The 72089-nt window shown below is 36.7% G+C and overlaps 2 protein-coding genes across 2 annotated transcripts; both read left to right on the plus strand.

Moving 5' to 3' along the window:
• Positions 1-1350: 1350 nt before the first annotated feature.
• On the plus strand, positions 1351-20674 carry LOC135228510 (olfactory receptor 10AG1-like). The gene is made up of 2 exons (XM_064275147.1): positions 1351-1757; positions 19990-20674. The coding sequence occupies exons 1-2, from the start codon at positions 1351-1353 to the stop codon at positions 20672-20674; spliced, it is 1092 nt and encodes a 363-aa protein (XP_064131217.1).
• Positions 20675-47527: 26853 nt separating this feature from the next.
• On the plus strand, positions 47528-48469 carry LOC100677420 (olfactory receptor 10AG1-like). The gene has a single exon (XM_010602193.3). The coding sequence runs from the start codon at positions 47528-47530 to the stop codon at positions 48467-48469; it is 942 nt and encodes a 313-aa protein (XP_010600495.3).
• Positions 48470-72089: the final 23620 nt, after the last annotated feature.

Raw genomic sequence — 72089 nt, forward strand, 5'->3', positions numbered from 1 at the left:
TCACACAGATAATAAATCATAGGCTGAAGTCAAACTCAAGTCCGTTAAAAAAAAAAAGAAAAAACACATGCAGTCACAAAATGTATATGCAATTGCTGGAATTGCCCACACTTAGTTAATCTAAATATCCTTATATCTAAGGAAAAGTGAGTTCAGAAACAGTTACCTGAAGCGTTATTTTTTGAGTAACAACAAAAATAATAGCAAGTGTACACAGCACAATGGGTGTAACATAACGGTCCATATCTTTCCTTCTCCTGTCCCACACGCATACACACAGGTAACAAATACCCTCCATGCTATCCCTGTTTTTCCAGGGTGACTACATTTATTCTTTATATCTGAATCAATGTACCCAGGCTAAGTGCCTTGAATGGAATCCTCTTATCTTACCCAGTTCATATCCTACCAAAAGATATTTGTTTTATTCCTCTATGCAGAATGAAATATTCTTTCAGTTTTCTTTTAAACTACCTAATATGGGGAACCTGTTTGTTGTATATGCTTAAAATGGTCAAATATGGAAGAATGAAGCATTGATTTAGGCAATTGAAAATGTATGTGAGAAGACACTTTATGATACAGTGTTTGAGAAGCGTGACGAGAAAATGCATAGAGAAGTACAATAGGATTGTCAAGACATGTTATTAATTTAAAGTGAGATTAGATGGCAAAGCTCATTTCCAGTAGTTGCCAATTGCTCTAATCCCTCTGCTGAGTCAGGTAGGGCTTAATTTATTCTGGTCTGTGCTCCAAAAGTACAGTGAAATGACCTTAAAATAAATTTGATAGGACTGTTTACTGTGATTTAACAGGGGGACCTGGAACATATATAAATAGTATCTTTCTTAAAGTGCAAACAATAGCAGTGATCATAAAATCCAATGCAGACACTTCAATACAGTTTAGAAAAGAGGGAAAGAGATACAGGAAGATAAAGAAAATGCACATGTAAATTTACCTTTTCCACAGAAGAATCATCAAGGAAAACCACCAGAAGAAAATCTAACTGAACTGATGGAATTCGTTCTCTTGGACTTTTCTGATATGCCCCATCTCCAGTGGTTTCTTTTTGGCTTATTTTTAGTCATCTATATCATTTATATCATTATCCTGATGAGCAATGGCACCATATTTCTAATAACAAAAATGGATCCTGCTCTCCAGAGCCCTATGTATCTTTTCATGGCAAATTTTTCCTTCTTGGAAATCTGCTATGTATCAGCTACTCTCCCCAGAATGCTAATGAATCTAGGAACCCAGAGAAGAAGAATTTCCTTAGTTGCCTGTGCTACACAGACGTGCTTTTTCCTTATGTTTGGAGGCACAGAGTGTTTGCTTCTGGCAGTGATGGCCTATGACCGTTATGTGGCCATTTGTAACCCTCTGAATTATCCTCTAGTCATGAACCACAGAGTTTGTATCCAGTTGGTGACTGGGTCCTGGACCATTGGAATCCCAGTTATGGTAGGGTACACATATCAAATTTTCTCCCTGCCTTTTTGTGGATCAAACCAAATTAACCATTTCTTCTGTGACATTCCCCCAATACTCAAGCTGGCTTGTGGGGACATCTTTGTAAATGAGATGTTGGTCTACATAGTTGCTGTGTTATTTGGCATGGTTCCATTTCTGTTGATACTTGGCTCTTACAGTACAATCATATCAGTCATCCTGAAGTTACCATCAGCCACAAGTCGAGCCAAAGCCTTCTCCACCTGCTCCTCTCATCTTACGGTTGTTGTGTTATTCTTCGGGTCAGTCATTATTACATACTTAACTTCCAACATCAGACTCTCAGAGGGAACTGACAAAGTGCTATCTCTTTTATATACTATCCTAACTCCTATGTTTAATCCCATGATATATAGTCTAAGGAATAAGGATGTCATAAAGGCACTGAGAAAATTGTTATGTAAATAATTCACTTCATTTAAAAATCAAATAAATTGTAATAAAATTGATATCTTACATAGTTTTAATCAAATTTCAACAAATGTATACCCTTAACTATACCTTTTTTTATGGAATGAACTGTGTCCCCAAAAAATGTGTGTCAACTTGGGTAGGCCATAATTCCCAGTCTACTATGATTGCCCACCATTTTGTCTTATAAGTCAGAATTGACTAGAAGGCAAAAGGTTTGTTTTGATGTTATTCCTATACATTGCAAATCTTACATCTGTAATGATAATAAGGCAGGATTATAGGCAGTTATGTTACTGAGGCAGGACTCAATCTAAAACATTAGTTTGTATCTTGAGTCAATCACTTTTGAGATATAAAAGGGAGATGTGAGCAGAGAGAAGGGGTCCTCCTACCCAAGAATGAAGAAACCAGATGGAAGTCTGTCCTTTGTAACCTGGTCCCTGCACTAAGATTCTTCTACACCAAGGGAAGACTGGTGACAAAGACCTTCCCCCAAAGGCTACAGAGAGAGGAAGTTTCCCCTGGAACTGTCGCACTGAGTTAGGAATTCTGCCTCCTAGGTTGTGAGTGAATAAATTTCTCTTTCTTAAGCTATATTATACTTTTGGTGTTTCTGTTACAGCAGCACCTGATAAAAAAGACACCTTTTCTTTTCATGCGGTGAAAATTATTTCCAAGTTAAAAATTACTTGCAATGCTGTCAGAACTTTCTGCTCAAATTATTTAAGTAATATACATGTTAAAAAAAGAAGTTAGCAGACAGCAAATCATTCCATTAGTAACTCTATAATTTCATTGTACAATGTTCTCCCTCCTTAAGAACTTTTGTTTGGGCTGATTTAATTTAGTTGGTTATAATGTATAATCTGTTATATCACTTAGTGTAAATGATATCATTAATTTCCATGAATATCCATACAGTTGTGACACCCATTTTAAAAACCAGATTTAAAATATGCATTAATTAAAACTATACAGCATTCCTATGGTATCTACTGGCGATAGGTTCCTGGACTCCCAAGAATACTAAAATATGTGGATGCTCAAGTGCTTTATATAAAATAGCACAATATTTGCATATAACCTATGCACAACCTTCCCTATAAATCATCTCCAGGTTACTCATAATATCTAATATGAAGTAAATGCTATGTAAATAGTTGCTATACACTATTGTTTAGGGAATAGTGACAAGACACGAGGTAAACAATAAGCGCTCCTAAACAAAATGTTGGCCATTTGAATCTACCAGCTGCCCCTTGGAAAACCTATGGGGCGGTTCTACTCTGCCCTTTAGGGTCACTAAGAGTCGGAATTGACTTGGTGGCAATGGGTTTGGACTTTAGGTTTTCACCTGTGTTCTATTTCTATACTTGGGTTTGAGTTAGGTCCTCATCACTTTAGTTTTTGTTTGACATGGAAAATTATTTAATATTTCAAAGTCAATTTTTATATTTAAGTCTCTCTTTCTCTCTCTATATAAAAGATATATATATAAATCTATAAATTTATGTAGGGTTGCTATGAGTTGGAGTCAGCAATGGGTATATATATATTCTTTTTTCTTTTGTGTGTGAAAATTAATACATTGTGTAGAGCACACCTACCTCTGATTTAGTTTACCATATGACATTTTTATATCTGTAATTATGATCACATTTGCGATTAAGGAATTTCCTTAACATCTCTTATCTACAGCCTTAGGAACAAAGATATCATGGAGAAAATTAGGAATTTAATTAATCATCACCAAACTACTTTCACACTGAATATGATCGAAATAAGTACTTGTTCATTTTTGCTCTATTGCAAAAAAAAAAAAAAATTATATATATTGTTCTCTCTTTTGAGCATGATTTAAGTCAGTTGTTATTGTTGGTGTTAGCTGTCATGGAATCATAGCCTGACTCACGGTCAATCAATGTGTTACAGAGTAGAACTATTCTCTATAAGGCCTTATTGGCGATGATCTTTACAGAAGTAGATAGGCAGGCCTTTTCTGCAGAGCCGCTAAGTGCCAACTTTTCCACTAGCAGCTGATTGTAAACTGCTTATGCTATCCAGGTTCCTCCTTAAATCAATTTAACATTGCCTATTCTATGATTTTCAGTCTTTTGCATGCTTTACAATCGTCTCTGGCTTAATACAGAAATGACGCATCTGATTCACTTGCTCTCAGGTGGTGTCAGAAAAAACACATTTTAAAAAATTCCTATTGGAAACTATCTCACTCAGGATGGAGAAGTAGAAGTCTATATTTATGGGCTCAATACCTATTATTGTTTGACTTTAAGTTATGGTTAATAATAAAAGAACTGAACATGTTGTAACTGCCTTTACTGTATCCTTACAACAAACACTTTTGATTCAGGAATTGGATAGACATAATTTCTTACTTCCTCTTTATTTTATTTCAAGTACTGGAAAAGTTGAGGTTTGCATTATGAAAATGTTATCATGTTCTTAATGAGGAAAATGTTAAAAATATTAGCTACTATCTATATGTATCCTCATTTTTTGAGTATAAATATACTATAGTTCAATTAAGTATTGAAAATAATACTGTATATCTAGAAAAATTCAGTTTACTTCTTCAAATCTTATGTCCAAAACTCAGAGATATCAAAATCAAGATTAATACAATATACCTTTTGATGATTCATTCTCACCCATAAACTGATTCCTCCCATCAGTCTTCTTCATATCAATAAATGATTTCCATATGTGCTTGTTTGCATAAACAAAGGTATAAAAGTTACTTGTTATTCTATTACCTGTAACACGTATCTCTAGATATCTCCAAAACACAGCCACTTTTACATGTGTTTTCTCTTTAAGCAATCATTGTCATTAAGTTGGTCTTGAGCATTTATCACCAAAGGAATCTACTTGTCTCACTTCTTAACTTCCTAAAAAACTTCCTAGAAACCATTAATCCCAGATTATTTACAGGAATTTTTTTTCAGATAAAGAAATGGTTTATTTCATTTTTATATTTACAAATATCCAGTAATTTTATATTACATTAAAGAGAAAAATCTAACTCTTTGAAAATTCTAGAAAATGCCAAACTTTCTGGCTTCATCTTTTTTTAAAATAAAATATATCGTGGGAGTGGGCTGAGCAAGGTGACAAAGTGAGTGTATGCTCTCATTCACTCCCCCAGCAACTAGCACACTGAACAATGAATAAAAACAATCACAGACTGAAATCTGAGAACTAGATGGCAGTCGAGGTGTTGGAGAGTCTGGGTGAGTCCAGAAGCAGGAGAGAGTAGGAGCAGGAATGGCACGGGAGTGGAAGAACTTACTCTCTATCACCAGGAACACTTTCTCATGTCAGCCATGTCGGGACAGTGTTGGGCAACACCCCAAACAGTGAACACAGAAAGAGAACTAATCTTAGAAAGCTGTAGCCTAAATTTTAAGGCAACATAATTTGGCCATGGGAGTTTGAAAGGGCTTGAAGGGAGACTGGGGCATTGCAAGGGAGTGCTGTTGAATTTCGATGAGGCCCAGGATAGATGGGCACTAGGACCAGGAGGAACTGTACTAGCAGCAGGGTGAGGGGAATAGTTCAGATTACAGGTGACACAGAGGTAAAGGAATGCCTCCCTGACCAAAGGGGGACACTGTAGGAGAGTCTGTGCAGGGATGCCCATGAGGGAAAGACATAGAGAGCCCTCAGCTTTTCCTCAGGAAAATTGAGCCCCACAGCTTAGTATCATGGGCAACCAGCTAATCGCTCCCTCTCTCGTGCATGCATAATGATTTCCAAAGATCAGTCCTCCAGAACTCTTGATTAAACACTGAAGAAAACTTAACGATAAGAGTGCCCTCTAGTGGTTCTCAGGAGAAGACACCAAGTTCATTGCTGCAGGGTCAATTATGACTCAGAGCTCCTGTGGGGCAAAGTGTACTGCCCCAAAGGGTTCCCAGGTATGTCAGTCTTTGTGGAGATGGCATGCCAACATTTTCTCCCCTGAAGTGGCTGGTCAGTGAAGGCACTGGCCTTTTGGTTGGCAGCCGGGAGCTTGGCTAAAGTGCAAAAGGGGTGCCAAATCAGAAAATTTTGCCACAAAAACCAGAAAACCAAATTTATAGTTAAAAAAATAACAAAAAGGCCCAAGTTCAACAAAAATAGTAAAGCGTGCAAAATCACAAGATAAGAAGAGCTTATCAATTGCAAAACCTGAAGAAGAGATTTCTCCTATGGAGGTCAGAATAATGCAAAGAATTGATAATTTTTAGACTCTGATGCTAAATATGTTTAAAGAAAGATAAAGAACACAGAATACAAACTAGTGGAGATCAGAAAACAAATGGAGGGAGGAAATAAGATTCCACAATGAAACTGTAAACATAAAAAAGAACTATTAGAACTGAAGAAGAAAGCAACTCATTTACAAAAAGCAAGAGAAACACTCAACAGTAAAATCAGACAGAAGATAGAATAAATAAACTAGAAGACAAAATAATTAAACTCATCAAGTCTCAAGAGAAACAAAAGAGAAGAACAAAGAAAGCAAACGTAAGGACACAGACTGAAAATAAAAGTACGGAAAAATATTCCCTGCAATAAATAAATAAAAAAGTTCAGGGTTTGCCATACCAATATCAGATAAATACATTTTAAATCAAATTCTATGACAATAGATAAAGAAGGATATTACATAATAATAAATCTATCAATTCAATAAGAAGACATAACAATTATAAAGATATATGTACTTAACAGCAATGCACATGAAACAAATACTGACAAACAGGAAAGATGAAAAAGACAACTCTACAATAATGGTAGGGGGCTTCAAAACACCACTTTTAATTATAGACCAAACATCTAAAAAGAAGATCACTAAGGACATTAAGAACAAAAATAAAACCATAATCCAAAGGACCTAATGGACATGTATTGAACATGCCACTCAGTATCAGAACAATACGTATTCTCCCGTGCACATGTATCATTTTCTGGAATAAACCATATGCTGGATAAAATAATTCTCAACAAATTTAAAAAATTCGGAGTCAACAAAGCATCTTCTCTGACCATAACAGAATGAAGCTGGAAATCGACAACAGAAAAAAAGCAAGGAAAAAATAAATAACACATGGGAGCTAAATTATACCCTACTAAAAAAAAAAAAAAAAAAATTGGGTTATAAAAAAATATCATAAGTGAAATTACAAAATTGGAAGAATGAAAACTCAGCATATAAAAAGCTTTGTTACACAGCAGTACTCAGAGAGAAATTCATAGCAAAATGTGCCTACATTAAAAAATGAAGAAAGATCCAAAACTGCTTAACTTTAACCAACAACTTGAACAAGTAGGAAAGAGAGAGCAAAAGAAGCCCAAAGCAACCAGAATAAAGGGATAATAAAGATCAGGCCTAAAATAAACTAAATAAAAAATAGAAAACCAACAGAAAGAATTAACAAAACAAGGAGCTGATTCTTTGAAATGATCAATAAAATAGACAAACCACTGGCTAGACTGGAAAAAAAAAAAAAAAAACCTAGAAGAGGCAAATAACCAAATTAAGGAATGAATTGCTGACATAACAACCTATCCAAAAGAGATATGGAAGATCATAATTGATTACTATGAAAAAATTACATTCCTACAAATCTGAAAACCCAGAAGAAACAGACATATTCCTAGAAACACATCACCTACCTAAACTAACAAAAAAAGAGGTAGAAAATTTTCACAGACCCATTATAAAAGTAAAGGTTGAAGTTGTCTTCAAGAGAGTGACAACAACAAAAAGAAAAAACTCAGGACCAGATGGCTACACTGGATAATTCTATCAAACATTCAGAGAAGAGTTGACACAAATCCTACTCAATCTCTTCAAAAACAGAAGAGAAAGGAACACTACCAAAGCCTTTCTATGAAGCCATCCTAACCCTGATAACTAAAACAGGCAAAAACATCACAAAAAGTGAAATTACAGACCAATGTTTTCATCCCTTATAAAAATAGATGCAAATTTTTCAACTAAATTCTTGCCAACAGACTTCAGCCACATATCAAAAAACCATACACCATAATCAAGTGGAACTCATGATCAAGGGTGATTCAACTTTAGAAAAACAATTTAATTCACTACATAAAAATAACAAAGAAAAAAAAATATGCTCCTATTAATAGATGCAGAAAATGCATTCAATCAAATTCAACACCCTGTCCTGATAAAACCCTCATAAAAATAGGTATAGAAGGAAAATCTCTCAACGTAACTGAGAGCATATGTGCAAAACCAACAGCCAACACTATACCCAAGAGAGAAAGGCTCAGAGCCTGCTCTTTGAGAACTGGAAGGAGACAAGGGTGTCAAATCTTATTCAGCATTAAACTGGAAACCTAGCAATAGCAATAAGAAAAGAATTAGAAAAAATAGGAAAAGAAAGTGTAAAACTACCTATATTTGTGGATGACATGATTCTATACATAGAAAACCCTACAGATTACGTAAGAAAAGTGCTAGAACTAATAGAATAAAAGAATTCAGCAATGTTGCAGGGTGCCAGATCAACACACAAAAATCAGTTGTATTCCTCTACACTAACAAATATTACTACCCTTCCCCCAAAATGAAGAAAATACTACAATTTTCAATAGCCCCCAAAATGAAAAAATACTTAGGAATTAACCTAGGCAGGCACATAAAATTCTGATGTAATGAAAATTATAAAACACAACTTCAAGAGACTAAAAAAGACTTACAAAATTGAAAATACATCTAGTGCCCATGGATTGTTTGTTGTTGTTGTTAGGTGCCATCGAGCCCATTCCAACTCATAGAGGCCCTATGTACCACAGAAGGAAACACTGCCTGGTCCTGTGCCATGCTAGCAATCGTTGTTATGTTCGAGCCCATTGTTGCAGCCACTGGGTCAATCCATCTCATTGAAGGTCGTCTTTTTTTTTACTAACCCTGCACTCTAACAAGCATGATGTCCTTCTCCAGGGACTGATCTCTCCTGATAAAATGTCCAAAGTATGCAAGATTAAGTCTCACCATCCTTGCTTCTAAGAGGCATTCTGATTTTACTTCTTCCAAGACAGAATTGTTGGTTCTTTTGGCAGTCCACGGTACATTTAATATTCTTCTCCAACACCACAATTCAAAGGCAACAATTCTTCTTCAGTTTTCCTTATTTGTTGTCCAGCTTTTGCCTGCATAAGATGTGACTGAAAACACCACGGCTTGGGTCAGGTGCACCTTAGTCTTCAAGGTGACATCTTTGTTTTTCAACACCTTAAGGAAGTCTTTCACAGCAGATTTGCCGAACGTAATGCATCTCTTGACTTATTGACTGTTGCTTCCATGGATGTTGATTGTGGATCCAAGTAAAATGAAATCCTTGACAACTTCAATATTTTCTCTGTTTATCATGATGTTGCTTATTGGTCTGATTGTCAGAATTCTGGTCTTCTTAATGTTGAGGAATAATCCATACTGAAGGCTGTGGTCTTTGATCTTCATTGGTGGTGCTTCAAGTCCTCCTCACTTTCAACAAACAAGGTTGTGTCATCTGCATAAAGCAGGTTGTTAATGTATTTTTCTCCAAGCCTGATGCCCTGTTCTTCTTCATAAAGGTCAGCCTCTTGGATTATCTGCTTAGCATACAGATTGAATAGGTATGGCAAAAGGATGCAACCCTGAGGCACAGCTTTCCTGACTTTAAACCATGAAGTATCCCCATGTTCTGTTTGAACAACTGCCTCTTGATCCGTGTACAGATTCCTCATGAGAACACTTAAGTGTTCCAGAATTCCTATTCTTTGTAATGTTATCCAGAATTTCTTATGATCCACACAATCAAATGCCTTTGCAGAGCCAACAAAACACAGGGAAATATCTTTCTGGTATCCTCTGCTTTCATCTAGAATTTATCTGACATCAGCAATGAGATCCCTGGTTCCACATTATCTTCTAAATCTGGCCTGAATTTCTGGCAGCTCCCTGTTGATATACTGTTGCAGCTACCTTTGAATGATCTTCAGCAAAATTTTGCTTGCATATGATATTAATGATATTGTTCGATAATTTCCACATTCATTTGATTCACCGTTCTTGGGAAGAATTATGGATCTCTTCCAGTCAGTTGGCCAGGTAGCCATCTTCCAAAACTCCTGGCATAGAGGAGTGAGTACTTCCAGTGCTTCATCCATTTGTTGAAACATCTCAGCTGATTCCTGGGGCCTTGTTTTCATAATGACTTCAGTGCAACTTGGACTTCTTCCTTCAGTACCATTGGTTCCTTATCCCATGCTACCTTTTGAAATGGTTGCATGTCATCCAATTCTTTTTGGTATAATGACTCTGTGTATTCTTTCCATCTTCTTTTGATGCTTCCATTGTCATTTAATATTTTCCCCATGGAATCCTTCACTATTGCAAATTGAGGCTTGAATTTTTTCTCCAGTTCTTTCAACTTGAGAAATGCTGAGCGTGTTCTTCCATTTTGGTTTTCTATCTCCAGGTCTTTGCACATGTCATTATAATACTTTGTTTTCTTGAGCTGCCCTTTGAACTCTTGTGTTCAGTTCTTTTACTTCATCATTTCTTCCTTTTGCTTTAGCTGCTCAATGTTCAAGAGCAAGTTTCAGAGTCTATTCTGACATCGCTTTTGGTCTGTGTTTCTTTTCTTTTTAATGATCTTTTGTTTTCCTCATGTATAATGTCCTTGATGTCATTCCACAACTTGTCTGGTCCTCAGTCATCAGTGTTCAAGGCATCAAATCTATTCTTGAGACAGTCTCTAAATTCAGGTGGGATATACTGAAAGTTGTACTTTGGCTCTCGTTGACTTTTTCTGATTTCTTCAGCTCAACTTGAAATTCCATATGACCAGCTGGTGATGGTCTGTTCTGCAGTTGGTCCCTGGCCTGGTTCTGACTGATAATATTGAGCTTTTTCATTGTCTCTTTCCACAGATGTAGTTGATTGGATTCCTCTGTATTACATCTGGCAAGGTCCACATGTATAAAAACTCGAAAAAAAAAAAAAAAAACCCAGTGCCCTGGAGTCGATTCCAACTCGTAGCATACATGTATTAAAAAAAAAAAAAAATTTTTTTTTTTTTTTTTGTATACTCACTGTTTATGTTGGTGCAAAATGGTATTTGCAATGAAGAAGTCTTTGGTCTTGCAAAAATTCTACCATGCTGTCTCTGGCATTGCGTCTATCACCAATGCCATATTTTCCAACTACCATCCCTTCTTCTTTGTTTCCATCTTTCACATTCCGATCACCAGTAATTATCGATGCATCCTGATTGCATGTTCAATCAATTTTAGACTGCAGAAGCTGGTAAATGTCTTGAATTTTCAGTGATTGGTGTGTAAATTTGAATAATAGTCATATTAACTTGTCTTCCTTGTATATGTATGGGTATTACCCTATCAACTACAGTACTGTACTTCAGGATAGATCTTGAAATATTCTTTTTGACAATGAATGCAAGGCCATTCGTTTTTAAGGTGTCCTTGTCGGCATAGTAGACCATATGATTATCTGATTCAAAATGACCAATACCAGTCCATTTCAGCTCACTAATGCCTAGACTATCGATGGATTGGTAGACTTACTATAGTGAAAATATCAATTCTTCCAAAAAATTACCTTCAGATACAATGCAAACCCAGAACAAATCCCAACAACATCCTTTAGTGAAGTGGAAAAACTAATGACCAACCTTATATGGAAAGAAAAGAAACCACTGATAGACAAAGCAATATTGAAGAAGTAGAACAAAGAAGGAGGCCTCATAGTCCTCGACATTAAAACATGCTATGCAGCCACTGTAATCAAAATATCCTATTATATGTTCAATGCTAGATACATAGACCAGTGGAGTAGAATTGAGACTTTAGAATTAAACCCAGTTATCTATTAAAAAAATATATATTTTTATCTATGGACAACTGGTTTTCTACAAGGAGTCGTAGTCCATTTAGTGGGGCAGAAACAATCTCTTTAATAAATGGTGCCAGCAAAACTGAATATCCACCTGCATCAAAATGAAGTGGGACCCATACTTCATACCATAGAAAAAAACTAATTCAAAATGGGTCAAAGACCTAAATGATAAATCTAAAACCATTAAAATTTGTAAAAGAACACATAGGGAGAAAACTGTGGGACCTAAGCTTTTGTAAAAATAGAATAACAAACATAACCACAAAAACACAAATAAAAGAATGCAAAATAGAGAAATGGGACCTCATAAAAATTAAAAAAAAAAATCTATTGATCCTCAAGAGATTTTATTAAAAGAGTAAATAGGCAGATAACAGATTATGTGAATATCTTCAGAAATGACTTACCTGATAAATGTCTAATCCCTAACATCTGTAGAAAGTTGCAATAAGTCAACAAAAAATTGCAAATGACACATTCACAAATTAGGCAAAGGAAATGAGCAGACAGTTCACCAGAGTTCATCTAAGCAGACAACAAACATGTGAGAACATACTCAGAAATACTACACATTAAAGGCATGTAACTCAGAACTACAGTGAGATACAATCTTATCACAGCTAAAATAGCGCTGATGAAAAAAAAAATAGATAACAACAAACCTCATGGTGAACTTGCAGGGCAATTGGAACTTATATCCACTGCTGGTGGGACTGTAAAACAGTACACCTTCTGTGAAAAATAGTATGGCACTTTCTGAAAAAACTAGGAATAGAACTAACCTATGATCCAGCAATCCTGCTCCTAGGTATGTACACCCATTGCAGTCTAGTCAATTCTGACTCATAGCCAGCCCATGGGACAGAGTAGAACTGCCCCACACGGTTTTCAAGGAGTGGTTGGCTGGTGAATTCAAACTGCAGAGCTTTTTATTAGCAGTTGAGCTCTTAACCACTACACCACCAAGTCTGCAGGTATATGCCCTAGAGACCTCAAAATAATGACATGAACAGACGTATAGACAACAATGTTCATTGCTGCTTTATTCACAATAGCAAATAAATAGAAACAACCATACTGCCCATCAACAGATGAATGGATAAACAAATTGTGGTACATATATAAAATGGAATACTCTATGACCATAAAGAACAAAGACGAGCCTGTGAAATATAACATGGACGGGTCTGTAGGGCATAATGCTAAGTGAAGTAAGTCAAGCGTATGTAGACAAATATTATGTGTTCCATTTTATAAGAACACAAGATACATACAGAGAGACCAATGTTCTTTGGAGGTAACCAGAGAGAGGGAAAAGTACACATTTGATCAAAGAGACTTGTAGTTATTTTTTGGTGATGGGAAAAGTGGCACCTAATATGGATGTAGTGAGCACAGCACAACCAAAGTAAAAACGAGTGTTTGAGGACATATGGAGGGGTATAGGCATATTGCTATATGGGTAGGTACAACTGTGTGCATAAGTGAGAGCAGATAGATGTATCTGTAAAAACAAAAAACAAAAATACCGGTTGCCATCCAGTCTTTTTTGACTCCGCGTGACCCTATAGGACAGAGTAGAACAGCCGCATAGGGTTTCCAAAGAGTGGCTGGTAGATTAGAACTGCCAACCTTTTGGTTAGCAGTCTGACCTCTTAACCATTGCTCAACAGGGCTCGAGCAGTATGTGTAAACACAAATATGTGGGTGTGGGCACATATACTCATTGGAGACACAAATACAGATACTCTACAGGTATAACCAAACTCCTTTTCAGATTGGTTTTCTGGGTTTGAAAACTTAGGACCATAGTCTTATAAGACAACAGAGTCAATTGGCATAACATAGTTCACAAAAGTCATGATCTGCATCCTAGTGAAGTGAGCAGTATCTGGGGTCCTAAACTTGCAAACAGCTATCTACAGTACAATTACAAGTCTCTAATCCCTAGAAACAAAACAGTAAGAAAATAAGCAAAAGTTCAGAGATCAAACAAGTCTACACGGGCCACAAACTCATCTACCATAATACCAGAAGTATTAAATGGTGCCCAGGTCACAACAGATGGTCCCAAATAGAATGGGAGAAAAATGTGGAGCAGAACTCAAATTCCTACTAAAAAAAAAAGAGAACCAGAACAGTGGAGAACAGAGGATTCCCTGAGACTATCACCCTGAGACACTCTTTCAACCTATCACTGACCTTATCCCCTGAGATTAGCATTTAGCAAAAAAGCAGTGTGGCACACAAAATAAAGGAAGTTATGTATAAGACTGGTGCTCTGCTTAAAAACCATCAGTTTGAGACCAAAAAGTCAGCAATTACTTACAAGCAATATGAGAAGATAAGGGGGCAAGGAAAGTAGAGTATTAGAAATGGAAAAACAGAACACAAAGAGAATGTTGACGTATTTTGATAAATGTAACTAATGTCACCGAACAATTTGTATGGAAATTGTCAACGGGAACCTCACTTGCAGTGTAAACTTTCACCAAAAATTCAAAAAAACATTATTTATGTATATATATTGCAAATTAATTAAAAAAAAATTAAATACCCATGTAACTCCCAAGTAGATTGATTCATAGAACATCACCATCACTGTAGAAGTCAATTACCAAGACTTCCCTGATCACACCGCCATTCCGTCCCAGCAATAAGCACAAGTTTGACTTTTATTATAACAATGTACTTGCTTTTCTCCCAAATACCTGGGTCAGCATCAGGGCATGAGGAACCCAAGATCCATAGGTCAGACCACAGCATGCTGGCTCACAGCTGCAAAGGCCTACAACCCAAGACCAGCAGGTGAGGTGGCAGGCTGCTACGGGCCCAAATCCCAAGAATTGGAGGTCAGATGATGATGAGCCAAATACTGGATCCAGGGCAGAGTAAAAGCCAGTAAGCTTTGCCAGAAGGTCCAGATATACTGTATACATGTAACAACCTAAGAAAACTCCCTTTTAACTGATTGGCTACCTACAGCAGATCCCATCATGGAAGTGATCACAATATATCAGATCTCATCATGGTGATGATTACATCATTATACGACTGCCAAACTACTCCATAATTGCCAAGACACTGAGAATCATGTCCCAGCCAAGTTGGCTCACAATCTTAAAGATCGCACTACCTAATAGTCATTCAGATATGAAGTCTTGAAGAAGTATTTTATAACAATAGACCGAGTATTGTCCTAGAATCTTGCCTCTCATCTCAGCTGTAATTATACCAGATTCTTATTTTCTACTAAATGAAGTTTAATAGGATTCACACCTTAAAAGAGGGTTCACAGAAGGAATGACGTTGGACAAATATGGTAGAATGCTGCAGGGAAAAGAAAAAGTCACTTTGTTGGGATTAATCTTGGGGCAAAAAAAAAAAAAAAAAAAGCTTTTGTACTAGATTTAATATATCCAAAAGCCAGTTCTCAGTTTGCCCAGGTAGCCTTGAAGAAATAAATTATATATTACATGATTTGTAGGTAAAAATATTCTTCGTTTCCATAACATTTATTACAAATCTTACAGAGGCCAGCTCCAGAATTTGGATCAAGGCACACATTTCAGAGGACAAAATACACAAAAACTTCAGGAAAATGTGACAGGAGCTTAGTCTAACAGGAATAGAGGACCCATACAAAGCAGTCATAATAGATAAGGGGAGAACTGGATTTGAGTCAGTTTTGGATGGCTTCCTGTGGTATCATTCAGTTAAGGGTAATCCAGGACCCTATTCAAGTCTAAGAAATAAAACTTTCTGCACACTCTATTCCATTGAGAGGCTGCTGAGGAAGAGTATTCTGGGTAGAGTGGGAGATATCTAGGAAAACAAATAAATAAACCAAATCAGAGAGTGCCAAAGAGATTTGTTTAATTAGAAATTTAACTGTGTCATGTGGAAGAGATCCCAGGGGTAGAGATAACTGTTTTGTACATGAAGAGCACTCCATGCTCAAAATGAACAAAGTGTTTTAAAGGTAAGTTAAATACCATTGATGAAACAAGTTATTTCAGCCAAAGAATTTAAATACTTAAATATGTAAACCCTCTTCAGTGAGGAAGAAAGAAGATTATCACACACAAACCAAAACACTAACCCACAGAGGTCAAGTAGATTCTCACCCACAATGACCCTTCAGGACAGAGTAGAACTGCCTCATCAGGTTTCCAAGCCTATAAATCTTTAAGGAAGCTGACAGCCACAACTTTCTCCCATGGATCCGATGGTGGGTTCTAAGGGCTGACCTCTTGGATAGAGAGCCAAGCCCTTTAACCATTCTTATTTTTGAAATTAAAGAAGGTAAATATGAAATGTTTTATTAATATTCAACTTTAGTTCATGATATTATTAAAATTAATATTTAATATAGAGTAGCAAATATGCTACTTTATTAAAGTAGCTCCTTTATATCTCTGACTCTGGTAAATACAACTTACTTTAAACAGTGAATTTAAATAGTGATGTTAGATTACTTTGAAACACTGAAACTTTGAAAAACTGCTATGTTTTTGTAAGAATACTAAGTGATATCATAGGGAAACTTCAATTCCAGAAAAGACTTTGCAGTGAATAAGCATTATAGTAATGTATTTTAGTTCTGATGATACTTTAATAAGATATTTAAAGTAAACATTCCAGGAAATAAATTTGCAACAATTGAGGAATCCAAAAAACATTTATTTTGAAGAAAATAATACATTTATGTTAAAAAATTTATTAAGCAACGTAAATTTTTAAGGTTATATTGTTTTTAAAATTAGTTTCAGGGTATGTTTCTAATTTGTATTAAAACTACAAACATAACTTAGGTTTAGGGAAGATTGGGGATGCTGACAGTGATAAATATCTGTCTAAATCAGGATATTATTAACCAAAGCCAAACCCATTGACTTCAAGTGGAATCAAACTCATAACGATCATATAGGTTAGAGTAGAACTGCCTCAATGGTTTCCAAGGCAGTAAACTTTTATGGAGGCCAAGGGGCTGGTGAATTTGAACCACTGTCATTTTGGTTAGCAGCCAGGCACTTAAGCACTGTGTCACCAGGACTCCGTCAGAGTAGTGTTATGCATTCCTTAATCATTTCTATTTTCTCTGGGGAATGGATGCTTAGATTTCGAATAAAAATATGATAACATTGAGTTTTATTTCCCGTAAATGAGAACTTAAATGTTTCCAAGAAAGAAGAGTAATATATATAGTTTTGGGAGAACACACAGGGTAAATCACTGCTCTCTCTACCCTGTCCTCTTATGAAAAACACAGGCAAATCTTATGTATTTGGTGTTATACATAGGTGATTTCATCACCAAAGAGCTGAGTTTGTACAATTAGAAATGCTATTTCATTTAGCACTCAAAGTCATTTTATTCAATTAACAAGAATTAAATTACTTTTTATTAAATGCTGTCATTCTTAAAATAATACATACATATTTGACTCTTGCCCTCTTGTGAGTCTTAATTCTTCTCTCCCTCTTAGGAGTGATGCTTTCCTTTTAATAATGCCTATTTTTTTATTCTTTATTTCAGTTCATAAACAAATCCTGAGTAACGTATTAGATGTACACCCATTTTCTAGGATCATTTAAAGTGGGAAAATAGTCACAGCCTTTACCTGTCAGATTGTTGAGTATCAGTAAAAGAAAATGCATACAAAGGCTATTACCATAATTGCAATTCTAAGTGCTGAGCAGTGATGGGTACTATAGGTGTTACTGTCCACAAACTAGAGATAATGCTATAAACCCAAATATTAGCAGAGAAATCATGGAAAAACTGCAACTTGAGAGTTGAATGTTTTTTGAAGTTTCATTACACTTTCATAATTGATTTAAGATCTCACTTCATTCCCACAACAATCCTGTGATACAAAAAGAAAATAAACTAGAGTATTGTTTACATTGTATAGCATAATGAGTAACATTCAGAAGAATAAATTACAATTAGTTTTAATAATAATAATAACAAAGAGATGATATAACTGTTGATAACAATAATAATAGCCTTTTTTTTATTAATGTCAGGACTTCTTCAAGGTATTTTGCTTATATTAAATGATTTAGTTTATGTAACAACACTAAATGTGGGCATAGTTGCTGGCCATTTAACAGCTGAGCAAACTGTGAAGCAGCAAGATTAATTAGCTTGCATGAAGTCATCACACAGCTAGATGTTGTTGGAGCTATAATTCAATTCCAGTCCATCTGGGAAACACTGTTCTTTAACCATGGGCATGGAGACCTGGTAGCTCGGTGGTTAAGTGCTCGGCTGCTAATCAAAATGCCAGTGGTTCAAACCAAACTGCTGCCCCTTGGAAGAAAGTTGTGGCAGTCTGCTTCCCTAAAGATTTATGTCCTGGCTATGACTCAGAATTGACTCCTTTGCAATGGGTTTTGCATTTTTTTTTTTTAACCATGACACCATATTCTGCTTTATTTAGGGGACAAGGTGCAAACCCATCAGGATGGAGACATGAAAATCAGGGTGAGCCAAAAGGCATCTTGACTCTTCTAAAATCTAAGGAGGCACTCACTGTCAGGATTGTGCAAGTGCAAAGATGGCCCTGAAAGCCTCTTTACATTTTGCACCTTAGGAGCTTCACTGACCAGTCTTTGTCCTGACTCTGATGCAAGGGAATGGTGGGAAAAACAATTGCCAACAAAGGCTCAAAACCACTCTATCAAATACCTTCTTAACTAGGCAATCTGTTAAATCCTGGGGCTACAGGCTTAAATAACATGCTATCATAATCATAATTATACAAATGTAACTAAAAAAGTAAATAGTTTAAAATTGGTAGGTAGGGAATAGATTTTACCAATATTATCTCATTTAATTCTCACAAAAAAGTAAACCTTAGAAAATTTAAATAATTGCCTAATATCACATGGATAATAAATCATGGAGATAGGAGTCAAACTCAAGTCCATTAAAAAAATTAAAAAAAGATACTGACTTGCAGTCATAAAACCTGTGTGCCTCACTTAGTGGGCCTCAATATTTTTATATCTAAAGATAAATGAGTTTAGAAACAGTTAACTAAAGTGTTATTTTTTGAGTAACAACAAAAATAATGGCGGGTGTACACAGCATAAAGGGTATAAACAGCATAACAGCCAATGTCTTTCCTCCTCCTGTCCCACACACATAAACACAGGGAAAAAATACTCTCCATGTTACCCCTGTTTTTCCAGGGTGACTACATTCATTGTTTTTATCTGAATCAGTGTACCCAGGCTACTTTCCCTGAAAAAAAAAATCCTCTTACCTACTTAATATACTACCAAAAGATATTTGTTTTATTCCCCTATGCAAAATGAAATATTCTCTCAATTTTCTTTCAAAACAATTTAATATGAACTGTGTAATAGGAATCTCTATGCTTAAAGTCATCAAGTGACGGGAGAGTGAAGCATTCATTGACATAGTCAGTTGAAAATGTATGTGAGAAGACAGCTTATGGTATAGTGTTTGAGAAGCTGGACTGAGAGAATGCATAGAGAAGTACAATAGGATTGTCAAGACACGTAATTAAAGTGAGATTAGATGGCAAAGCTGAGAGTTCATCTCCAGCAGTTGTCAATTGCTCCAGTGCCTCTGCTGAGTCAGGTATAGCTGGGTCTATCCTGGGCTGTGCTTGGAAAGTATAGTAAACAGATCTTAAAATAAATTTGAGGGGACTGTTTACTGTGATTTAACAGGAGGACCTGGGATATACATAAATAATATCATTCTTAAAGGGTTAACAATAGCAGTGATCATACAATCCAACCCAGACACCTCAAAACAGTTTAGAGAAGAGGCAAAGAGATACAGGAAGATAAAGGAAATGCACATATAAATTTACGTTTTCCACAGATGAATCATCAAGTAAAACCACCAGAAGACAACCTAATGGAACTGATGGCATTTGTTCTCTTGGGCTTTGCTGACATGCCCCATCTCCAGTGGTTTCTTTTTGGATTATTTTTAATCATCTATATCATTATCCTGATGAGCAATGGCACCATATTTCTAATAACAAAAATGGATCCTGCTCTCCAGAGCCCTGTGTATTTTTTCCTGGCAAATTTTTCCGTCTTGTAAATCTGCTACGTATCAACTACTCTCCCCAGAATGCTGATGAATCTAGGAACCCAGAGAAGAAGAATTTCCTCAGTTGCCTGTGCTACACAGATGTGCTTTGTCCTCATGTTTGGAGATTCAGAGTGTTTGCTCCTGGCAGTGATGGCCTATGACCGCTATGTGGCCATTTGTAATTCTCTGCACTATCCTCTAGTCATGAACCACAGGGTCTGCATTCAGTTGGTGACTGGGTCCTGGACCATTGGAATCCCAGTTATGATAGGGCAGACGTATCAGGTTTTCTCTCTGCCTTTTTGTGGATCTAACCAAATTAACCACTTCTTCTGTGATATTCCCCCAATACTCAAGCTGGCTTTTGGGGACACTTTTGTAAATGAGCTGTTGCTCTACACAGTTTCTGTGTTATTTGTCATGGTTCCCTTCCTGTTGATTCTTGGCTCCTACAGTAAAGTCATCTCCATCATCTTGAAGTTACCATCAGCCACAAGTCAAGCCAAAGCCTTCTCTACTTGTTCATCCCATCTTATGGTTGTGAAGTTATTCTTTGGATCAGGCATGATTACATACTTAAGACCCAACACCAGACATTCAGAAGGAACTGACAAAGTTTTATCTCTTTTCTACACTATCCTAACTCCTATGTTTAATCCCATGATATATAGTCTAAGGAACAAGGATGTCATAATGGCACTGAGAAAATTACTAAGTAAATAATTCATTTTATTAAAGAATGAGTTAAATGTATAAGAATTGCTTTCTTACATATTTTTAATCAAATTTCAGCAGATGTATACTTTTAATTATAACTTGTATTATGGATGGATTGAGTCCCCCAAAAATGTCTGTCAACTTGGCTAGGCCATGATTCCCAGCATTGTGTGACTGCCCACCATTTTGTAATATGAGTCAGAATGGTCTAGAAGGCAATGGGTTTGGTTTGGTGATTTTCCTATGTGTTGTAAATTCTACATCTATGATGTCAATGAGACAGGGTTAGAGGCAGTTATGTTAATGAGGCAGGGCTCAATCTACAACATTAGGTTTTATCTTGAGTCAATTTCTTTTGAGATTTAAAAGAGAGAAACCAACAGAGAGACAAGGGACTTCCTACCACCAAGAATGATGAACCAGAATGGGAGTGTGTTCTTTGGACCCGGGTTTCCTGAGCTGAGAAGCTCCTAGACCAGGGGAAGATTGATGAAAAGGACCTTGCCCAAGAGCCGACAAAAAGAAAAGCTTCCTCTAGAGCCATCACCTTGAATTTGGAATTCTAGCCTCCTAGACTGTGAGAATAAATTTATCTTTATTAACCAATATACTTGTGGTATTTCTGTTAGAGAAGCACCAGATTCCTAAGACACCTTGTCTCTTCATACGATTATTTCCAAATTTAAAATCACTTTTAATATTGTCAGAACTTTCTGCTCAAATTATATAAGTGATATATATATCAGCAGATAGTAAATCATTCCTGTAGTAATTATATAATTTTGTTGTCCAATGTGCAATGTGTTCAATAGAACTTTTACTTGGGCTGATTTAATTTAGTCAATTTATATCATTTAGTTTAAACCATGTCATTCACTTCTAGTGTGTCCTAGCAGTTGTGACACCCATTTTAAAAACCAAGTTTACAATATGCATTAATTAAATATTCTCAGGGGATTGGTTCCAGTACCTCCATGAATATCAAAATCCATGGATGCTCAACTCCCTTTTATAAAGTGGTACAATATTTGCGTAAAACCTATGTACAACCTTCTGCATACTTTAAATCATCTCTAGATTACTTGTAATACCTAATACAATGTAAATGCTATGTAAATAGGCATTGTACAGTACTGTATTGTTTAGGGAATAATGACAAGAGGCAAACAACGCCCAAACAATGAGTGCAGGATGGAGACTGAGCATCTTTGAAATGGAGGGAGGCTACATCAGGGAATGTTTACAAATAATTTCATTCTAGTTTTGCTTTTTGGAACTTTCTTTTTTTTTTTTTATGAATACTTTCAATCTCAGTTGAATCTCTCAAGGTGGAACCTGAGAAACTGAATCCCAACTGTACCTATCTATCTGTCTGTCTATCTATTGATAGATATAGGTATACACACACACACATATATATATTTTTACTTGGATCCACAAATAACACATGTGGAAGCAGCAGTAAAGAAATCAAACGGCATATTGCGTTGGCCAAATCTACTGCAAAAGAGCTCTTTTTAAGGTGTTGGGAAGGAAAGATGACACTTTGAGGGCCCCGATTTATATATTTATGTATTTATTTTTTTATATGTGTGTGTATATACATGCTTATATATAAAAACTGTTAATGCTGTCACATTATTTTATACATTAAAAAAAAAGACGAGATACAAAGAGCATAACTTTTCCTACTTCACACACATGCAAGGATCGTAAATGACTATGCATATTCTGGATCCCCGGTGGCACAGTGATTAGGAGTTATGGCTGCTAAACAGAAGGTAGACAGTTCAAATCCACCAGCTGCTCCTTGATAAACCTATGTGGCGGTTCTACCTAGTCCTATACAGTCACTATGAGTTGGAATTGAATGGACAGAAGGAGTTGGGTTTTTTTGGTTTTTACACATTGTTTCTAGGCCTGGGTTTGAGTTAGGTCTTGACCACTTAAGTTTTTGTTTGACTTGGAAAATTATTTAATCATTTAATGTCATTTTATATATATATATATATATATATATATATATGAACCTTACAGAGTTTTGTGAAAACGAGTATCTTGTAAAGAGCACACATACCACTGATTTAGTTAATAATTGTGATCACATTTGTAGTTAAGGAATTTCCTTAACATCTTCCCTTATGTGGAGGCTTAGGAACAAAGACATCATGGAGGCAATTAGAAAGTTAATTAATCATGTCAAACTGCTTTGGCACCCAATATAATCCAAATAGATATTTCTTCATTTATGCCCTACTTTCAAACACTTTTCATAAATTTTTTTCACTCTTTTTTGATTGTGGTCTAAGTCAGCTGCTGCTATTTTTGGTATTAGCTGTCATCAAGTCAGAGCAGGACTCACGGCAAAGCCATGTGTTGTAGAGTAGGACTGTGCTCTGTAAGGTTTATTTGGTGGTGATCTTTACAGAAGCAGATAGCCAGGCCTTTCTTCTGCAGAGCCACTGGGTGGGTTCAATCTGCCAACCTTTCCATTAGCAGCTGATTGCAAAGTACTTGTGCTATCCATGTTCCCTCTTAAATCAATTCAACTTTGCCTGTTCCATGATTTTCAATCTTTTGCATGCTTTACGACCATCTCTGAGTTAATATAGAAATGATGCATTCTAATTCATTTGCTCTCAGGTGGTGTCAGAAAAATGCATATTAAAAACTTCCTATCGGGCACTATCTCAATCAGAATGGAGCAGTAGAAGTCTATATTTAGGGACTCAATACTGATATATTGCTTGACTTTAACTTGTGCTTAATAATAAAAGAACTGCAAACACTTATCATAACTGCCATTATTGTGTCCTCACAACTAACTTTGTGTGTGAGTGCATTTTTTAGGTGACATTTACAGCTCAAGTTAATTTCTCATACAAAAATGTATGCCCATATTGTTTTGTGACATTAGTTGAAATCCCCATAATATGACAGCACGCTCCTCCCTTCCAACCCAGGTTCCCTGTGTCCCTCGAATCAGTTCCTGTCCCTTCCTGCTTTCTCACCCTACTTTTGGACAGAAGCTGCCCATTTAGTCTAGTCTATCTGATTGAATTAAAAAGCACATTCCTCGCTTGTATACTTTTTGTTTTATACTCCTGTCTAATCTTTGTCTGAAGAGTGGGTTTTGGTAATGGTTTCAGTTCTGGTTTAACAGAGCATCTGGAGACCATAGTTTCAGGGTTCCTCCAGTCTCTGTCAGCACCTTCAGCCTGGTCTTTTTACATGAATTTGTGTTCTGTTCTACGTTTTCCTCCTGCTCTGTCTGGGACTCTCTGTTGTATTCCCTTTCAGGGCAGTCTCCCGTGGTAGCCGGGCACCATCTAGTTCTTCTGGTCTCAGAGTGGTGAAATTTGGGTTTATGTGGTCCTTTAGTCCTTTGGGATAATATTTTCCCTGTGTCTTTGGTGTTCTTCATTCTCCTTTGCTCCAAGTGGAATGGGACCATTTGATGTATCTCTCAAGTTTCAAGTTCCCAGATAGCACTCATCAAAGTGGGATGTAGAACATTTTCTTAATTAACTCTGTTATGCCAATTGATCTACATGTCCCCCAAAACTATGGTCCCCAAGCTCCAGCCCCAGCTACTCTGTTCCTCAAAGTATTTGGATGTGTCCAGGAAACTTTTTAGCTTTTGTTTCAGTCCTGTTGTGTTGACTTCCCCTGCATTGTGTATTATCCATCCCTTCACCAAAATTGATCCTTTTCTACTGTCTAGTTACTGAATTTCCCTCCACTTCCCTTCCCACACTGATAACCACCAAAGAATGCTTTTTTCTGTGTTTAAACTTTTTCTTGAGTCCTTATTATAGCGGTCTCATACAATGTTTGTCATTTTCTGACTGACTGATTTCATTTAGCATAATGTGAGATATTTCACAGATTTATCATTGTCCTTTATCATTGCATAGTATTCCTTTGTGTGTAAGTACCATAATTTGTTCAACTATTCAGTTATTGATGGGCATTTACAATGTTTCCATTTTTTTTGTTATTGGGAATAGTGCTATAATGAATATAGTTGTGCATATGTCTATTCATGCAACGGCTCTTATTTCTCTTGGGTATATTCCTAGGAGTGGAATTGCTGGATCATATGGCACTTCTATTTCTAGCTTTTAAAAGAAGCACCAAATTATTTTCCAAAGTGGTTGTATCATTTTATATTTTCAAGAGCAGTGTATAAGCTTCCAATCTCTCCACAACATCTCCAACATTTGCTATTTTGTGCTTTTTGCATTAGTGCCAGCCTTGGTTTGGTATTATAGTATCACACTCTAGCTTTGATTTGCATTCCTCCCTCTTTTTTAATGATTACCCTAGTGGCGTAGTGGTCAAGAGCTACAACTGCTAAACTAAAGGTTGGCAGTTCGAATCCACCAAGTACTTCTGGGAAACCCTGTGGCGCAGCTTTACTCTGTTCTACAGGGTCACTATGAGTTGGAATTAACTCGACAGCAATGGATTTGGAGTGACCAATGATCGTAAGCATTTCCTCATGTGCCTGTTACCCCCTGAATGTTTTCTTTGATAAAGTGTCTGTTCATATCCTTTGCCCATTTTTTAATTGGATTAGTTATCTTTTTGTTGTTGAGAGTTTGTAGTATCTTATAGGCTTTATAGATTAGATCCTGATCAAATAAGTCATAGCCAAAAATTTTTTCCTAGTCTTTGGTTCTCTTTCTACTCTTTTGGTGAAGTCTTTTGATGAGCCTAAGTGTTTGATTTTTAGGAGCTCCTGGTTACCTAGTTTCTCTTTTAGTGTTTGTGCATGTTAGTTACGGTATGTATACTATTTATGCCATTTATTAGGGCTTCTGTGTTGTCTCTATTTTTTCTGCCATCATCTTTATCATTTTAGATTTTATAGTTAGATCTTTGATCCATTTTGAGTTAGTTTTGTGTATGGATTGAGGAATGGGCCCTGCTTCATTACTTTTATTTTATTTTTAATTTTATTTTATAGATGGATATCCGGTTACACCACCATTTGTAAAAGAGGCTGTCTTTTCCCTATTTAATGACCCTGGACCTTTGTTGAATATCAGCAGCTCATAAGTGGATGGATTTACGCCTACGTTCTGGACTCTGTTCCATTGTCTTGTGTCTGTTGTTGTACCAGTGCCAGGCAGTTTTGACTACTGTGGCAGTATAATAGGTTCTAAAATTAGTTAGTACAAGGCCTCTCACTTTGTTCTTCTTCTTCAGTAATGCTTTACTTGTTCCATATGAAGTTGGTGATTTGTTTATCCATCTCATTAAAAATGCTGTTGCAATTTGGATTAGAATTGCTTGGTATCTGTAGATCCTTTCTAGTAAAATTGACATTTTCATTATGTTGAGTCTTCCTATCCATGTGCATGGTATGCCTTTACATTTATGTGGGTCTCTTATGGTACAAGTAACTCTTTGGATTCTGGAATTATACAAAGTACAATTTTCTACTTCCCCTGAACAACTTTATTTTATCTCAAGTATTAGAAAAATTGCAGTTTACATTATGAAAATGTTATCACATTCTTAAGGAAGAGAACATTAAAAATATTAGCTACTGTCTATATACAGCCTCATTTTTTGAGTATCAATGTAATATAATTCAATGACATTTTGAAAAAAATACTGTGCATGAAGAAAATGTTCAGTGTACTTCTTCAAGTTTTATATGCAAAACTAATGTGATATCAAAATCAAAATTTATACAATGTACTTTTTGATGATCCATTCTCACTCCTAAACCTATTCTTCCTACCAGTGTCCTCCGTATCAATAAATTACTTCCGTATTTACTGAGTCACTTAAACAAAGGTGTAAAAGTTATTTGTTATTCTATCACCTCTCACTCATATCTGTAAAATTTCCAAAATAGAGCCATTTTTACATGTGTTTTCTCTTTGATCAATTATTGTCATTAACTTGATCTTTAGCAGTTATTACCAAAACAATCTACTTGCCTCATATCATAATCTCCTATTAGCTATTAATCTAAGGTTACCTCTAGGATTTTTAAGAAATAGATAAATAGTTTATTTCACTTTTCTATTTACAAACATCCAATAGTTTTATATTACATTGAGGACAAAAATTGAATACTTTACAAAATTTAGAAAACACCAAACTCTCTGGCTTCATCCTTTTTGAAATAAAATATATTGTAGGATTGGGTGGAGCAAGATGGAGAAGTGAGTAGATACTCCCATTTACTCCCCCAGCAAGTTACACACAGAATAATGAATAAAAAGAACTACAGACTGAAATCTCAGAATTCCAGGGGCAGCTGACGCTTTGGAGATTCTTTTTGACTATACAAGCAAGACAGAGCAGAAGCAGGGATGGCACAGAAGCTGGGAGAACCTAAATGCTATTATCGGGAGCACTTGCTCATTGCTGCCATTTTGCAACACCCTAAACAGGGAACACAGAAAGGGAGCTCATTTCAGGAAGCTGTAGCCCACTTTTTTGTTGTTGTTGTTGTTAAGGCAGCACAAATTGGCCCTGGGAGTTCATGGGCTATCCAACTGAGAGAGTTTGAAGGGAGTTTGTGGTGCTGTGAGAGCTGTTGGATCTCACCGAGATCCAGAAAGATGGGTAATAGGGCCAGGAGGATTTGCATGGGCAGCAGTGTGAGAGGAATACTTTAAATTAGTGGATGAAAAAGAGGGAAACACTTGGCTCCTACTTACAGTGTGACACCATGGGAGACCTGTGCAGGGGTGCCCATGAAAAAAAGGCATAAAGAGCCCCCATTTTTGTCACAGGAAAATCAAGCTCCACCCATTATGTCAGCATCTTTAACCAGCTAAACATCCCCTCACCCATGCAAGCATTATGAATTCCAAAGATCAAGCATCCTAAACTCCTGATTAACTGTTGGGAAAAAAAAAAAAAAACCTATGAATAAGAGTGCCTTCTAGTGGTTCTTAAGTGAAGAAACAAAGCTCACTAATGTTGAGTTGATTCTGACCCACAGCAACCCTGTGAACTGGAGTGTGCTGCCCCAAGGGGCTCCTAGGTCCATGAGTCCTCGTACACGTCAGATGCCACACCTTTCTCCCACAAAGTGGCTGGTGGGACAAGTGCCAGGCTTTCGGTTAACAGCTGAACACTTGACCACCGCACCACCGGCGTGTCTAATCAGAAAATTTTCCCACACAAACCAGAAGACCAAATTTAAGGGGAAAAAATTAACAAAAAACTCAAGTTCTACAAAAAATAGTAAAACATGCAAAATCACAAGATAAGAAGAACCAGTTAAAGGAAAACATGAAGAAGAGAAAATGTCTCCTATGTACATCAGACTAAAGCAAAAAATTGATAATTTTCAGACTCTGGTGCCAGATATATTTAAAGAAAGCTAAAAGCACACAGAATACAAACCACTGGATATCAGGAAAAAAAAATTAATGGAAGAGCAAAATAATACTCCAAGAAGAATTTGAAAGCATCAAAAAAAAAAAAAAAGAACAGTTGAAACTGAGGAATAAAGCAACTGATTTAGAAAAAGTAAGAGAAACACTCAACAATAGAACAAACAGACTGAAGATAGAATAAACTAAAAGACAAAATAAATGAACTTATCAAATTGCGAGAGAAAAAAAGACTAAAATCAAACAAACCAAAAAGAAATATGGAATTCAATTAAGAAGTCTAACTTTAGAATTATTGAAATCCCAGAATGCTATGACAACAACAAGAAAAGCATGGAAACAATTTTCCAAGAGATAATCAGAGAGAATTTCTCAGACCTGAACAGAAAATCAATTCTGCAACTGTAGGAAGCTATAGTAACCCAAATCAGAAGAGACAAAAAATACCAACTCCATGCCACAGTCAAATCAAATTCTTGAAAACAGAGGACGAAGAAGGAATTCTGAAAAGAGCAAGAGAACAACACAATATATTTTACCAAGGATCTTTCACAAGAATCAGTGCAGGTTTCCTCAAAGACTCTAGAGCCCAGAAAACACTGGAGAGACATATATAAAATACTGAATGAAAAGAATTAGCAACCAAGAATTCTTTACCTAATGTCTAAGGCTGGGTTCTCTAGAGAAGCAAAACAAGTAAAGTGCATAAATATATATACAGAAATTTATATTAAGGAAATGGCTCACGTGGTTGTAGAGAGTAGAGTATTCCAAGTGCAAGGGTCAAGATAGAGGCTTCTCTTGATTCACATAACCACAGGGGCTGGTGAGCCCAAGATTGGCAGGTCAGAGAGCCAGGCTCTTACTCACAGGCAGTGAAGATCGATGAATCCCAAGATTGGCAGGCAAGACCATAGGTAAGCTGCTAGCTCAAGTCCCAAGTACCAGAGGTCAGATAAACAGGAGCCAGATACAGGATCCAGCATGAGCAAAAAGCTTCAAAACCTTGCCAGAATGTCAGTTTATATTCGAATCAGGTGGCACACCCCAGGAAGCTCCCATTCAACTGATTGGCTACTCAGAGCAGATCCCATCATAGGGGTGATCACATATCAAATCTCAACAGGAAGTGATCTCAGCATTATACAACTGCCAAAACAGTGAAAATCATGGTCCAGCCAAGGTGACACACAATCTTAACCATGACAGTCCATCGCTTGTCTTCTTGGCACCTGTACACATCTTTTTAAATCATACATAATCTCTGAATAAAGACAGTGATAAGTCATGCTTGCACCTAACATGATAAACAAACACACATACCACTGAAAATGCACAGCCCTGTTTACATCTTACACTTCATAAGTGAAGAAAACAAATATATTTGATGTGTACATGCAAAGCTGAAATTCTCATAACAGTTAAGGTCCTCATTTCTGCAACTGGTCATGTGGACATTACTTGTATTCAGAACTACCTTCTTCCACCATCCATGCTGTATTCCCTTTGCCCTCAGCAAGCACCTCAGCTGGTCACAGTTCAGGGTCTGGTGAGGTGACCCAAACCTTCATTCCTGAAGGGTCTAGGCAGTAAGCAATCATGCTGGAATGGGGTTGCTGTAGGTTTCTACTGACTTTAATCACAGGGCATGGTAGAACTAAGAGAAACCCTAAGGGATTTCCTGCATTCCAGGCATACTCTTCTTTATTTCCATTATGTAATGTCAATCTGATTTCCTCTTGGTAATCAGGTTCAATTATACCAGCCAGTATGGCAATTCCCTTCTTTGCCTGTTGATCCAGAGGCATAAGGAGCCTAAAGTGACCATATGGTATTCTTACCTTCTGGTTCAATGGAATCAGTGATGTGTCTCCAGGCAAGAGCATAGATCTTGGAGACAGGCAGCAAAATTCTTGTGAGTGGGTCACTGGGGGTAATAGTGAGTGGTGCCATGCCCATTTCAACCCTTTGATTCCCAAGTGCATGAATTCTGGCTATGGGAGAAAGAGCACAATATATTGGAAGCTGGTTAGACAATTTACAGCCTTCTGGTGAACATTGCCCAACCCTGCAATGTATTGTCACATAGCTAGTGCTGTAATTATGTCTTTAGAAGGCCATTCCATCATTCTATCAAGCTAGTGAAATCCGTGAGCGTGCACCCACTGCCAGATTTCATTTGCTATGAAATTAGTCCCTTGATCTGAGGCAATGCTGTGTGTGGTACCAAGATGGTGGGTAAGGCATCTGTAAGTCCATGGATGGCAGTTTTGGCAGAAACATGGTGTGCAGGGAAAGCAAATCCATATCCAGAGTGTCTATTCCAGTAAGGACAAAACATCTTTCCATGATGGAAGGAGTCCGATGTAATCAACTTGCCACCAGCTTGTTGGCTGATCAGCTTGAGGGAGGGAGCCACACTGGGGACTCAGTGTTGGTTTCTGCTGCTGGTGGATTGGGTATTTAGCAGCGGCTATTTTTTTTTTTTTTTTTTTTATAGCCAAGCCAGCCTTGGTGAGCAGAAGTCCATGTTGCTGGGCCTGTGCATAATCTCCATCTCTGCCACCATGGCCTCTTTGTTCATGAGCACATTGAGCTATGACAGGAGTAACTGGAAAAGAGGATGAGTGGTTTCCACAGAACAAATGATTCTATTCACTTGATTATTAAAATCATTCTCTGCTGAGGTCACCCTTTGATGAGCATTCACATGAGACACAAATATCTTCACTACTTTGGCCCATTCTGAGAGGTCTATCCACATGCCTCTTCCCCATCAATCCCTGTCTCCAATTTTCTAATCATGTTCCTTCCAAGTCCCTGACCACCCAGCCAAACCATTGCCCATGAATAAGTATACAATCACACAACTGGCCATTTCTCCTTCCAATCGAAGTAAACAACCAGGTGCACTGCTCAAAGTTCTGCCCATGGGGAGAATTTCTCTCCACCACTCTGCTTCAGGGAGATCTCAGAAATGGGCTGTAGGGATGCCACTGTCGACTTTTGAGTGGTGCCTGCATATCATGCAGAATCATCTGTAAATCAGACATGAGTGTTCTCTTCCTCAGTCAAGCAATCACAAGGAACTCCTCATGAGACCATCGGTGCAGGCTAGGAAATATAAGGTAATGTGATAGGAGTGGAGACCATGGGCATTTGGGTCACTTTCTCAGATAACTTTCTTCTGCCTCTGGTCCTGCTTGAGCCGAATCTCATATATACCAATTGCTGCTATGCGCCTCCAACTTTATGGTTCTGTGGGTCAGACAACATCAAGTTCATGATGGGCACCTCAGTCCACATAGTGATTTGGTGTTCCATGGTTAAAATTTCAGTATCTACTAAGGCCCAGTAACAAGTCAAAAGCTATTTTTCAAAAGGACAGGAGTTATCTGCAGAGAATGGAAATGCTTTGCTCACAAATCCTAACTGTCTGTGTGTGATTCACAGTGGGTGAGAAGCAGCAGCAGAGAACTGGCAGCCACAGAGAATCAGAAGGAACAGAGACAGGAGACCAGCATGAGACAGCACTGGAGCCAACTCACAGGGCGAGATAGCAGAATGCCTGTGTGCAGGAGGTGTTCTGGTACAGTGGGTTGTCTATGTGCACTTATTAGTGGAGCTAGACTTGCTGACCCAGAAAGCAAGAGAGATGATTGCTTTCCAGCTGAAGTTTACTGGGAGAGTGAGATGCCTACAGAAACCTACTGGTGGAGCTACAGAGTTGCCCCAGCAGGGCAGACGTGTGCTGGGTGGTCTGAAGTGCTGAGGGGCCAAGGGAGCAGGAAGCAGAAGCTTTTGGTTAGAGAAGCAACAATACCAGACAACAATCCAACTAGAATACAGGACAGATCAAACAGTTATCAATCCACACAGGGAACTCGTAAAAACAAGTCAAAGCTAAAGGACTGAAAATAGGGAACCAGAGATGTCAATATGTAAACGATGACAACATCAAACCAAAAAAAAAATGGAATAAACAGTGTAGTCATAGAACTTCCATATGGAGAGGAAGTTAAGGCAACATCAAGAAATAAAAGATTGTTTTGAACTTAGAAAAATAAAGGTAAATTTTGAGGTAACCACAAAATAAGCTAACAAACCTACCCATCAAAATAAAAAAGAAGAAAAACATAAAGACTCAGCAAACGTGAAATCAAGTGTGATGAAAAAGATGAAAACAAAATACATAAAGACAATTGTCTCAGCACAGAAAATTAAATGAGCAAGGAAACTGTCAACACCACACACACACAAAAACACATGAAATGATAGCCGTTAACTCATACCTATCAATAATTACATTGAATGTAAATGGGCTAAATGCACCAGTAAAGTGACAGAAAGTGGTAGAATGGATTAAATAAAAAAAAGATCTATCTGTGTGCTGCCTACAAGAGACACCCTTTAGACTCAATGACACAAACAAACTAAAACTCAAAAGCAGCAGAAAAATATATCAAGCAAACAACATCCAAAGAAGAAAAAGATTGGCAATATTAATTTCTGACAAAATAGACTTTAAAGCAAAATCCCCCACAAAGGAGAAGGAAGAACAGTACGTAATTATTAAAGGGTCAGTACACCGGGAGGATATGACCAAAATATGTATATACACATCAAATGACAGGGCTCCAAAATACATAAAACAAAGCCTAAGAGCATTGAAAAGAGAAATAGGGAGCTCCAAAATAATGGTAGGAGTCTTTAACACATCACTTTCAGTGAATGTCAGAACATTTAGAAAGAAACTCAATAAACACATTGGAGATCTAACTGCCACAATCAGTCAACTTGACGTTATAGACAAATACAGAACACTCCAGCCAAGAGCAGCCAAGTGTACATTCTTTGTGGCCTAAATTTAGGCCACAAAGCAAGTCTTAGAGAATCCAAAACATCAAAATATTACAAAGCCTCTTTTCTGAGCATAATGACATAAAAGTAGAAATCAATAACAGAAACAGTAAGGAAAAGAAATCAAACATATGAAACCTGAAAAACACCTTGTTTAAAAACTACTGGGTTATAGAACAAATCAAGAACTGAATAAAGAAATTTATAGAATCAAAAGAGAAAGAAAACATATTACCAGAACTATTGGGACACAGCGAAATCAGTGCTCAGAGGTCAATTTATAGCAATAATTGCACCCAGGCAAAATGAAGAAAGGGATAAAACCAAAACATTAACCCTACAACTCACATAAACAGAAAGAGAGCAGCAAAAAAAGCCCTCAGTCACCAGAAGAAAGAAAAGAAGAAAGATCAGAGCAGAAATAAATGATATAGAGAATACAAAAACAATTGAAAGAGTGAAAAAGACCAAGAGTTAGTTCTTTGAAAAGATCAACGAAATTGACAAACCATTGGTCAAACTGACAATAGAAGAACAGGAGAGAAAGCAAATAAGTTGAATAAGAAAAAAGAGGGGTTCTATCACAATGGACCCAACTAAAATAAAAATAATCATAATAGAATACTATGAAAAATTATACTCCAACAAATTTGAAAACCTAGAGAAAATGGACAAATTTCTAGAAATACACTACCCACTTAAACTAACACAAACTGAGGAAGAGAAAAAAAAAAAAAAAAAGTAACAAAGGAAAAGATTGAAGAGATTAAAAACAAAACACAACAAAAAACTCCCAACAACAAAAAAAAGCTCTGGACCTGATGGCTTCACTGGAGAATTCTACCAAACTTTCAGAGAAGAATTAACACCAGTACTACTGAAGATATTTCAAAGCATTGAAAAGGAAAGAATACTCCCAAATTCATTCTATGAAGCTACCATAACCCTGATACCAATAGCAGGCACAGACACCACAAAAGAGAAAATTACAAATATCCCTCAGGAACATAGAGGCAAAAATCCTCAACAAAATTTTAGCCAATAGAATTCAATAGTATATCAAAAAAAATAATTTATCATGACCAAGTGGGATTTAATTTGAGACCTCATAAAAATTAAAAACATGATCACCAAAAGTCTTATTCAAAGAGAAATAGACAAATGAGAGATGGCAAAGAAAGTCTTTGGAAATGACTTATCTGATAAGGGTCTAGTTTCTAAAATCTGTAGAAAGTTGCAACAAGTCAGCTTGTAAAAGAAAACTCATTCACAATATAGGCAAAGGCAGAAAGTTCACCGAAGAGTTCATACAAGCAGACAATTAACATATGAGAAGATATTCACAATCATTAGACATTAGAGACCTGCAACACAAAATTACAATGAGATACTATCTTACCCAGCTAAAATTTCACTGACAAAAAAAGAAGAACAAAAACAAAACAGATAACAACAAATGTTGGCAAATTTGTGGGGAAATTGGAGCCCATATCCATTGCTGGTGAGACTGTAAAATGTAACATTCACTATCGAAAATGGTATGGCATTTTCTCCAAAAACTAGAAGTAGAGCTACCATATGACCCAGCAATCCTCCTCCTAGGTATAGACCTTATAGCCATTGTAGTCTTGTCGATTCCAACTCATAGAGACCCTATGGAACAAAGTAGAACTGTCACATAGCATTTTTAAGTGGCGGCCTGTGAACACAAATTTTTGATTTGAATTTGTCAAGCTTTTGATTAGCAGCTGAGGTCTTAACCACTACACCAACAGGGCTCCAGGCATATACCCTGTTGTTGTTGTTAGGTGCCTTAGAGTTGATTCTGACTCATGGCTACCCCATGTACAATACAAGGAAACACTACTTGGTCCTGTGCCATCCTCACAGTCAATTGCTACGCTTGAGCTCATTGTTGTAACCACTGTGTCAATCCACCTTGTTGAAGGTCCTCCTCTTTTTCACTGACCCTCTGCTCTACCAACCGTGACGTCCCTCTCCAGGGAATGGACCTTCCCGGTAACATGTCCAAAGTTAGTGAGATGAAGTCTCTATCCTTGCTCCTAATAAGCATTCTGCCTATATTTCTTCCCAAACAGATTTGTTCATTTTTCATTATTTTATCCATTATTGGATAATTTCATATATGTGTGTGATTTATCCATGCAAAGACTAAATATCCCCCAAAAAACATTGCTATCAAATTGATTCTGCCTCATGGAGACCCCATGTGTTACAGAGCAGATCTTCTCTATAGGGTTCTCTTGACTGTACTCTTAACAGAAGCAGACCCCAGACCTTCCTTCTGCTGTGTTTCAGGGTGAGTTCAAACCACCAACCTCTAGGTTAGTACCAAAAACAACACCAAGCCTGTTGCCACTGAGCCAGTTCCAACACATAGCTACCCTATAGGACAGAGTAGAACTGCCCTATAGGGTTTCCAAGTAGTGGCTGGTGGATTTGAACTGTGACCTTCTGGTTAGCATCCTGAGCTCTTAATCACCACTCCACCGGGGCTCTTTTAGGTTAATAGTGGAGCACAAACCATTTGTGCCACCAAAGACTAGATACATCTGTGATATTAATCAATGGTATCCAATTTCTCTCCACAAGACTTGAACTGTTTTGCACTTTTCCAAGCAGTATATATTAAAAAAAAAGCATGCTTTCCCCAAGATATTGTGTATTCTTTATAAACTCAATTCTCTGCAGTTTAAAGTTTCACTCTTTTTCATGAAGTTGGACATGTTTTTACATATTTAAGTGATAATTTTTCTCCCTTTTTACGTGAAGTGTTATATATTTGGTCTATTTTTCTATTTATATATTTTTACTTTTCCTTGATACTTAAGAATATTTTATTTATAAGAGAAATGAGCACTTTATCTGAGATATGATTTATTATTATTTTCCCCACTTTATTCTTTATAAGTTGGCATGACTTTTGGTGTTTTTTTATTTTTAATATATGGAACTGTTTACTTTTATATAGTTGATTACTTTTCAATAATTTCTGTCCTGCATTCTAAAATTTTAATCATAGTTAGACCAATTTTCCTTACTCCAAAATCATATTTTAAAAAATCTTTTTCTTAGAATTATTTTATTGTTTAAGTTTTTAAAAACATTTAAACTAGAGTACCATTTGGAGTCTTTCCTGCTATAGTATGGAGCATTAAAAAAAAAATGATATTTTTTTCCTAAATGACTGTCCAAGTATCCCAGTAATATTCATTCTAAAAGTACATATTTAAACTATTTCATTTGCTATATTTATTATGGAAACCTTGATAACGTAGTGGTTGAGTGCTACACTGCTAAGCAGAAGGTCGGCAGTTCAAATCCACCAGGCACTCCTTGGAAACTCTGTGGGACAGTTCAACTCTGTGCTATAGGGTCGCTATAATTCTGAATTGACTAGGTGGCAATTTTTTTTTTTAATGTTTATTATAGGCTATATTCTCATGTGTATTTGTTTCTTCCATTTACATCATCATATCTCACTATTTATGTACAATATCAAAAACAAACAAACAAAAAACAAAACAAATCCTTGAAACTCATAGCGACCCTACAGGAAAAAGTAAAACTGCCCCCATAGGGTTTCCATAGGTAAATTTCCCCATAGGTAAATTTGAACTGTTGAACTTTGTGACTAACAGCTGCAGTCTTAACCATTGACCACCAAGGCTCCACATGCACAGTAAAACCCTGTGCAAATTATAAGACTCTAGAATTCTCTTTTAGTTTAGTTACTTCTGGGAAGGGCACCTACTGTAGCTCAGGCCTGACTGGGATTTCACCCCACTGCTGTGCTCTGTCACACCTTATTCCCATGGGAGGCCTTGCTCACCACTCACTCTTCCCACTCTCCACGTTTTCAAGGTCGTAATTCCTAACACCTTCCAATTAACTCCCCTAATCACTATTTGTGATTATAATATTATAGGGTTTCCCTCTCTTGGAGACAGAAAGAGAGATAGGTGATGATAGATAGATGATAGATAGATAGATAGATAGATAGATAGATAGATAGATAGATAGATAGATAGATAGATAGATAGATAGATAGATAGATGATAGAAAGATAGATACACAGATAGATGATAGATAGATGGATAGATAGAGAGAGAGAGATTAGACAGATAGACAGATAGATAATAGATAGGTTTATAGGTGGGTAGGTAGGTAGACAGATGAATGGATAGATGGATAGATAGATGGTAGATAGATACTATATACAACTTTCAGGTTAGTGATGGGAACATATATATATTTCATTACTAATCTCAAATTCTTGCTCTAAGATTAGAGGACGTAAAGTTTTTATTAATGAAGGTCAGAGACTAAGTCTCCAGTATGGAATATACCTCAACATTAGGAAACAAAAATCCTAACAACTGGACAAATGAGCAACATCACAATAAACGGAGAAAAGAATGAATTTGTCAAAGACTTCATTTTACAAGGATCTAAAATCAACATGGAAACCCTGGTGGCATAGTGGTTAAGTGCTATGGCTGCTAACCAAATCCACCAGGCACTCCTTGGAAGCTCTGTTGGGCAGTTCTACTCTGACCTATAGGGTTGCTATGAGTCAGAATTAACTCAATGGCAACGGGTGTGTGTGTGTGAAAATCAACGCCCATAAAAGCAGCTGTCCAGAAATCAAAAAACGTATTCCATTGAGCAAACCTGCTGTGAAAGACCGCTTGCAGTTAAAAAAGCAAAGATGTCACTTTGAAGACTAATGTGTACCTGACCCAACCCATGGTGTTTTTAATCACCTCACATGTATGCGAAAGCTGGACAATGAATAAGGAAGACCAAAATGAATTGACACTTTTGAATTACGGTATTGATGAAGAACATTGAATATCCTATGGACTGCCAAAAGAACGAACAAATCTGTCTTGGAAGATGTACAAACAGAATGCTCTTTAGAAGCTAGGATGCCAAGAATATGTCTCACATACTTTGGACATGTTATCAGGAATGATCAGTCTCTGGAGAGGACATCATGCTTGGTAGAGGATCAGTGAAAAAGAGGAAGACACTCAACAAGATTGATTGACTCAGTGGCTGCAACAATGGGCTCAAGTATAACTACTGTGAGGATGGCTCAGAGCAGGGCAGTGTTTTGTTCTGTTGTACACAGTGTTGCTATGAGTTAGTACTGACTTGATGGCACCTAACAACAACAACAAAAACAACTAACCTCAAGGTCGGAGGGAATTATAATCCCTTGAAATAACTACTTACTAAATAATAGTAGGAAACTCTGGTGCTGTAGTGGTTAAATGCTGTGGCTGTGGAACCCGATAGGTTGTTAGCTGTTAGGTGCCGTTGAGTTGGTTTCGACTCATAGTGACCCTATGCACAACAGAATGAAACACTGCCCGGTCATGAGCCATCCTTAAAATCGTTGTTATGCTTGAACTCATTGTTGCAGCCACTGTGTCAATCCACCTCGTTGAGGGTCTTCCTCTTTTCCGCTGACCCTGTACTTTGCCAAGCATGAAGTCCTTCTCCAGGGATTGATCCCTTCTGACAACATGTCCAAAGTATATAAGACGCAGTCTCCCCATCCTTCCTTCTAAGGAGCATTCTGGTTGTACTTCTTCCAAGACAGGTTTATTCATTTTTTGGGGAGTCCATAGTATACTCAATAATCTTTGTCAACACCAAAATTCAAAGGCGTCAATTCTTCTTCGGTCTTTCTTATTCATTGTCCACCTTTCACGTGCATATAATGCAACTGAAAATACCATGGATTGTGTCAGGTTCACCTTAGTCTTCAGGGTGACATCTTTGCTCTTCAACACTTTAAAGAGGTCCTTTGCAGTAGACTTACCGAATGTAATGGATCTTTTGATTTCTTGACTGCTGCTTCCATAGCTGTTGATTGTGGATCCAAGTAAAATGAAATCCTTGACAACTTCAATCTTTTCTCCATTTATCATGATATTGCTCATTGGTCCAGTTGTGAGGATTTTTGTTTTCTTTATATTGAGGTGCAATCTGTACTGAGGGCTATGGTCCTTGATCTTAATTAGCAAGTGCTTCAAGTCCTTTTCACTTTCAGCAAGTAAGGTTGTGTCCTCTGTATAATGCAGGTTGTTAATGAGTCTTCCTCCAATCCTGATCCCCCGTTCTTCATATATAGCCTAGCTTCTCAGACTATTTGCTCAGCATACAGATTGAATAGGTATGGCGAAAGAGTACAACCCTGACACACGCATTTCCTGACTTTAAACCAATCAATATTCCCTTGTTCTGTCCGAACAACTGCCTCTTGCTCAATGTAAAGGTTTCACATGAGCGCAATTAAGTGTTCTGGAATTCCCATTCTTAGCAATATTATCCATAATTTGTTATGATCCACACAATCGACTGCCTTTGCATAGTCAATAAAACACAGGTAAACATCCTTCTGGTATTCTCTGCTTTCAGCGAGGATCCATCTGACATCAGCAATGATATCCCTGGCTCCACATCCTCTTCTGAAACAGGCCTGAATTTCTGACAGTTCCTGTGGATACACTGCTGGAGCCGTTTTTGAATGATCTTCAGCAGAATTTTGCTTGCGTGTGATATTAATGATATCGTTCTATAATGTCTACATTCAGTTGGATCACCTGTCTTGGGAATAGGCATAAATTATGGATCTCTTCCTGTCATTTGTTAGGGGAGCTGTCTTCCATATTTCTTGGCATAGATGAGTTAGTACCTCCAGAGCTGCATCTGTTTGTTGAAACATCTCAATTGATATTCCTTCAATTCCTTGAGCCTTGTTTTTCACCCATGCCTTCAGAGCAGCTTGGACTTCTTCCTCCAGTACCATCGGTTCCTAATCATATGCTGCCTCTTGAAATGGTTGAACATTAACTAATCCTCTTTGGTGTAATGGCTCTGTATATTCCTTCCATCTTCTTTTGATGCTCCCAGCTTTGTTTAATATTTTCCCCATAGAATCCTTCACTATTGCAACTCGAGGCTTGAATTTTTTCTTTAGTTCTTTCAGTTTGAGTAACACTGAGCGTGTTCCTCCCTTTTAGATTTCTATCTCCAGCTATTTGCAAATGTTGTTATAACACTTTGTCTTCTCGAGCCGCCCTTTGAAATCTTCTGCTCAGTTCGTTTACTTCATCAGAGTCTCCTCTGACATCAGTCTTGGTCTTTTCTTTCTTTACTGTCTTTTCAATGACCTCTTCTTGCTTTTTTCATGTATGATGTCCTTGATGGCACTCCAAATTTCATCTGGTCTTCAGTCACTAGTGTTCATTGCGTCAAATGTATTCCTCAGATGGTCTCTAAAATCAGGTGGGGTATACTCAAGGCGATATTTTGGTTCCCGTGGACTTGCTTTGATTTTCTTCAATTTCAGCTTGAACTTGCATATGAGCTATAGATGGTCTGTTCCACAGTCAGCCCCTGGCCTTGTACTGACTGATGATATTGAGCTTTTCATCATCTCTTTCCACAGATGTAGTCAATTTGATTTCTGTGTGTTCCATCTGGCGAGGTCCATTTGTACAGTTGCCGTTTATGTTGGTGAAAGAAGATATTTGCAATGAAGAAGTTGGTCTTGAAAAATTCTATCATTCAGTCTGTGGCATTGTTTCTATCACCAAGGCCATATTTCCAACTACTGATTCTTCTTCTTTGTTTCCAGCTTTCACATTCCGATCACCAGTAATTATCAATGCATCTTGATTGCATTTTCGATCAATTTCAGACTCCAGCAGCTGATAAATATCTTCTATTTCTTATTCTTTGGCCCTAGTGATTGGTGCGTAAATTTGAGTAATAGTCATATTAACTGGTCTTCCTTGTAGGTGTATGGATATTATCCTATCACTGACAGCATTGTACTTCAGGCTAGATCTTGAAATATTCTTTTTGACGATGAATGCAACACCAATCCTCTTCAAGCTGTCTTTCCCAGAGCAGTAAACTATATGATTGTCTGATTCAAAATGGCCATCCCCAGGTTGGAAGGCACTCAAAGGATGGCTGGGGTAGAGCTGCCTCCTCAAAGTAAAGTCAACTTAATGACATGGATGGAGTAAAGCTTTCAGGATCTTCATTTCCTGATGTGGTTTGACTCAAAATGAGAAGAAACAGCTGCAAACATCCATTAATAATCAGAACCTGGAATTTACGAAGTATGAAACAAGGAAAATTGGAAATCATCAAAAATGAAATGGAACGCATAAACATTGATGCCTTAGGCATTAGTGAGCTGAAAGCTTTACTCCAGCCATCCTTTGAGTGCCTTCCAACTTGGGGAATCATTTTCCAGCACTATATCAGACAATATTCCGCTGCTATTCATAAGGTGTGTGTCAGTTTGTCATACTGTGGCGACTTGCATGTTGCTGTGATTCAGGAAGCTATGCCTCCCGTATTCAAATACCAGCAGTTTCATCCATGGAGGTCAGGTTTCAGGTGTGCTTCCAGACTAAGATAGACTAGGAAGAAGGACCCAGCAGTATACTTCTGAAGAGCAGAGCATTAGCCAGTGAAAAATCCACCAAGAGCTCCTTGGAAACCAAATGGGGCATTTGTACTCTGTCCTATAGGGTCGCCATGAATCAGAATTCTTGATGGCAATGGGTTTGATTTTGGTTTTAAGTAATAGTAAGTAACATCCCATTTTCACAAAGGGAAATTTAGCTTCAAGCCAATATTCTTAAACTACCTGCATTAGGATGAATTCTCTAGAAAAGCAAAAACAGAGAAGCATTTTGTCTTAGTTATCGATTACTGCTATAAAATAAATGCCACAAGTGGATGGCTTTAACAAAGAGAAATTTATTCTCTCATAGTCTAGTAGGTTACAAGTCCAAATTCAGGGTCTCAGCTCCAAGGGAAGTCTTTCTCTCCCTGGCAGCTCTGGAGGAAGGTCCTTGTCATCAATCTTCCCCTGGTTGATGACCTTTTCAGGCACAGGAACCCCAGGCCCAAAGGACGTGCTCTGCTCCCGGTCTTGCTTTCTTGGTGATATGAGGTCCCCAACTCTGCTTACTTCCCTTTCCTTTTATCTTTTGAGAGACAAAAGGTGGTACAGGCCACACCTCAGGCAAAGTCCTGGGATGTGGCCTGAGCAAGGGTGTTATATCCCACCCTAATCCTATTTAACCACAGGCAGAGATTATGATTTCTAATACATAGGAAAATCACATAATGGAGGACAACCACATGTGGCCTAACCAAGTTGACACATATTTTTGGAGGACACAATTCAATCCATTACACATTTATTTTATATATATATATAGAGAGAGAGAGAGGGATTTATCTCAAGAAAATAGTACACGGACTTGTAGAGGCTAGCAAGTCCCAAGTTTGTGGGTCAGACATTAGGGGCTGATGAACCCAAAATATGCAGGTCAGATGGCAGGCTGCTAGCTCACAGCTGTGAAGGCTGATGAATCTAAGATCAGCTGGTGAGACGGCAGGCTGCTGGCTCAAGTCCCAAGAGGAGAAGGTCAGATGCTGATGAGCCAAATGTAGGATCCAGGGCAGAGTAAAAGCCAGCCAGCTTTGCCAGGAAGTCTACATATATTGGATTCAGGCCACATCCCAACAAAACTCGCTTTTACCTAATTGGCTGCTTACAGCAGATCCCATCATGGAGGTAATCACATTATATGAGATCTCATCATTATACCATTATACCACTGCCAAAATAGAGTATAACTGCCAAACCAATGAAAATTTTGATCCAGCCAAACCGACATGCAATCTTAATGATCACTCTTCCTAGATGTGTCACTCAGATTTGAGGTCTTCAAGGGGAAATATTTTATAACAGTGGACTGACTAGTGTCCTGGAATCTTGCTTCTCTTCTCAGCTGGAATTATATCAGAATCAGATTTTCTTTAAATAAAGTGCAATAGGATTCACACCCTAAAACTAGGCTCACAGATAGAATGAAGTTGAGGAAAGGTGGTAGAATGTTGCAAGGAATAGAAAAAGTCCTCCTGTTGGGATTAATCTTGGGACACAAAACAAAACAAACCCTTTTGAACTAGACTTAATATATCCAAAAGTCAGTTTTCCAAGGTAGTCTTGAGGAAATAAATTATATACTTTATGATTTTTAAGGAAAAAAATATTCCTTGTTATAAGAACATGTATTACAACTCTTAGAGAGGCCAGCCCCAGAATTTGGATTAAGGCACCCATTTCAGAGGAGAAAATATGCAAAAAACTTTAGGAAAATGTGACAAGGGCTCAGTCTAACAGGAACAGTTGGTCCATATGAAGCACTCATGATAGATAAGCTGAGAATTGGATTTGTGTCAGTTTTGGATGGCATCTAATGGCATTGCTCAGTTAAGGGCAATTCAGGATCCTATTCAAGTCTAAGAATTAAAACTTTCTGTTCATTCTATTCCATTGAGAAGCTGCAGGGGAAGAGCATTCTGGGTAGAGTGAGAGCTATCTGGGAAAATAAGTAAATAAACCAAATCAGAGAGTGCCAAAGCAATTTAATTACAATTTTAACTATGTTAGGTGGAAGAAGTCCCCGGGAGAGAGATAACTATTTTGTATTTAAAGAGCATTCTATGTTCAAAATGAACATGTTGTTTAAAGGTGGATTGGCTAGCATTGATGCAACAAGTTGTTTCAGCCGAAGTAAATTAAATACTTAAATATGTAAGGCCTCTTCAGTGAGGAAGAAACAAGATTATCACAAACAAACCAAAACTCAAACCCACTGCTGTCACGTTGTTTCAAACCAACAATGACCCTGCAGGACAGGCTAGAACTACCTCATTGGGTTTCCAAGGCAATAAGTCTTTGAGGAAGTTGACGGCCACAACTTTCTCACACGGAGCAGATGGTAGGTTCTAACTACAGACCTTTTTGGATAGCAGCTGAGCACTTTAACCACTGAGCCACCAGGGATCCTATTTTCCAAAATAACAAAGGTAAATATGAAATGTTTTATATTAATACTCAAAGTTAGTACATATTATTAAACTTAACATTTCATAGGGAGTAGCAAGTCTGCTGTTTATTAAAGCAGCTCCTTTATATTTCTGACTCTATTAAATATACTTTACCTTATTTTTTACTCTTAAACAATGAATTTCAATAGTGATATTAAATTACTTTGAAACAATGAAAATTTGAAAAACTTGTTTTTGTAAGAATGCTGAATAATACTATAGGAAAACTTCAATTCTAGCAAAGACTTTGTAGCAAAAAAGCATTATATTTATTGTACTTCTGATATTTTAAAGAGATATTTAAAGTAAAATAATTCATGAAATAAGTTTACAATCACTGAGGAATCCAAAAGGCATTTACATAAAAAATAGTACTTTCACTTTAAAAAATTTACAAGCTAATATAAAATTTTAAGTTCATATTGTTTTTCAAGTTATTTCAGAAATTATGTTTCCAATTTTTATCAAAAATACAAGCATAGCTGAGGTGTAGCTTGATTGGGGACTTTGACCATGACTAATATCTATCTGAATCAGAATATTGTTAACCAAAAGCAAACTCATTGCCCTCCAGTGGATTCTGACTCATAACTACCCTACAGAATAGAGTAGAACTGCCTCATAGGTTTCCAAGTCTATAAATCTTTATGGAAGCCAACTGTCATATCTTCCTCCCATACAGTGGCTGATGGGTTTGATCCACTGACCTTTTGGTTAGCGTCTATGCACTCAACCACTGTACCCACCAAGACTCCTTCAGAATATTGTTACACGTTCTTTAATCATTTGGATTTTTTCCAGGGAATGGATGCTTAGATTTGAAATAAAAGTATGATAACATTAAGTTTTATATCTCAAGGTAATAAGAACTTAGGCATTTTAAAGAAAGAAGAATAATATAGTTTTGGGAGAACACACAGGGTAAATAAATCTCTACTCTTTCCACCCTGTTCTCTGAAGAAAAACATAGACAAACCTTACATATTTAGTGTTATACCTGGATAATTTTTATCACCAAAAAGATTGAGTTTGTACAATTAGAAATGCTATTTCACTTAGGATTCCAAGTCATTTTATTCAATTAAAACAATTTACTTTTTTGTTATTAAATGCTATAATTCATAAAATCACACATAAAGATTTAGCTCTTTTGTCCTCTTGTGAGTCTTAATTCTTCTCACCCTCTTAAAAGTGATGTGTTCATTTTCATAATGTCTATTCCTTTATTCCAGTTCAGAACCAAATCTTGAGTACCACATTAGGTGAACACCTATTTTCTAGGATCTGTATTGAATTCAAGTAGGAATATAGTTGCTGCCTTTACCTCTCAGATCATTTAGTATCCATGAAAGAAAGTGCATACAAGGAGTATTACCCTAAATGCAATTCTAAGTGCTGAGCACTGATGGGTACTATAGGTGTTACAGTCCACAAAGTAGAGACAATCATAGAAACACAAATGTAAGCAGAAAATTCATGGAGAAATTGCAACTTGAGATTTGAATATTTTTGGAGTTTTGTTACGCTTTGGTAATTGATTTTAAGATCTTACTTCATTCCCCCAATAATCCCGTTATGCAAAAGAAAAATAAATTATTTTTCATGTTGAATAGCATACAGTGTAAAATTCAGAAGAATAAATTAAAATTAGTTTTAATGATAACAGATTGATGATAATAATAGTAGCTGTTAATAATATAATAATAATAAATAACAAAAATAATAGTGTTATAAATATCAGAACTTCATTTTATTTATATTAAATGATTTAATTCATATAACAAAACTATGTGTTGGTATAGTTGCTAGCCATTTTACAGCTGAGCAAATGGTGTAAGTGGAAAGATTAATTAACCTGGATGAAATCCTCACACAGCTAGATGTTGTTGAGCTATAATTCAATTCTAGTCCATCTGGGAAATACTGTTCTTTAACCATGATCACTCGACTCGACGGAAGTGGTCTTGGTAGTGGTTAACCATGATCACGGGGCACTAGTGACACAATGGTTAAACCCTCAGCTGTTAACCAAAAGGCCAGTGGTTCAAACCAACCAGGTGCTCCTTGGAAAAAAGATCTGTCGGTTGACTTCCCTAAAGATATAGAGTAGAGGAAACCCTGTGGGGCAGTTCTACTCTGCCCTATAGGGTCGCTGTGACTTGGAATTGACTCCTCGGCAACTTGTTTGTTTGTTTGTTTGTTTGTTAACTGTGCCACCATACTTCTGCTCTACTTAGTGGACAAGGTACAAATCAATTAGGATGGAAAGATGAATAGCAGGATGAGGCAGGAGGCATCTTGTGTCTTTCGAAATTTAAGAAGGCACTCACTTTCAGGATTGTGCAAGTGCAAGGATGGCCCTGAATGTCTCCTTAAATTTTATACCTTATTAGTTTCAGTAATTAGTCATTTCCTGACCCTGATGAAAGGGAATGGTTAGAAAAATAATTGCCAAAAAAAGGAACTCAAAACCACTTCATCAAATACCGATTTTACTAGGCAATTTCTTAAATCCTAGGGCTACAGGCTTAAAGAACATACTATCATAATTATAGAACCATTACTAAAGTGTAAACAGCTTAAAATTGGTAGGTAAATGATAGATTTTACCAATATTATCTCATTTAATTCTCACAAACAAGTACATGTTAGAAACCTTAAATAATTGCTTAATATCACAAAGATAATATATCATGGAGATAAGAGTCAAACTCAAGCCCATTAAAGTAAAAAAAAAAGATACTGACTTGCAGTCACAAAACCTGTGTGCAATTGGTCGAATTGTCCACACTTAGTGAGTCTCAATATCCTTAAATCTAAAGAAAAGTGAGTTTAGAAACAGTTATCTAAAGTGGTAATTTTTGAGTAACAACAAAAATAATGGTGGGTGAACACAATACAATCAGCACAACATAAAGGCCAGTATTTTTCCTCCTTTGTCCCACACACATACACACAGGTAACGAATACTTTCCATTCTACCCCCGTTTTTCCAGGATGGCTACGTTTATTGTTTGTATCTGAATCAATGTTCCCAGGCTAATTTCCCTGAATAAAATCCTCCTTTTTTACGGGCTTAATATCCTACAAAAAGATATTTGTTTTCCTCTATGCAAAATGAAATAGTCCTTCAATTTTCTTTTTAATCTAATATGAGCTGTGTAATAGAAACCTATATGCTTAAAATTGTCAAGTGATGGGAGAACGAAGCATTGAAATAGACAGTTGAAAATGTATGTTAGAAGAGAGTTTATGGTTTAGTGTTTGGGAAGCTTGACTGAGAAAATTCACACAGAAATACAATAGATTGTCAAGATATGTAATTAACGTAAAGTGAGATTAGATGGCAAAGCTCAGGGTCATCTCCAGAAGTTGTCAGTTGCTCCAGTGCCTGTGCTGAGTGAGATATAGCTTGATCTATCCTGGGCTGTGCTCTGAAAGTGTAAGGAAATGATCTTAAAAAAAAATTTTTTTTTTTTGAGGGAACTGTTCATTGTGATTTAATAGGAAGGGAAGAGGCATACATAACTAGTATCATTCTTAAAGTGAAAACAACAGCAGCGATCATAAAATCCAATCCACACGTCTCAATACAATTTGGAGAAGTGGCAAAGAGATATAGGAAGCTAAAAGAAATGTACATGTAAATTTACATTTTCTATAGATGAATCATCAAGAAAAACCTCCATTGGATAATCTAACGGAACTGATGGAGTTTGTTCTCTTGGGCTTTGCTGACATGCCCCATCTCCAGTGGTTTCTTTTTGGATTGTTTTTAATCACCTATATTATTATCCTGATGAGCAATGGCACCATATTTCTAATAATAAAAATGGATCCTGCTCTCCAGAGCCCTATGTATTTTTTCCTGGCAAATTTTTCCTTCTTGGAAATCTGCTATGTATCAGCTACTCTCCCCAGAATGCTGATGAATCTAGGGACACAGAGAAGAAGAATTTCCGTGGTTGCCTGTGCTACACAAATGTGCTTTGCCCTTATATTTGGAGGCACAGAGTGTTTGCTCCTGGCAGTGATGGCCTATGACCTTTATATGGCCATTTGTAACCCTCTGCACTATCCTCTATTCATGAACAACAGGGTCTGTATCCTGTTGGCGACTGGGTCCTGGACCATTGGAATCCCAGTTATGATAGGGCGTACCTATCAAATTTTCTCTCTACCTTTTTGTAGATCTAAACAAATTAACCACTTCTTCTGTGACATTTCCCCAATACTCAAGCTGGCTTGTGGGGACACCTTCGTAAATGAGATGTTGGTCGACACAGTTGCTGTTTTATTTGTAATGGTTCCATTTCTGTTGATACTTGGCTCCTACAGTAAAATCGTCTCCATCATCCTTAAGTTGCCATCAGGCACAAGTCGAGGCAAAGCCTTCTCCACCTGTTCATCTCATCTTATGGTTGTGATGCTATTCTTTGGATCAGGCATTATTGCATACCTAAGACCCAACAGCAGACACTCAGAGGAAAATGACAAAGTTCTATCTCTTTTCTACGCTATCCTAACTCCTATGCTTAATCCCCTGATATATAGTCTAAGGAACAAGGATGTCATAATGGCACTGAGAAAATTGCTATGTAAATAAGTCACCAGTAAAGAATGAGTTGAATGTATAAGACAGACTTTCTCACACATTTTCAGTCCAATTTTAATAGATGTAAAGCTTTATCTATACCTTGTCTTTCATACTGTGGCAATTATTTCCAAATTAAAAATCACTTGTAATGTTGTCAGGACTTTCTGCTCAAGTTATATAAGTATTATATGTGTCATCTGATAGAAAATTATTCCATTAGTAATTCTAAAATTTCATTGTACAGTGTTTTCCCTCAATAAGAACTTCTGCAGTGGCTGATTTAATCTAGTCATTTGTAATGTATAATCTATTATATCACTTATTGGAAAACATTTAATTCATTTCCATGATTGTTCATACACTTGTGACACACATTTTAAAAGCCAGGTTGGTGATATGCATTAATCAAAACTGTACAGTGGTCCCTCGATAGCCACTGGGAATTGGTTCCAGGATCCTGATGAATACCAAAATCTGTGGGTGCTCAAGTCTCTCATATAAAGTGCTTAATATTTTCATATAACCTATGCATGACCTCCCGTATACTTTAAATCATCTCTATATTACTTATGATACCTAATATTATGTAAAGACTGTGAAAATGGTTCTTATACAGAATAGGGAATAGTGACAAGATGCAAGGCAAAAAATGTTCAAACAAGTGCTAGAGAGAGTGAGGATCTGTGAAATGGCAGAAGGCTACAGCAGGGTATGCCTACAAATCACTTCATTCACATGGATTCAGTGTGATGCTTGGCAAGATAATAACAATAATATAATCTCTGTGATAAACCTGGAAAGTCCTCTCTGAAGAAGTAACATTTGAGCTGAGTCTTAAATAGTTAGAAGGAGTAACTAAAGAACATTCTAAGCAGATGAAAAAGCAAAGGACGGCCCTCAAGGTTTACATTCTTCGAAGCCTAAAGAACTGATTGCCTAGGGAAAAAAAAAGTCTTAAAAATGAGGTTGTAAATATACAACAGTTTTCAATTCCTGGAAGGAAATTTGAATTACTACAAGTACAATGGGAATTCATGAAAGTGTTTAAGGTTTTTGAAGGAGAACACTTCAGCAGTTCAAATCCACCAGCTACTCCTTGGAAACCCTATGGGGCAGTTCTACTCTGTCCTATAGGGTAGTTATGAATTTGAATCAAAAGAGCAAGTAGTTTGTTTTTTGTTTGTGTATTTTTTATGGAGAACACACAAATAATTTTAAATTCAAACAGCTCAGAAAAATATTGTAGAGGGTGAGGGATATGGTAATGAATCTGTCAAGTATTTAAATCACTTAAAATTGTCAACCCAGCCTTGAAACAAGAATCATATGAGATGAGAAGCATATTAAGCAGCAATCTACTGCACTGTATGATGATATTTGATTTTATATATATAGAGAGAGAGTTGTCCCTTGGTATTTACAGTAGACTGGTTCCAGGATACACTCATATACAAAATGGCATATTATTTGAATATATATATATACAGAGAGAGAGAGAGAGTCGTCCCTTGGTATCTACAGTAGATTGGTTCCAGGACACACCCAGAGACAAAATGACATAGTATTTGAATATAATATACACACATTCTCCCATATACTTTAAATCATCTGTAGATAATACCTAATACAACGTAAAAGCTATGTAAATAGTTGTTATACACTAGTGTATTGTTTAGGGAATAATGACAAGATGCAGTGTGAATAATGATCAAACAACAAGTAGGGGACAGAAACTGAGGATCTGTGAAATAGTGGGAGGCTACATAAAGGTATGTTTACACATTGTTTCATTTAGCATGGATTCAGCAGAGTACTACACTTGTAGCAAATTCAAGTTTTGTTTTTCAGAAATCTCTTTTTTTTCCCTCTAAATATTTTCAATCCACAGTTGGTTGAATCTATCAATACAGAGCCCACAGATATGGAAGGCCCAATGTCTATACACAAATACACATGCACAGACACACACTCTTAACCCAAAACATGAAGAAGAGGAAATTCTTCCTGTGCAGCTCAGGCTAATGCAAAGAATTAGTAAAGTTCAGACTATGGTGCTAAATATGCTTAAAGAGAAAAGCACACAGAATACAAATTACCAGAGTTCAGAAAAAACTAGAGGAACAAAATAAGATTCAACAAGGAAATTGGAAATATACAAAAACAAAACAAATAGAACTATTTAAATAGAAGAATAAAGCAAGAGAAACACTTAACGATAGAATTGAACAGACAGAAGATAGAATAAACTAGGAGACAAAATAACTGAACCTATCAAGCCTGAAGAGAAACAAAAGAAAAGAACGAAGAAAAGCAAACAAATCCCAAAAAGAAATCTGGGATTCAATTAAGAAATCTGAAACTAGAATTATTGGAATCCCAGAGCTCCACAAAAACAATAAAAACATAGAAATGATTTTACAAGATGTAATCAGAGTTTTCCAAACCTGAACAGAGAATCAAGCCTGATACTATAGGAAGCTACACAAATCCTAATCAGAAGAGACACAAAAAGATCAACTCCAAGCCATAACCTAATCAAATTCAGGTTCGATGTTGTTTTGGGGTACTAACCTACAGGTTGGTTGTTTAAACCCACCTCGCAACACAGAAGGAAGGTGTGGGATATGCTTCTGTTAAGAGAATAGTCAAGAAAACCTTATAAAGAAATTCTACTCTGTGACGGATGGGGTGTCCATGATTCAGAATCGATTAGACATCAATGTTTTTTTGTTTTGTTTAGTCTTCGAATCAATAAAACATGCACACATATGAAATTATCCAATAAATTACATTGTAATTGTAAAAGATTGCAAGCCAATTAAATGTGATTCATTAGGTCTTTTGTCTTTCTTGATGTTATGAGTTCTCATTATAATATTCTCATCAGAAATTTTTATCTTCCACAGCTACAGGATGCGTCTTAATATAATTTTTTAAAAATGTATCCAGAGGTGGGACCAAGACAGTGGAGTAGTGTGATGCTTTTGGTGGTCCCTCTTACAACAAAGACCCGAAAAAAAAAAAAAAAAGTGAATCCATTACATATACGATAAGCTAGGAGCCCTGAACCTCAAACGCAAAGTTAAGAAATTTGACTGAGTGGCTGGGAGAGAGTGAGACAGTTCAGAAACAATGAGGAGTTGCCGGTCCTGACTTGGCAGGAACCAGCGCCCCTCAGCCCTGATCCCCAATGTGACCACAGCGGGGCTGGCAGTAGCATTAGGAAGATGCAGTTACTCCAGTGAAAGAAGACTAGTGTATGGCTCAGGCTCAATCCCCTGGTGCAAAGACATGGGGAAAGGTGGTAGCATTTGGGGTGCAGCTTCCATAGCCACAGAGAGCCAGCGACACAGAATCTACTCATGTCTCCAGAATCATCAAGAAATAGTGCTCTCGGCATAAGTGATTGTCTCTAATTTACTGTGCAGATCTAATAGTTTCCCTTGTGAAAGAGTTCTCTCTCATTTAACTGACCCCTCCGCCCCCTTCCCCAAGCAGGCTTCAGTGACAGTCAATTTCCCTGAGCATGAGATAGGTTTGACTGCACACCCTAAGACATTCTCCCGAGCTTGGAGAAGGAACAAATTAAAAAATGGGGAAAAAAAGGATCTGCTGGCTCCCCTAAACTGGGAACTTAGGGCAGAAGTGGCTCCTGTCCAGGCACAAGTGGTCCACAGATTTTGAATGCCTTTTATCCCTGCATGGACCCATGTGGCCCCATTTAAGGAGGTAGGCCCTTGTTGTTACATCCTAAGGGCATATGTGCCTGAGGTCTGACTTTAACTTTTTCGGCTCTGTGGTGGAGAGGCAGGTTTTTGACATTTGACACTGCTTTGCCTATTAAACAGGCCCTCACCTACTCAAATCAGGGACTTGAGAACTGGTGGCTCCACCCAGGCCATTTAGCCACCCTTGACAGCACTCCAAACATAAGTAGTGCCTCCGAGTCCATAGTTAATAGCATTAGGTGCCTATGGTATGGCTGCTGAGTCCACCCAACTGTGCACTCTAGAGAATAGGGACATGCCTTCCTCCCAGACACAGGGGAGAAGGTTGTCAGCCCACTGCCTGCTCAAGGTGTGACTCCCTGCAGCAACCAGAAACCTGTGCATATACCAATCACCACTCCTACTCTAAGACATTAGGTGAGAGCCTGCACCACACACTTAGTGACTGACTACCTGGATACCTGAGTTGAACCCATACAAGAAAAGTGAATGGAGTCCTAGGCTCATATACCTGATAACAGCTCTAGCCAATTGGTGACAGGACATTAGAGCTTCAAAGGCTCTAATAATAAAGTTAGCCCACTTGAGCAGCCTATTTGGGTATATCAAAACAAAACAAAGCAAGAAGGTAGGACACAGTAAGCAAACATAAAATAAATAAATACAATGATATATAGATGGCTCAGAGACAACAGCTGATATCAAATTACATAAAGAAGACCATGATCGCTTCAACAAAACTCCCAAAAGAAAGGATCAGGGAAGCTTTCAAATGAAGATATATTCCTGGAATTATCAGAGGTAGAATACAAAAGATTAATATATAGATCTCTTCAAGAGATCAGGAAGGAGATCAGACAAAATGCAGAACAAGCCAAGGAACACACAGATAAAGCAGTCAAGGAAACTAAGAAGGATTTTCAAGAGCACTATGATAAATTTAATAGGTGGCAAGAATCCATTGATCGGCAGCAATCATAAATTCAGAAGATTTAAAACAAAATTTCAGCCTTAGACAACTCAGTAGAAAGTCTGAGGAGCAGAATTGAGAAAATGGAAGTCAAAATTTGTGAAATAGAAGATAAAATACTTGGAATCAATATATTTGAAGAAAAATCAGATTAAAGAATTTAAAAAAATGGAGAAAACCTAAGAATCCTGTGGGACACTATCAAGAGAAATAACTTACGAGTGATAGGACTATGAGAACAGGGAAGGAGAACAGAAAATACAGGGAGAATTGTTGGAGAACTGTTGGAAGGAAATTTCCCTGATATAGTGAAAATTGAGAAGTTACATATTCAAGATGCTCAACGAACCCCTTACAAGGTAGATCCCAAAAGAAAGTCACCAAGACATTATAATCAAATTTGCCAAAACCAAAGATAAAAAGAAAATTTTAAAAGTAGCAAGGGATAAAGAAAAAGTCACCTACAAATGAGTCACTAAGACTAACCTCAGACTACTCAGCAGAAACCAAGCAGGCTAGAAGACAATGGGATAACATATATAAACCTTGAAAGAAAAAAAAAAAAAATGCCAGCCAAAAATCCTATATCCAGTAAAACTGTCTCTCAAATATGAAGGCAAAATTAGGACATTTCCACATAAACAAAGTTCAAGGGAATTTGCAAAAACCAAACCAAAACTACAAGAAATAATAAAGGGACTTTTCTGGTTAGAAAATCAATAACGCCAGATGAGAACCCAAAACTAGAACAAAGGGACAGGGAAACCAGATATTAATCCAGATAGAGAAATCACAAAAATAAATCAATATATATAAAAAAAAAAACACTCAAAACAGGGAACAGAGATATCATTCTGTAAAAGATGACAACATTAAATCAGTGGGAGACTAAAAGATGTAGTCATAGATCTTTCATAAGGGAAAGGAAGTCAATGTGATATAGGGAGATACAAGTTTGATTTAAACTTAGAGAAATAGGAGGAAATAATAAGATAACCACAAAGGAGACTAACAATCCAATACATTAAAATAAAATACTAGAAAAACATAAACTCAGCAAAAACAAAATCAAGAACAATGGAAAAGAGGAAAACATGATTTATAAAGAAAAACTACTCAGCACAAAAAAATTAATTGGAAAAAAGAGACTGTCAACAAAACACCAAAAAAGACATCAAAATGACAGCATAAAACTCATATCTATCCATAATTATGGTGAATGTCAGTGGACTAAATGCACCAATAAAAAGAGAGTTGTAGAATGGATAAAAAAAAATGATCTGTCTACATGCTGCCTACAAAAGACAAACCTTAGACTAAAAAACACAAAATGAAACTCAAAGGATGGAAAAAATATATCAAGCAAACAACAATCAAAAAAGAGAAGTAGTAGCAATACTAATTTCTGACAAATAGATGTTAAAGTGGAATTCACAACAAAGGATAAGGAAGGACACAATGTAATGATTAAAGGGGCAATATATCAAGAGGATATTACCATATTAAATATTTACACACTCAATGACAGGGCTCCAAGGTATATTAAACAAGCACTAACAACATTGAAAAGTGTGATAGACGGCTCCCTCCACAATAATAGAAGGAGAATTCAATACACCACTTTCAGTGTTGGACGGAACATCCAGAAAGAAGCTGAAAAAAGACAAGGAAGATCTAAATGCCACAGTCAGATCTCATAGACATATACAAAACACTTCACCCAACAGCCGCCAAGTGTATTTTCTTTTCCAGTGTACATGGAGAATTCTCTAGAATAGACCCCATGAAGAAAGCCTAAACAGAATCCTAAGCATTGAAATCTTACAAATCATCTTCTCTGAACATAAAGACATAAAACTAGAAATCAATAACAGAAAAAAGCAAGGAGAAGAAATCAAACTCATGGAAACTGACCAATACCTTGCTCAGAAATGACTGGATTACAGAAGAAATTAAGGACAGAATAATGATGTTCGTAGAGTCAAAGGAGAATGGAAACACTTCCTATCAGAATCTTGGAGACACACCTAAAGCTGTGCTCAGAGGTCAATTTATAGAAATAAATAAATGTACACATCCAAAAAGAAGAAAGGACCAAAATCAAAGAATTATCCCTACAACTTGAAGAAATAGAAAGCCAGTAACAAGAGAAACCCTCGGGCACTAGAAGAAAGCAAATAATAAAAATTGGACCAGAATTAAATGAAATAGAGGACAGAAAAACCATTCAAAGAGTTTAAAAGACCAAAAGCTGGTTCTCTGAAAAAATTAACAAAATCAATAAATCGTTTGCCAGACTGATAAAAGAAGAACAAGAAAGGAGGAAAATAATATGACTAAGAAATGAGACTGGTGATATTACAACAGAACCAACTGAAATTAAAAGAATCATATCAGGTTACTATGAAAAATTGTACTCTAACAAATTTGAAAACCTGGAAGAAATAGACAAATTTCTGGAAACACATGACCAACCTAAAGTAAAAAATACAGATGTAAAACAACTAATTAAACCCATAACAAAGGAATAGATTGAAAAGGTAATTAACAAACTCCCAATGAATAACAGCCCTGACCCTGACAGCTTCATTGGAGAATTCTACCAAACTTTCAGAGAAGAGTTAACACCACTAATATCAAAGGTATTTCAGAGTATAGAAAAGAATGGAATACTCCCAAACTCATTCTATGAAGCCAGCATTTTCATGATGCCAAAACCAGAAAAAGATACCACAAAAAAAGAAACTTACACACTTATATCCCTCATGAACTGAGATGTGAAAATCCTCAACAAAATTTTAGCCAATAGAATTCAACAACATATCAAAAAAATAATTCACCATGACCAAGTGGGAATCATACCAGTTATGCAAGGATGGTTCAATATTAGGAAACAATTATTGTAATCCATCACATATATAAAACAAAAGACAAGAATCACATGATTTTATCAATTGATGCAGAAAAGGCATTTGACAAATTTCACACCCATTCATGGTAAAAACTCAGCAAAGTAGGAATAGAAGAAAATTCCTCAACATAATGAAGGGCATTTACATAAAGCCAAAAGCCAACAGCATCCTAAATGGAGAAAACCTGAAAGCATTCCCCTTGAGATCAGGAACCAGACAATGATGCCCTTTATCACCAGTCTTATTCAACATTGTGCTGGAGTTCCTAGCCAGAGCAATTAGGTTAGATATAGAAATAAAGGGCATCCAGATTGGCAAGGAAGAATTCAAGGTATCTCTATTTGCAGATGACATGATCTTACACACAGAAAGCCCTAAGGAATCCTCAAGAAAACTACTAAAACTAATAGAAGAGTTCAGCAGAATATCAGGATACAAGATAAACATACAAAAATCAGTTGGATTTGCCTACACCAACAAAAAGAACATTGAAGAGGAACTCAAATCAACTCCATTTACAGTAGCCTCCAAGATGATAAAATAATTAGGAATAAATCTTACCAGAGATGTAAAAGACTTATACAAAGAAAACTACAATACACTTCTGCAAGAATCCAAAAGAGACCTACGTAAGTGTAAAACCATACCTTGCTCATGGATAAGAAGGCTTAACATTATAAAAATGTCTATTCTACCAAAAGCGATCTATACGTTTAATGCAATTCCAATCCAAATTCCAACAACATTCTTTAATGAGATGGAGAAACAAATCAGCAACTTCATATGGAAGGGAAAGAGGCCCTGGGTAAGTAAAGCATTACTGAAAACGAAGAACAAAGTAGGAGGCTTCACACTACCTGATCTTAGAGCATATTATACCACCAAAGTAGTCAAAACAGTCTGGTACTGGTACAACAGATACACAGACCAATAGAACAGAATTGAGAATCCAGACATGAATCAATCCACATATGAGCAGCTGATATTTGACAAAGTCCCAAAGTCATTTAAATCAGAAAAAGACACTTTCTTTAACAAATGGTGCTGGAATAACTGGATAACCACATGTAAAAAAATGAAACAAGGCCCATACCTCATACCATGCACAAAAACTAACTCAAAATGGATCAAAGACCTAAATATAAAATTTAAAACAATGAAGATGATGGAAGAAAAAATAGGGACAATACTAGGAGCCCTAATACTTGGCATAAACAGTATACAAAACATAAATAACAATGCAGAAGAGAAACTAGATAACTGGGAGCTCCTGAAAATCAAACACCTACGCTCATCCAAAGACTTCACCAAAAGAGTTAAAAGAAAGATTACCTTCACCAAAAGAGTTAAAAGATTACCTTCACCAAAAGAGTTAAAAGATTACCTACAGACTGGCAAAAAGTTTTTAGCTATGATATTTCTGATGAGCATCTGATCTCTAAAATCTACATGATACTGCAAAAACTCAACTACAAAAAGACAAATAACCAATTAAAAAATGGGCAAAGGATATGAACAGGCACTTCACTAAAGGAAATATTTAGGTAGCTGTCAGATTTGTGAGGAAATGCTCACAATCATTAGCCATTAGAAAAATGCAAATAAAAACTACAATGAGATACCATCTCATCCCATCAAGGCTGGCATTAATTCAAGAAATATAAAATAATAAATTTTGGAGAGATTGAGGAGAGATTGGAACACTCATGCACTGCTGATGGGAATGTAAAATGGTACAACCACTTTGGAAATTGATTTGACACTTCCTTAAAAAGCTAGAACTAGAACTACCATATGATCCAGCAATCCCACTCCTTGGAATGTATCCTAGAGTAATAAGAGCCTTCACACAATCAGATATATGCACACCCGTGTTCATTGCAGCAATGTTTACAACAGAAAAAAGGTGTAAGCAACCAAGGTGCCCATCAATGAATGGATGGATAAAGAAATTATGGTATATTCACATAATGAAATACTATATGACAATTAAGAACAATGATGAATCCATGAAACATTTCATAACATGAAGGAATTTGGAAGGCATTATTCTGGGTGAAATGAGTCAGTTGCAAAAGGACAAATATTGTATGCCACCACTATTATAAGAATTTTAGGAAAAGTTTAAACAGAGAAGAAAATATTCTTTGATGGTTATGAGAGTGGGGCGGGAGGGAGAGGGGTATTCACTAATTAGATAATAGACATGAGCTGTTTTAGGTGAAGGGAAAGACAACATACAATACAGGAGAGGTCAGCACAACTGGACTAAACCAAAAGCAAAGAAGTTTCCTGAATAAAACGAGTACTTCAAAGGCCAGAGTAGCAGGGGCGGGGGTTTGGGGACCATGGTTTCTGGAGACATCTAGGTCAATTGGCATAACAAAATGTATTAAGAAAACCTCTGCATCCTACTTTGGTGTGAGGCGTCTGGGACTTAAATGCTAGAAGTGGCCATCCATTTAACCATCCATCTAAGATGCATCAATTGGTCTCAATCCAACTGGAGGAAAGGAGAATGAAAAACACCAAAGGTGTATGGTAAAGATGAGCCCAGGAGACAGTAAGGAACACATAGCTAGAGACTATATCAGCCTGAGATCAGAAGAACTAGACGGTAACCAGCTACCACTGAAGACTGCCCTGAAAGGGAACACAACAGAGGCTTCCGATGGAGCAGAACAGTGGGATGCCGATCTCAAATTCTCATAAAAAAGACCAGACTTAATGGTCTGACTGAAACTAGAGGGACCCTGGAGGGCACAGTCCCTGGACCCTTTGTTAGCCCAAGATTGGAACCATTCCTAAAGCCAACTCTTTCGACAGGAATTGGACTGGACTATAAGATAGAAAATGATACTGGTGAGGAGTGAGCTTCTTGGCAAGAGTAGACACATGAGACTATGTGGGTAACTCCTGTCTGGAGGTGACACAAGAAGACAGAGGGGGACAGGGGCTGGTTAAATGGACATGGGGAATATAAGGTGGAGAGGAGAAATGGGCTGTCTCATTAGGGGGAGAGTAGCTAGGAGTACATAGCAAGGTGTGTATAACCTTTTGTATGAGAGACTGACTTGATTTGTAATCTTTTACTTAAAGCACAATAAATTAGAAAAAAAAAGAAAATGGTCGATATCCCACGTTCATGAGTGGTGCCTGGGGTCTTAAAAGATTGTGAGTGGCTGTCTAATAGAGATTAATCGATCCCAACTCATTTGAAGCAAAGGATAATGAAGAAAACTTTGTTTTAAACGTTGGAAACTATGTGATCTGGTTTTAAGTCTACTCACTCATAAACATTTTGGTTTGTTTCTTCAAATTGGTTTTTATGACTAAATTAAGATTTAGAATAGTATTTATCAAAGGAAATTTAAGAGAGTGAAATGTAAAGCTAATGAATGGAAAAATAGTTTTAGGACATATAACCATCAAAGTGATTATATCCCTAATATAAAAGAAAATGTCAAGTAAATAATCATAAAGACAAATAATTCAAAAGAAAATCGATAAATTGATACCTGAAGGCAATTTAAAAGAGAAAATCCATAAACATATCAAAATGTGACCTACTTCAATCATAATAAGTATTCATATTGAAACTACAATGACATATTTAATGAAGATGCAATGACATTTTACCAAGCTAATGCATAAAAATCAAAAAGAACAATAATATTGAGTACTTGTCAGGAAGTAAAACATCACATTGGTACTTTCAAACATTACTATTACAAGTATAAATTGATACATCCAATCTGAAAGCTTATTTGAGAGTGAAATAAATGATTGCTACTTCTAGGTAGAAACCCCATTCTAATGCATTCTTATGTGCAAAAGTAACAGTGCCCATGTCTCAAAATAGAAACATCTCAAATGTCCACCATAGTAGAATGAATTTTTAAAAACTGTGAATGTTTATACCTGAAATAATAGGAACAAAATTGAACAAACTGTAAGTATACACAATAACACAAATGATTTTTAAAATACAGTGTTCACTGACAAAATTAAAATACATAGAATACACTCTGCATGACTTGTTTTACATAAAGTTTGCAAAGAGAGAATATTAACTTGTATTTTTTCATAGGCATAGTTACATAGGGAAAATACGTAGGAGAGGAAGTGAATGATTATAATGGAAGTCAAATTTGTGTTTATTGCTGGGATGGGGGGTGGTGTTACCAGGGCATGGTTGGTAATTGACTTCTACAGTGCTGGTGATGTTCTATGAATCAATTTACTCTGGAATTGCATGAGTGCCTTTTAAAAATTAATTTGCAATATTCATTTTTAAGTAATATTTTATCAAGTTTTTGTCAAAAGTTTGCCCAGCAAGTTAGGTTCCCACTTGACAATTTCCGCACAAATTGTTTTTATCACAATAACATGTCAACATTCTCTTTAACTGTGTTCTGTTTATTCCATTTCCAGTACTCTAATTTCTCCGCCACCACATCTGTCAGTTTGTCACACTGTGGGGGCTTGCGTGTTGCTGCGATGCTGGAAGCTATGTCACTAGTATTCAAATACCGGCAGGGTCAGCCATGGCAGACAGGTTTCAGCTGAACTTCTGGATTAAGACAGACTAGGAAGGACAGGGCAGTCGACTTCTATAAAGATTTACCCAGTGAAAACCTTATAAATAGGAGCAGAGCATTTTAGTGCCAGAAGATGAGCTCCTCAGGTTGGAAGTCACTCAAAAGAGCAGCCTCCTCAAAATACAGTCGACCTTAATGAAGTGAATGGAGTCAAGCTTTCAGAACCTTCATTTGCTGCTGTGGCATGACACAAATTGAGAAGAAAGAGCTGCAAACATCCGTTAATAGTCAGAACATGAGAAAGTACGAAGTATGAATCTAGGAAAATTGGAAGTCATTAAAAATGAAAGGGAACACATACACATTGATATCCTAGGCATTAGTGAGCTGAAATGGACTGGTATTAGCCATTTTGAATCACACAATCATATGGCCTACTATGCCGGGAATCATAGCTAGAAGAGGAATGACATTGCATTCATCATCAAAAAGAATATTTCAAGATCTATCCTGAAGTACAACGCTGTCAGTGATAGGATAATATCCATACACCTACAAGGAAGACCAGTTAATACGACTCTTATTCATATTTATGCACCAGCCACTAAGGCCAAAGATGAAGAAATCGAAGATTTTTACCAACTTCTGCAGTCTGAAATTGATTGAACATGCAATCAAGATACATTGATAATTACTGGAGATTGGAATGTGAAAGTTAGAAGCAAAGAAGAAGAATAAATAGTTTAAAATACGGCCTTTGTGATAGAAATGATGCCAGGGATCACACGGTAGAATTTTGCAAGACCAGCAAGTTCTTCATTGAAAATACCTTTCTTTGCCAACATAAACGGCAACTGTACACATGGACCCCACCAGATGGAATACACAAGAATCAAATTGACTACATCTGTGGGAAGAGACAAGGGAAAAGCTCAATATCATCAGTCAGGACAAGGCCAGGGGCTGACTGCGAAACAGATCATCAATTGCTCATATGCAAGTTCAAGTTGAAACTGAAGAAAATTAGAACAAGTCCACAAGAGCCAAGCATGACCTTGAGTATATCCCACCTGAATTTAGAGACCATCTCAGAAATAGATTTGACACGTTGAATACTAATGACCAAAGACCAGACGAGTTGTGGAGTGACATCAAGGACACCATACATGAAGAAAGCAAAAGGTCATTAGAAAGAAAGGAAAGAAAGAAAAGACCAGAATGGATGTCCAAAGAGACTGAAAATTGCTTTTGAACAGGGAGTAGCTAAACTGAAAGGAAAAAATGATGAAGTAAAAGGGTCGAACAGAAGATTTCAAAGGGCAGCTGAAGAAGACAAAATAAAATATTATAATGACATGTGCCAAGACCTGGAGCTGGAAAACAAAAAGGGAAGAACGCTCTTAGCATTTCTCAAGCTGAAAGAACTGAAGAGAAAATTCAAGCCTCGATTTTTGATATTGAAGGATTGTATGGGTAAAATATTAAAAAATTCAGGAAGCATCAAAAGAAGATGGAAGGAATACACAGATTCACTATACCAAAAAGGATTGGTCGACATCCAAACATTTCAGGAGGTACCATATGAGCAGGAACCAATGGTACCGAAGGAAGAAGTCCAAACTGCGCTGAAGGCATTGTCTAAATACAATCGATGGAATACAAATTGAGATGTTTCAACAAAAGGATGCAACACTGGAAGTACTCATTAATCTATACCATGGAATTTGGAAGACAGCTACCTGGCCAACCAAGTGGGAGAGATCTATATTTATGCCTTCTCCCAAGAAAAGTGATCCCACTGAACACAGAAATTATCAGACAATACATTAATATCACACACAAGTAAGATTTTGCTGAAGATCATTCAAAAGCTGCTGCAGCAGTATATTGACGGAACTGCCAGAAAATCAGGCTGGATTCAGAAAAGGACATGGAACCGGGTATATCCTTGTTGACGTCAGATGCATCCTGGCTGAAAACAGAATACCATGGATACTGTATGATTTAAAGCCAGAGGGGTGTGTGTCAGGGTTGTACCCTTTCACCATATCACTCAATCTGTATGCTGAGCAAATAATCCGAGAAGAGGGACTATATGAAGAAGAAAGGGGCATAGGATTAGAGGAAGACTAACTAACAATTTACACTATGCAGATGACACAAACTTGCTTGATGAAAGTGAAGAGGACTTGAAGCAATTAATGATGAAGGTAAAAGTCCACAGTCTTCAATATGAATTACACCTTAACATAAAGAAAAGGAAAAATCCTCACAACTTGACCAATAAATGACATCATAGAGAAGATTGAAGTTGTCAAGGATTTCATTTTACTTGGATCCACAATCAACACCCATGGAAGCAACAGTCAAGAAATCAAAGAACTCATTGCTTTGGGCGAATTTGTTGAGAAAGGCCTCTTTAAAGTGTTAAAAAGCAAAGATGTCACCTTGAAGACTTGGGTGTGCCTGACCCCAGGCCATGGTGTTTTCAATCATCTCCTATGCCTGCAAAAGCTTGACAATAAATAAGGAAGACCGAAGAAGAATTAATGCCTTTGAATTGTGTTGTTGGTGAAGAATATTGAATATACCATGGACCACTAAATGAATGAAAAAATCTGTCTTGGAAGACATACAACCAGAATGGTCCTTAGAGGCAGGGATGGCAAGACTTCCTCTCACATACTTTGGACATATTATCAGGAGGGATCAGTCCCTGGAGAAGGACAGCATGCTTGGTAAAGTGGAGGGTCAGCAAAAGAGAGGAAGGCCCTCAAAGAGATGGATTGACACAGTGCTTGCAACAATGGGCTCAATCATAACAACGATTGTGATGATTGTGCAGGACTGGGCAGTTTTCATTTTGTTGTACTTAGGTTTTCTATGAGTCGGAACTGACCTGACAGCACCTAAGGACAACAACAACTATGGACAACTGATTTTACATGTGATATATATAAAAAAAAAATTTTTTTTTTTTTTTTTATGTATAAAAGCCAGAGAGACTGGCAGTAGAGGACAGAGGATTCCCTGAGACTATAACCCAGAGACACTCTTCAAAGGTAGAACTAAGCCTTTCCCCTGAGATCATCTTTAAGTGAAAAGGCAGAGTGGCCCACAAAACATATCATATTACCTGTGTGATCTGTGCTCTACTCAAAAACCAGCAGTATGAAACCAAAATGTGAACAATTACTCAAAAGAAAAGAAGATAAGGAGGCAGGGAAACTAGAGTACTGGAAATGGAACAAACAAAACATTAATAAAGAGAATGTTGACACATTGTGATAAATGTAAATAATGTCACTGAAAAATTTGTGTGGAAATTGTAAAATGGGAACCAAAATTGCTTTGTAAAATTTCACTAGAAACTCAATAAAACATTAATTAAATACATTGCTAATTGCTTTCTAAAAAACTATACAAACACTCATGTAACTACCAACTGAATTAATAGATGGAACAATACCAAAAATAAATAAATAATAAATAAAAGCAACACTTTGCTGCCTAGTCGATTCCAACTCATAGTGTCCTCTGAGACAGAGTAGAACTGCCCCATAGGATTTACAAGGGGTGGCTGGTGGGTCCAAAATGCTGACATTTTGATTAGTAGCCAAGCTCTGAACCACTCTATCACCAGGGCTCCAGAACGTTACCAGCACTGTACAAGTCAATTACCAACCTTTTCCTAATCTCACCTCCTTCCTATCCCATCGATAACCACAAGGGTGTCATTTATTATGATCATACACTTACTTTTCTATATATTTTACTATGTAACTATGCCTATAAAAACACAAATTAATATTTAGTTTTTGCAAACTTCTTATAAAAGAAGTCATGCAGTGGGTATTCTGTTTTAATTTTGATGAATATTTCATGTTTATGAGTTATTCATATTGTATATATTTACAGTTTGTTCAATTTTATTTCTATTTATTACTTCATGGTATAAATATTCAGAGTTTTTCAAAATGCATTCTACTATGGTGGATATTTAGGGTGTTTCCGTTCTGGGACATGCACCCTGGTATTCTGCACACAGGAACTCATTAGAGTGGCGTCTACTCCTAAAATTCTCAGGCATTTATTTAGGTCTCAAATAATCTTTTTTTTTAAATGGATGTATGAATTTATACTTGTAGTAAGAATGTTTGAAATGTCCAATGTGATGTTCTACTTCCTGACCAAAAAAACGAAAAACCAAACCCAGTGCCGTCGAGTCAATTCCGACTCATAGGGGCCTATATGACGGAGTAGAACTGCCCTATAGTGTTTCCAAGGAGCGCCTGGCAGATTAGAACTGCCGACCCTTTGGTTAGCAGCTGTAGCACTTAACCACTACACCACCAGGGTTTCCACTTCCTGACCTGCACTCAGTATTATCAGCCTTTATGATATTTACTATTAGCTTGTTGTACAGTATATCACTGTAGTGTCAATTTCAGTGTTCATGATTATAGAGATAAAAAAAGGCATGTTTTAATATGTTTATGGATTTTCTCTTTTGTAAAGTGCCTCAGGTGTCATTTCCTCAATTTTATTTTGAATTCTCTTTAGTCTTATTTATTTGACATTTTCTTTTACATTAGGTTTATAATCTCTCTGTCAGTTACATATCTTGAAACTATCTTCCCATTCATTGGCTTTACTTTTAACTCCCTAAATGTCCTTTGGTAAATAGCATCCTAAATTTTATTTGTTTTTATTATTTTTTAAATTGTATTTTAGATGAGGAAACCCTGGTGGTGTAGTGGTTAAGTGCTATGGCTGCCAAACAAGAGGTTGGCAGTTCAAATCCGCCAGGCGCTCCTTGGAAACTCTATGGGGCAGTTCTACTCTGTCCTATAGAGTCACTATGAGTCGGAATCTACTCAAGGGCAGTGGGTTTAGTTTGGTTTTTGGTTATTTTAGATGAAGGTTTACAGAAGAAACTAGCTTCTCATTTAGCAGTTAGTACACAAACTCTTCTATGATATTGGTTAACAACCCCACAACATGTCAACACTCTCCCTTATTAATTTTGGGTTCTTTTTTTTTTTATTACCAGCTTTCCTGTCCCCTTCTGCCCCTTCTTCCTAGTCCTTGTCCCTGGGCTGGTGTGCCCTTTTGGTCTTGTTTTGTTTTATGGGCCCATCCAATCTTTGGATGAAGATCAAACATCAGGAGTGGCTTCATTACTGTGCTACTGTGGTGTCCAGGGGCCATACTCTCCAGTCTGTCAGGCCAGTAAGTCTGAGTTAGAGTTTTATTGTGAGTTAGAATTTTTTGTACATTATTCTCCATTTCTGTTGTGATCCCTGTCAGAGCAGTGAGTGGAGGTAGCCAGGCACCAACTGGTTGTACTGGACTCAGTCTGGTCGAGGTCCTGGTAACTGTGGTCCATTAGTCCTCTAGACTAATCTTTCCCTTGTATCTTCAGTTTTCATTCTCCCTTGCTAACAAAGGAGTGAGGCCAGTGAGTATCTTAGATGGCCGCTCACAGGATTTTAAGATCCCAGACACTACTTACCAAAGTAGAATGTAGGCATTTTCTTTATAAACTATGTTATGCCAATTGAGCTAGAAGTTCCTCGAGACCATGGTCCCCACAGCCCTCAGCCCAGCAATTCCATCCCTCAGTGAGTTTGGATGTGTCTATGGAGCTTCCATGATGATGCCTTGTAGAAATTGTGCTGGCCTCCCCAGAATTGTGTACTGTATTACCCTTCACCAAAGCTACCGTTTATCTATTATCTATTTAGTTTCTTCCCATCCTCACCCTTCTCTTCCCTGGTAACCATCAAAGATTGTTTTTTTTTTTGTGTGTGTAAACCTTTTCATGAGTTATTATAGCACTGGTCTCATACAACATTTGTCCTTTTGTGATTGACTTATTTCACTCAGCATAATGCCCTCCAGATTCATCCATGTTGTGAGATGCTTCACAGATTCATCATTATTCTTTATCGTTGCTTAGTGCTCCATCGTGTGTATCTACTACAGTTTGTTTATCCACTCACCTGATGATGAGCATCTGGTTTATTTCCATCCTTTTGCTACTGTGAACAATGCTGGAATGAACATCGGTGCTCATATGTCTATTTGATGTGACGACTCTTATTTCTCTAGGATATATTCCTAGGAGTGGGATTGCTGGACCAAATGGTATTTCTGTTTCTAGCTTTCTAAGGAAAAACCCTATGATTGTGTCATTTTGCATTTGCATCAGCAGTACATAGAGTTGCGATCTCCCTGCAGCCTCTCCAACATATATTATTTTCTGTTTTTTTGATTCTGCCAGTAATGCTGGGGTAAGATGGTATCTCATTGTGGTTTTGATTTGCATTTGTCTAATGGCTAGTGAGTGCGAGCATTTCCTCACGTGTCTTTTAGTGGCTTGAATGTCTTATTTGTTGAAGTGTCTGTTCATTTATTTTGCCCATTTTGTAATTGGATTATTCATCTTTTTGTTGTAGAGGTGTTGGATTTTCCTGTAGATTTTAGAAATTAGACCTTTGTTGGATTTGTCATACGCAAAATTTTTTTCCCAGTATGTAAGTTCTCTTTTTACTCTTTTGTTGAAGTATTTTGATGAACATAAGTGTTTGATTTTTAGAAGATACCAGTTATCTAGCTTATCTTCTGCAGCTTGTGGGCTGTTAGTTACGTTTTGTATCCTGTTAATGCAGTGCATTAACGTTTGATCCTATTTTTTCTTCTATGATGCTTAGAGTTTTGGGCTTTATATTTAGATCTTTGATCCATTTTGAATTAGCTTTTTACATGGTGTGAGGTATGGATCTTGTTTCATTTTTTTTCGAGATGGACATCCAGTTTTGCCAGCATCATTTGTTAAAAACACTGTCTTTTCCCTATTTGGTGGACTTTGGGCCCTGGTCGAAGATCAGGTGACCATCCAAAGAAATCAAACCCACTGCCGTCGAGTTGATTCTGATTCATAGCAACCCTACAGGACAAAGTAGAACTGCCCCATAGAGGTTCCAAGATGGATGGATTTACATCTGGCTTCTCAATTCTGTTCCATTGGTCAATGTATCTGTCATTGCACCGGTATCAGACTGTTTGACTACTGTAGCTGTATAGTAGGTTCTGAAGTCTGGTAGTGGGAATCTTCCTACTTTATTCTTTTCTTCAATAGTGCTTTGCTTATCCAAGGCTTCTTCCCTTTCCATATAAAATTAGTGATTAGTTTTTCCATCTCTTTGAAGAATGTTGTTGGTATTTGAATCAGGATTGCATTATATTTGTAAATCGTTTTGGGTAGAATTGTCATTTTTCACAATGTTGAGTCTACCTGTGCGTGAGCATGCTATGTTTTTCCATTTATATAGATCTCTTTTGGTTTCAGGCAACAGTGTTTTGTAGTTTTCTTTGTATAGGTCTTTTTACATCCCTGGTTAGATTTGTTCCTAAGTATTTTTTTTTTTTTAGGGACTATTATAAATGGTATTGTTTTCCTGATATCCTTTTCATCGTTCTCTTTATTGGTGTTTCGGAATTCAACTGATTTTTGTGTGTTTATCTTGTATCCTGCTTCTCTCCTGACACTTTCTGTAAGTTCCAGCAGTTTTCTTGTGAAATCTTTTGTATTTTCTAGATACAGTGTCATATCATCCCCAAATAGGAACAGTTTTACTTCTTCATTATGAATTTGGATGCCCTTTATTTCTTTTTCTTGCTTTATTGCTGTATGTAGGACTTCCAGCACAATGATAAATAGTAGTGATGGTAAAGGACATCCTTGTCTTGTTCCTGTTCTCAAGGGGAATGTTTTCAGCCTCTCTCCATTAAGAATGATGTTGGTTGTTGGTTTTATATTCATGCCTTTTATTATGTTGAAGAATTTTCCTTCTATACGTATTTTATTGAGAGTTTTTATCAGGAATGGGTATTGGACATTGCCAAATGTCTTTTCTAAGTCGATTGAGAGGATCATGTGATTCTTTTCTTTTACGTATGTGGTGGATTACATCCACTGATTTTTTAATGTTGAACCATCATTCCATACCCGGTATGAATCCCACTTGGTTGTGGTGTATTTTTTTTTTTTTTTGATATGATGCTGAATTCTATTGACTTGAGTATTGTTGAGAATTTTTGCATCTATATTCATGAGAGATATTGGTCTGTATTTTTCACTCTTTTAATGGTTTGTTTTTTTTTTAATGGTGTCTTTGCCTCATTTTGGTGTCAGGTTTATGCTGGCTTCATAGAATAAATTTGGAAGTATCCCTTCCCTTTTTATGTTCTGAAATAGTTTGAGTAGTACTAGAGTAAGCTTTTCTGTGAATGTCTGATAGAATTCTCCAGTGAAGCCGTCTAGGTTAGGGTTCCCCCCTTCCTGGAGTTTTTTTTTTTTTTTTTTTTAATCTTTTCAATCTCTTGTTATAGTTCTGTTCAGATTTTCAACATCATTTTGTGTTAGTTTGGATGGGTACTGTGTTCCTAGAAATTTTTCTATTTCCTTGAGGTTTTCGTAATACTCTGCATAATACTCTGTTATGATTCTTTTTATTTCACTTGAGTCTGTTGTAGTGTCCTCCATTTCATTTCTTCTTTTTTTCTCTTGTCAGTTTGACTGGTGGTTTGTCGATTTTGTTGACCCTTTCAAAAAACCAGCTTTTGGTTTTATTGATTCTTTCTATTGTTTTTCTATTCTCTATTTCATTTATTTCTGTTCTGATATTTATTATTTCCCTTCTTCTCTTGACAGTGGGCTTCTTTTGCTGTTCTCTTTCTATTTGCTTGAATTGTGTAGCTAATGTTTTGATTTTGTCCCTTTCTTCTTTTCTGATGTATGCATCTATTGATATAAATTGACCTCTGAGGACTACCTTTGTTGTGTCCCAAAAGTTTTGGTATGAAGAGTTTCATTCTCTTTTGATTCTAGGAGTTTTTTGGTTCCATCTTTGATTTCTTCTATTGTCCAGTGATTTTTAAGCAGGATGTTATGCAGTTTCCATGTAATTGATTTTTTCCCTTGCTCTTCCTGTTGTTAATTTCTACTCTGATGGTGTTGTGATCAGAGAAGATACTTTGTATTATTTCAATTTTTTAAAATTTTGTTGATGGTTGTTTTGTGGCCTAATATGTGGTCTATGCTGGATATTGTTCCATGTGCATTGGAAAACAATGTGTGCTTTGCAGCTGTTGTGTGGAGTTTTGTATGTATGTGTATGAGGTCAAGTTGTTTGATTGTGTCCTTTAGATTTTCTGTATCTTTGTTGAGTTACTTTCTAGATGGTCTGTCCTTTTCCAAAAATGGTGTGTTGAAGTCTCCTACTATTATTGTGGAACTGCCTATTTCTCTTTTCAGTGCTGGTAGAGTTTGTTCTGTGTATTTTGGAGCCCTGTCACGGGGGCATAAATGTTTATTATGATTATGTCTTCATGATGGATCGTCTCTTTAGTCATTATATAGTGCCCTTCTTTGTCTTTTATGGTGGATTTTGTTTTAAAATCTGTGTTATCTGAAAATACTATTGCCACTTCTGCTTTGTTTGGTTGCTGTTTGCTTGATGTATTTTTTCCATCCTTTGATTTTTAATAAATTTATGTCTTTATTTCTAAGGTGTGTCTCTCATAGACAGCAGAATAATGGATCCTGTTTTCTTATCCATTCTGGCACTCTCTGTTTCTTTATGGGTGCATTTAGGCCTTTTTCATTCAGTGCAATTATTGAGTTTATTGCTGTCATTTTATAGTTTTTTTTTTTTTTTTTGTGGTGCAGACATTTTCTTTGTTCCTCTTACTCTCATGTGATGAATTTCATTCATGGATTTTTTTTTTGCATTTCTTTTGTTTTCGTAGATTTTGTTTTTACTTAGAGTTTATCTTTTTCTTCATTTCGATGCATAGATCTGCAAACTTTCCTTGTAATTTTCTTCAAATTTACCCTTGTCTTCCTAGGTTTGAATAAGTCTATTATTACTTGGCATCGCCTTGCCTTCCTCTCCATTCTGTACCTACACAATTTATTCTGTATTTTCTTGTTCTGACATTGTTGTAATTTACAGATTAACCTATCTGGTTCCCTATTGTATATCTTTTGGTTTTGAATACGCCTTGAGAGTTCATTCCTATGTTGGTATTTGGCTGGTACAATATTGCATCCCAGATTCAGGCTGATCTCTCCTTGCTCTCTGTTCTCTGTCAGTTTCTTATTCTATTTGGTGCTTGGCTGAGTTCTTTTCTCTTCATTTAGTGCTTAGGGTTCCAGGATTGATGTTTGTCTCTGTTTTACTTAGTTTTTCCAGTCTTTATTGTGGAGGGATGTTGTGGTGCCATGTCAGCTCCACCCTCTGCAATCTAAAAACAAACCAAAATGTTATGATTGAACAGACTTAAACTCAAATCACGTAAAGTTGCCAACATTTAAAACAAAGAAAGAACGTCTATTTCTAGTTTTAAAATTCAATGTGTCACAGCAACCCAATGTTCCTGCTTCAACCATTAGAAAAATCTGGATACCTTTCTTAAAAAGTATTTTTAGAGGCATCAAATAGCTGTGAAAAAGAAAAGAATGAGGAGAATATTAAAACGAAAACTCATTAAGTCAGAGAAAGACAATCCACTTAATAATTAATACTTAATTGACTTACAATCTTTTGCAATTACAAACTATACTGGAATATAGTTTATTGGATAAATTCATATGTGCTCATGTTTTATTCATTTAAAGACTAAGTATCCCCCCGAAACATTGCTGTCAAATCGATTCCATCTCACGGAGACTCCATGTGTTATAGAGTTGAACGTCTCTATAGGGTTTTCTTGAATGTATTCTTAACAGAAGAGTGTCACCAGGTCTCTGTTGTGCTGTGTTGCAGGTGGGTTTGAACTGCCAGTCTTTAAGTTAGTACCCCAAACAGCACCAAACCCTTCGCCAATCAATCAATTTCAAAATATAGTGACCATACAGGACACGGTAGAACTATCCTGAGATATTATCCTCTATGCCACCAGGGATCTTTATGTTAGGAGTGGAGCACAAATTATTTGTGCCACCAAAGACTAGACACAATTGTGATATTAGTCAATGGTTTCCAATTCCTTCAGAGGACTTGAACCATTTTACAATTTTCTAAGTTATATATAAAAAAGATACATATTTCCCAAGATAATGTGTATTCTTTATAAATAAATGCTGTGCAGTTTAAAATTTCATTCTTTTTTATGATGTTGAATGTATTTTCATATATTTTAGGGATGGTTTTACTCCCTTTTTATGGGAAGTGTTACCTTACATATTTGGTGCATTTTTCTATTTGCGTTTTTCACTTCTTCATACTTAAGAATAATGTATTTATAAGGGAAATTGGCACTTTCTCTGAGATATGATTTATAATTATTATCCCACACTTTATTAATTACTTTTTGACAGTAGTTTGGTGCCTTTTTATTTTTAACATGCACAATTATTTAACTTTACATAGTTGATTTTTTATCAATCATTTGTGTCCTACATTCTAA

Source organism: Loxodonta africana, chromosome 22 (assembly GCF_030014295.1).
Source record: "Loxodonta africana isolate mLoxAfr1 chromosome 22, mLoxAfr1.hap2, whole genome shotgun sequence".
Lineage (NCBI taxonomy): Eukaryota > Metazoa > Chordata > Mammalia > Proboscidea > Elephantidae > Loxodonta > Loxodonta africana.

What these genes read in the sequence shown, in the direction of transcription:
- LOC135228510 (XM_064275147.1), top strand. Translation starts at nt 1,351, where the DNA reads ATGGCCTATGACCGTTATGTGGCCATTTGTAACCCTCTGAATTATCCT. An exon ending in GTTGTTGTGTTATTCTTCGG is followed by an intron (nt 1,758 to 19,989) that starts GTCAGTCATTAT and finishes TACTCTCCCCAG; the next exon opens with AATGCTGATGAATCTAGGAA.
- LOC100677420 (XM_010602193.3), top strand. Translation starts at nt 47,528, where the DNA reads ATGAATCATCAAGAAAAACCTCCATTGGATAATCTAACGGAACTGATG.